The 71,700-nt window shown below is 44.2% G+C and overlaps 3 protein-coding genes and 1 pseudogene across 10 annotated transcripts; 1 reads left to right on the top strand and 3 right to left on the bottom strand.

Annotated features, from left to right (window-relative positions):
• Positions 1-1,246: 1,246 nt before the first annotated feature.
• Positions 1,247-8,480, bottom strand: LOC136524491 (protein IRX15-LIKE-like; annotated as a pseudogene).
• A 26,644-nt stretch (positions 8,481-35,124) lies between these two features.
• LOC136520567 (protein IRX15-LIKE-like) lies at positions 35,125-36,837 on the bottom strand. The gene is made up of 2 exons (XM_066514120.1): positions 35,765-36,837; positions 35,125-35,595 (listed from the first exon to the last, which is right to left on the bottom strand). Exons 1-2 carry the CDS (start codon positions 36,508-36,510, stop codon positions 35,325-35,327), a joined length of 1,017 nt encoding a protein of 338 aa, XP_066370217.1. The 5' UTR covers positions 36,511-36,837; the 3' UTR covers positions 35,125-35,324.
• Positions 36,838-41,706: 4,869 nt separating this feature from the next.
• On the bottom strand, positions 41,707-46,826 carry LOC136520424 (cell wall integrity protein scw1-like). Its single transcript, XM_066513929.1, has 10 exons — positions 46,329-46,826; positions 46,126-46,188; positions 45,846-45,930; positions 45,682-45,744; positions 45,240-45,315; positions 45,049-45,085; positions 44,301-44,407; positions 44,143-44,212; positions 42,507-42,589; positions 41,707-42,168 (listed from the first exon to the last, which is right to left on the bottom strand). Exons 1-10 carry the CDS (start codon positions 46,620-46,622, stop codon positions 42,120-42,122), a joined length of 927 nt encoding a protein of 308 aa, XP_066370026.1. The 5' UTR covers positions 46,623-46,826; the 3' UTR covers positions 41,707-42,119.
• Positions 46,827-55,332: 8,506 nt separating this feature from the next.
• On the top strand, positions 55,333-59,528 carry LOC136520238 (transcription initiation factor TFIID subunit 10-like). Of its 8 annotated transcripts, none has more exons than XR_010775192.1 (8): positions 55,333-55,872; positions 55,959-56,122; positions 56,206-56,270; positions 56,409-56,471; positions 57,468-57,718; positions 57,834-57,962; positions 58,052-58,137; positions 58,869-59,528. XR_010775192.1 is itself a non-coding variant. In XM_066513692.1 (8 exons), exons 2-5 carry the CDS (start codon positions 55,985-55,987, stop codon positions 57,508-57,510), a joined length of 282 nt encoding a protein of 93 aa, XP_066369789.1. In that variant the 5' UTR covers positions 55,333-55,872; positions 55,959-55,984; the 3' UTR covers positions 57,511-57,739; positions 57,834-57,962; positions 58,052-58,137; positions 58,869-59,528. The 8 variants fall into 8 exon arrangements, 3 of the variants coding, with proteins under 3 accessions (XP_066369789.1, XP_066369787.1, XP_066369786.1); XR_010775191.1 differs by having other exon boundaries at positions 57,818-57,962; XR_010775190.1 differs by having other exon boundaries at positions 57,795-57,962.
• The last annotated feature ends 12,172 nt before the right edge of the window (positions 59,529-71,700 follow it).

Raw genomic sequence — 71,700 nt, 5'->3', positions numbered from 1 at the left:
TATTACTTCATGTCTTGCACTTTACAATTGACTGATAACTGGTCTAGACCCTATAAATTGACTGGTAACTGGTCTAGATGTATTTCTTTTGTATTATTATTATTCTCAAACTTTAGATAAATACAAATATTATATTTTGTGTATTTTTTATACTTGGCTCGCGAGCTTAACGAGCCAGCTCGAGCTTTTAACGAGCCGAGCCGAGCTGGCTTTCTGGCTCGTTAGGATAACGAGCCGAGCCGAGCTAGCTCGTTATCTTAACGAGCCATAACGAGCCGAGCTGGCTCGTTATCCAGCCTTAGGCATTGGCCTCCTACTCCACTTCCTTTCCTAACTTCCCACGTCCTTGCAGCCACCCTCACTATTACATTTGAAGACACTTGGAAATAGATGACCAGACGAGCCACAACAAATAGGTTGCCGTGAGGCCCGTTTTTTTTTGTTTGCACAGGTCTAAGCACAACCTCTATAGTGATTGGACTAGCATGATCCAATGCGTTGTGGCGTGCTTGGATTAAGAACCAGTCCCATCAAGCGGCTTAGACACATACCATTTAAAGAGTTTGCCCGATAGCGCATTATTGCCCTCACCGCCCCATGTATCCCCGCCTAACCATCCCAAACCCTAATCTCGCTCATCACCCCCCCGAGTCCCATGCAGCCACCGCTCTTGACTCCCACTATCTTCCCCTAACCCCTTTCGTGGCAGCGTGGCTTTGCCTTGTCGCCCACTCTCCTCTAGCCTCTCCCCTCCACCATGGCTTAAGTGCAGGCCTCCCCCTCAAACTCGTCGTATGCCTTGACACACAGAAGGCGTGTGGGAGCTAGACGCGGCTATGGGCCCACAGTGGCACTGTCATGGTCAGCGACTCAGTGTCCACGTCCTGTGCAAATGCGCAAACCATTAAGCTTCAACTAATTGATGACCTTCGGTGTGAACGGAGACCTTAGATCTGCATACGCTTGTATTGACATATCTTGATTTCTTGAACTGTAGTTTGTGAACTGGATTTGGTCGTGCCTGTGTTGATCTATGATCTATACTTCTTTTTTTTTTGTGAGCAAAATCTATGATCTATACTCCAATGTAGTTACAGTAGTTAGACAGGGCTGGCACGACCCGTTAGGCTGACCGGGCCTACCAGGCCAGCACGACATGGCTAATGCAGCCGTGAGCTATGCTTGGGCCGTTAGCTGAGGCTGAGCCCGTTGGGCGTCATGGCATTGCCCGTCAACCCTACAGGAGTTACAGTGTCGCAGCACCAGCAAGCGGCAGCGCACCTCGGCAAGGACCAGGGAGGCAGCTCCTCCTATCGTCGGTGCCACCATGCCAGTCGCTGGCGCCGGCGCTGCTGCAGTCCTGCACTGTGCTGCAACTGCCGTGCCTTCGTTGTCGGTGGAAAGGCCGCACGGGGACGGGACGGGACGTGCGTGCGCGGCTAGAGTCCCGATTCCCGAAGTGGGCGAGCGACCGCGTGCTGGTCTCGGCGACGCGGTTCTCCTCGCACAGGAACTCCCTGGAGCACGCCCGCTCCACCTCCCGCTCGTAGTCGTGCACCAGCACGTCCGTCGTCGCGCCTTCCCCGGCCCGCGTCCGCGCCAGCACCCCCGCCGTGAATATCGCCGACATCCTGCCCGGCGACGTCGCCGTGTACCTGTCGAGCCGCATTGGAGAGGACGTTAGCGTTAGCGTTAGCTAGGGCGAGAAACTGGACGGAGCTGGGAAAAGATTGGATCTTTCTTCTTCTTCTTCTTTGGGGAAGAAGAGAAGCTGGATGGATGGATCTTGGATGGTGGAGATAGGGATGGCCGGATGGGTTCCTTACCCGCGCGGGCCGTCGACGAGGATGACGTCCCAGGAGACGTCATAGAGCTGGTTGGGGAGGTCGTTGATGGCGAGGCGGCAGTCAGAGAAGAGGAGGTTCTGCACCGGTCGGCACTCGGCGGCGCGCGCGGCGCGTGCGGCGTCCAGCAGGTCCGGGAACTCGCGGACCGTGGTGGTGTAGGCGACGTCGTAGGCCTCCAGCCCCGGGTGGCGGCCCTCCAGGTGGGACACGTAGTACTGGTTCTCGTCCAGGAACACGGTGCGGCCGCCGTGGTTGAGCGCGCGCCACAGCGGCCGTCTCCCCGCCGAGCCCGAACACGAGCAGGTTGCACGGCGCGCGGCGCCTGAGAACGGCTGCGATGGCGCGCACGTCGGCGCCCCGGCATGCTCGCCGTCGAGTTCCCGCCCGCCGACGCGTACTGCACCAGCGCGTCGAACACGTGCCCCGGCAGACCCTCGCCCGTTGCGGCGCCGGCAGCCCCCGCCGGCACCGCGAACGCCGCCGGCCGCCGCCCTCCCGGACGCGCCCGCGGCACCGGGGTCCCGCGCGGCCGACAGCAGCGTGGTGGCCAGGGAGACGCAGGCGAAGCAGGCCAGGAACACGGCGGCGCACACCCGGCGCCGCGCGCCCAGAACCGCCCCGGCGACCCCGCGCCGCCGGGCGACTTGTTGGACGACGGGTGCACCACCAGCAGCTTCGGCCCGCTCAGCCCCTTCTGATCTACTCCTCCTCTTCCTCCTCCGTGGCCCGGAGAGAGGGAGCGAGCGAGAGAGATATGGGGGGGGGGGGGGGGGGGGGGGGGGGGCCACGTGGGATTGGGATGGGGAATGGATGACGTGTCGGCTCAAGTGGAGGCAGCCGCAGGGCGCAGCAAGATGAAGAAGATGGGTTCGTTCGGTCCGGAGTCCGGACTCGGGAGGTGGTTGGAAATGGAATTGGATGACAGGGGCGAAACGAAAGAGTTCTGTTCCGTTCAGTCCCGCCGGGATTTGCGGTGGGTGGCGCTCTCCGCCGGGATTTGGCAAAAGGTTTCTGCAGATTAATCGCGTGTAAAAAAATGTTTGTCGACTGAAATAGGAGTAGTGCTACTGCAGCTTATCTTTAAACTCTCCGGGAGTTTGGCTTGGGGCCTATTTAGTTCTCCTCCAAAATACCAAATTTTTCAAGATTCTTCGTCACATCGAATCTTTGAACGCATGCATAAAGCATTAAATATAAATAAAAAATAAAACTAATTACACAGCTTAGACGAAATCCACGAGACGAATCTTTTAAGCCTAATTAGACTATGATTGGACACTAATTGCCAAATAACAACGAAAATGCTACAGTGTCGTTTTGTCAAAATTTTCGGCAACTAAAGTGGACCTTGGTCCATAGAGATGCCAAATGTTGTTTGAACTATTGCTGTGGAATTGGTTTGTAGAACTCGTGTGACTGGATTGCAATGTACTAGGAGTAATTATATATTTATAAAACAAATGAAAAAAGTCTACTTAATCCTCCACCTATCAATCATGGTCTACTTCACCCCCAAACTATAAAACCGTCTATTTTACTATCTGAACTTTTCAAAACCGTCTATTTTACCCCCTGGACGGTTTTTTACGGTGGTTTTGCTACAGTAACGGTGGTTTGCTACGCTACCTGTGGTTTCATCTTTTTCTTTTTTTTTATTTATTTTCGTTGAATCTTTGAAAAATCATAGTAAAACATAGAAAAATCATAAAATGGAAAATCCAATTTTGTTGGACTCCACATGAGTAGATCTACATAGTTAACATATAATATGGTATGCTTTAATACAAAGGTTTTGCTGTACCTTTAGATTAATTGGAAAATCTAATTTTGTGTGTAATTAATTAGAATTTATCTATAACTAAGTTATACATGGTCCAATGAGTACTAAATTTTTACTGTAGTTCAAGCATACAATAATTAGCCTACCATAAAAATTTCACCATAATTGGACCACAGAAGCTGCAGCTATGAATTGTTCCAATTAATTAGAGACAAAATTAGATTTTTCCAATTAATCTAAAACTACATCAAAAATTTTGTACTAAAACATATCATATTATATGTTCATTGTGTAGATCTACTCATGTGGAGTCCAACAAAATTAGATTTTCCATTTTATAATTTTTCTGTGATTTACTATGATTTTTTAAAGATTCACCAGAGATAAATAAAAAAGAAAAAGACAAAATAACCATCACAATAGCAAAACCACCGTTACTGTAGCAAAACCAACGTCGAAAACCGCCAGGGGTAAAATAGATGGTTTTAAAAAGTTTAGGGAGTAAAATAGACGGTTTCATAGTTTAGGGTGTGAAGTACACCATGATTAATAGGTGGGGGGTTAAGTAGGCTTTTTCCTAAAACAAATGATTAGCTACTAGTAGTATTATACTAATGATTCAGCAGTAGTTCAATCTGGCTGCGTCAACGTAAGGCACGAGTTTTGTCGACGTGGAAGAAAAAACCACGTTGTTAGGCCGTCAACGCTCCTTTGAACGGACGAAATGTTGAGGCACGAAAGCCATCTCTTTCTCTGTTTCTGGCCTGACATCATCCCAGTTCCCGTTTGCACGGGAAACACAGCAGCACGATGAAATGAGGCTTGGTTTAGATCACCTCCAAATTTCAAGTTTTTTCATTCTTTCTCTATCACATCAATTTTTGGACGCATGCATGAAGCATTAAATATAGGTAAAAAAATTAACTAATTATACAGTTTGGTTGTAAATCACGAGACGAATCTTTTGAGCCTAGTTAGTCCATGATCGGACAAAGTTTGTTAAATACAAACGAAACATGCTACAGTGTCTAGATTGTAAAAATTTGCATGGCGGCTCTGCTTGGCGCGGGCACGCACAGCTAGGCACGCGGCTCTGCTTGACGTGGGCGCGCGTCTCGTGGAAGCAGCTGACCATGCTGCTTGGTCGCACCCATGGTCGGCTCCATGGTCGGCTGCTTTCACGGGACGTGCGCCCGTGACGCCGGCCGCTTGCGCCCTGTAGCTCCCTGTAGCACGAAAGTGACAATTCAGGATTTACAAAAGCAAATCACGTTGCTGCAAAAATCCACCGAACAAGGAGCAGCTGCTTGCTCACGGTCAACTTGCTTGAATCTGCACTCTTGTCGGCAACGAATCAGAACAGAGGGAAGACAGAGCACGGAGAGGGACCAGCGAACGAATACAGAGAGAAAATCGATTCACTTGCAAATCGATACAGCAGCAGTGCTCTCCCAAGAATCCGACTCACATAGCAACGAACATCGGGAGGCAACGAACACACAGAGGACTGCACAGCACCTGCAGCATGGGTGCGACCAAGCAGCATGGTCGGCTGCTTCCACGAGACGCGCGCCCGCGCTAAGCAGAGCCGCGTGCCTGGCTGCGCGCGTCCGCGCCAAGTAGAGCCGCGTGCCTGGCTGCGCGCCCATGCCGCTTCCTCCGCCTGGCCCCATGCGCTCGCTCGCCGCGCCCGCCCGACGGCCCGACGCTGCCCTTCCGCCGCTGCACCCAGCCGCCCGCTGCCTGCTAGCGTTGAGAGGGATGACCCTGAGAGAGACAACCGAGACATAAGAGGTAAGTTTGTCTTTTCACAGGCCTTTTGTTAATTTTTAGTTGCTTTGATTTGTATGTAGATAACTGAGTTAAGAATTGGGGTAAACGGAGCCTTCGTTTTAGAAAAGTAAGGGTAAAAACACAAAGTGGAAGAAAGTGGGGGTAAAATCACAATTATGGTTTGAAATAGGGGCAAAAACGCAATATTCGGAAGGACAAAGTTATCATCTGTTAACTTTTTTAACACCGTTACCTGCTGTTCACGGAGTAGGGGTAAACGGAGCCTTCGTTTTAGAAAAGCAGGGGTAAAAACATAAAGTGAAAGAAAATGGGGGTAAAATCACAATTGAGGTTCAAAATAGGGGCAAGAACGCAATATCCCCTAAATAATATATCAGATACCGATTTAAGAAAAGTAGAACATGGTCACAGAAATAAAACAAAACATAATATAAAACGAATTTCTATTCATCGTTCTAACCATTATGTACGGGCTTGTTTGGCTCGCGCCCACAGTCGTGCCACAGTTTGCCGAAGATATGGCGACTGTCATAGCTGCTAGTTGAATTTTAACACCGTAGCTCGCCAAATATTAGGCGGTCGATTCGTCCGCCACATTTACGGTGCGGCCACAGCTGTGGCGTTGTCGGCAGCGGCGGCAGCCAAAGAGACCCGTACTTCCTAAGATTACTCTAAGAGGCAGAGGGGAAAAAACATCAGCGGCAAAATTAAAGACGCAGTTAAAGACGCATTGAGTTAGGAGGGGAACATACGATACGAACAGAGGATTCAATATACTATTATTAAAGACTCAGTTAAAGACGCAGTTAAAGACGCATTAAGTTAAAGACGCATTGAGTTAAATATACTATTATTCCGATTTGTGTACTGAACTGCACAGTTAGGTCAATGTCAACGGGGTTTTATTAGAGTTTCAGGGGCATTAAATATACTGATGTGGTATAATATTGATGAAGGGATAGATGATAAAAGTTTAATGGGAGTAGAGATAGTTTTATGGGGATAAAATTCTTCTGCACTGTTTCCAAAATATGAATGTGTTGAAAACTATGACATGAAATCCACACTGAAACTGGCCTTAAAGACGCATTGAGTTAGGAGGGGAACATTCGATACGAACGCAGTTAAAGACGCATTGAGTTAAATATATTATTATTACGATTTGTGTACTCAACTGCGCAGTTAGGCCAATCTCAATGGGGTTTTATTAGAGTTTCACGAGTATTAAATATACTAATGTGGCATAGTATTGATGAAGAGACAGACGATAAAAGTTTAATGGAGGCAGAGCATATAGTACATACGAAATTGAATGTGGTGCCTGAACGGACAACGAATATGTAGTGCACCAGAAAAAAAAGGACGCCCATAGATCTCGAGAGTAGAGAGCAGGGGGCGAGGTGAAAATTTTGGGTGTCACATTAGGTGTGTCGGAAGGATATTGAGAGAGGTTTTTGGATACTAATAAAAAAATAAATTACAAAATCCATCAGAAAACTGCGAGACGAATCTAATGATACTAATTAATCGGTCATTAGCACATGTGGGTTACTGTAGCACTTAAGGCTTTTCATGGACTAATTAGGCTTAAAAGATTCGTCTCGCGATTTTGCTGAGAACTGTGCAATTAGTTTTTTTCGTTTACATTTAGTACTCTATGCATGTGTCCAAATATGCTCTTTTACTGTAGGAGGCAAAAAAAATTTGAAAACTAAACACGCCCTACGTAACGAGAAAAAATTCCGACAAGCCAAATTCATTAACAGCAGCAAAAATAGGGTCAAAATTAAGAAAAAAAACAGGGTACATGTTAAACCACATATCCGTGTAGTGTCAGCAGGCCATCGCGGACGGCGGCTCCGTTTCCTTGAATTGCTTATCAGTCGTGAGTCATGGTACATTGTTTTTTTTTTCTCATAACAAAACTGTACCAGCCGGCTTATCAGCCACAGAACAGCTCGGGCACGTGTGGATTTACAAATATGAAGACAAGACATTATTTGCCGTTGCCGGTCCCAATTACAGCCGACTGAAGCTCCTATCTCATGAGTGAAGCTGCGCTGCGATACACAGCTAAGTTCCACCTGAGAAATTACAAACCCTAGCAAGCGGAGGTGCTGAGAAAAAGGAGCTTGCATCTGGAGTTGTTCGACTGATGGTTTTGTGATTGATAAGCCGGCTGATACTGTTTTGTTGTGAGAGAAAAACACTGTACTATACCTGATAAGTTCAAGCGAACAATAAAAAGGTCCAGGGTCGAATGTGCCAGACAAACAATACAGACAATAAATATACACTATGCAAACATAACGGACAAGAGCGGTTCGCCTGATGGTTTTTTTTAGCTGATGAGCCGTTTGATGCTGGTTGGCTGCCAGAGAAAAACACTGTATGCACACTGCACAAGCACTCCACAAGACACTGTACAAGCACTCCACAAAAACACTGTACAAACACTGTACAGGCAATAAAAAGTGCGCTGTACAAACACTGTACCATAGCCGGCTTCCTCCCCACTGTACCGGCAGAGGACGAGGATGCAACGGATGGGCCGCCACTGAGGAGGTCCAGCAGGCCGAGGGCCCAGAGCACACGTGTGTGAAACGACTAGCTCTCTAGACTAGTGTATTCGAGCACTGCTATATATAGGCAATGGATCAGCTATCAACATTGTAACAAAAAAACTCTTATTGCTCTATATATAAACCAGACCTCGTCTAAACCTATCCCCTTCTTGCTATTCCACCTCAATTCTACTTATTTCTCCTATTGGTGCACTAATATTAAGGTGCTTAAATAAAAAATGAATCAAGTCCCTCTCCTCCCTCTCCTCCCTCTCCGCCCTATCCTCGTTCAGCGTCACCGTCGTCCAGCGTCAATTTGGCCTGATCGGGCTCCTCCCTGTCCCGATCCCGGCAGGAGAGCCCCTCCGCAACACCGCTGTGCTTCGGCGCTGGCAGCGGCGGCGCGGCCGGGAGGAGGCAGCAGCTCCTGGGCTCCCGCGCGCGAGCGCCCGCGAAGCTGCACCAGCAGCAGGAGGAGCAGGCTGCGGCGATCATGGCGCCCAAGATCAAGGGAGACGTGGTTGGCAATTGGGAGGAGGTACCTGAGAAACATTTCAAGGAGACTAAGGGCGAAGCACAGGAGCGTCGGTAAGGGGTCGCTGACGTCATCCATGGCCGCCGTTGATGACGACACAGCCCGCGAGAGGGCCGAGGCCGTGGCCCGCGCCATCTCGTACTGCAAGGACACGCTCCGGCGGTCGTCGATGCCCCCGCCGCCGTCTCCCTCGCCTAGCCTTGACGACTGGCTCCTCGACGACAGAGACAGACAAGAGGTGAAGATCATCGCAAGCGCCGCTGAGCAGCACTGCGACGACTGCAGGAGCAGGGACTCGCGGCCCTCGCCGACGCGTTCTCGCCGCGACCAGGACGCCGGCTGGCCCATCCGGATGCAGATGATGGCGAAGCGATTCAAGGAGTCGCCATGCTCGTCCTCGCCAAGCCGGTACCGGGACGGTTCGCTCGCCGCGACCGCCGCCGTCGCGCACGGCGAGGAGTCACCGCATCACGGCCACGGTAGGTCTCTCTGCTAGCCACCCAGCACCGTCGGCTGGTGATTGGTGGGATGCCATGCAATGCAATGCGACGTCTATAGTCTAATGCGTTGGCTCTCCATTAATTTCGTACGTGCAGGTTGCCGTGGCGAGCCGATGAGCAGCTTGGACGAGTTGGAGTTTCTGAAAACATTCGATGGGGACGAGGAGATGATCAATCGCCATTTCATCACTGTGGAGATCCCAAGAAGCGGCTCTCGAGCGTTCAGGAAGCAGAGTCCGCTCGATATGAAAAGGAAGCGATTAGATATGAAAAGAAAAATTCGTGTCAGCGTAGTAGAACCAACACTGAACGTATTCCAGGAGCTTGAGCTAGAGAATCAATCAGCGTAAGGCTCTGTTCGGTTATGCCGTTTCTGGACGTTCCTGGCCAGGAATGGTTCCGACGCTATAGAAAATATTGAAGAAACGGTAGGCCAGGAATTGTGGTAACCGAACGAGGCCTAAGTAGTTTTCCTATCAATCTAACAAAGGCCTAAGAATTCTAGAGCTGGTCTAGCTCAAAAAATTCTTGGAGCTAGAGCTGTGACATACTGAAGATATTTAGTTAAGCTATTTTTATAGCATACTTTATTCTATCTTATGACTATAACATCAAATCATTCATGGATATCTAGGGCTGGAGGTATGGCAAACTTTCCTTTAATATAGCAGGCATTTGGTGTCTCTACGCTGTAGGTTATTAACTAATACCTTTTGATTAACAAAAAAATTTAAAGATATTTTCTCTAGTTATTATAATTTAAATTTATTTGTTGCACAACGTTTATTCAAGCATTGCATAATTCATATGTCCTGTGTACAACTCAAACTTTTTGCTCCTTAAGCATTTCATTCCGGAAATCACGTTGACACCTCTCTCTTCACATTTTGCCGAGTTCGGGGAAGAAGAGCGCAATCGAAGGTGCCACGCAACCAACAACCTCAATCCCTACCCTCACCCAACATCGTATCCTAAGGGCATGGTGCTAGCTTTTTCATGGAATGCCATATCATCCATGGAGCTATATGTCTTCCCCCTAAGTGAGTCCTACAACACAACCGACAATCAAAGAAAACAAACTGCACTTAGGGATGAAAACGGGCGGAAACGGGTGGAAAAACTCCTCTCCTGTTTCTGTTTCTATATTTTTAGTACAAACGGGATCGGGTTCGGGCGAAAAACGGAGTTAAAAACGGATGGGGATATACGAAAATACGAAAACAGATAAATACGGATGCAAAGCCGAAAAATTAAGGTAGAATAACATGATCAAATATTCTCGAGCATACATGAACAAAGTCACAAAATAATATACACGTACGAAGTTATCGGGTCCAATACTCACTAACATGCCATGTGTTAACATGTTAACATGCATAATTGGTGATTAGTAGGTTTATGAACATATCAATTTCTAGACAATCTTACATAAATTGAAAACGGGATGAAAACGGAACAAATACGGGTAAATTCTGGATGAAAACGGGATCCTGCGGAAACGAGCAGAAAAAACCGTCTCCGCGGAGCAAAGTAGAAACGGAACGAGATTATTTTTGTTCGTTTTCAATCTTAACTGCACTACATCATCCTCTACCGGTTCCTCGCTCTATTTCCTATGTGCTGATGGTGATAGATGACAAGTGGGCCTGTTTAGTTTCTCATTCAGTTAGATCTGGTATCTCAACTTGATTCGATGCTAGGAATCTTTTCTTAGCTTCTTTGTGGTGGAACGGTTAAACCCGAGCCTAGGAGCCAAAAAAAAATTCCTCTTATAAGGCATAGGTCCTTTTTGGAATCATGATCTCTCAGCACGCGGTGCGGTAGACGAACGACAGTGAGAGAGCTGTGATACGTAAAATTATGTATGTAGTTTATTTTTTTTTGTGGTGGCTGAGCAGTGATAACAAGAATCGAGTGGACCGCACAGTGATTCGTGAGATTCTCTGCTTCTCTCGACCGCCACCGCAAGATACGCTGTCCCAAACATGCGCATATGTTACACATGCCCTAATAGTGGAACCGTACCAGAGTCTCATTGAAAGACGCCGTCCCATAATCTCCAAGGTGGAAACCCATTCACCTTGAACTCTTGAAACGGAGAAAAAAATCCAATCCCTTGGCTATCATTGTAATTTAATTTCCCCAATACTTTGAGCAACAGAAGGAGATAAACCTCAACTGAAAAATATAATTCCCCACTCAAAAATACATGGTCGTACGTGAAGAATGACGTATCAATGCAAGATTGCGAATCATGCTCGCCCACAAATTCCAACCTTGACGCGTGTTGTTGTTATTGATTATGGAATGACAGTACGTGCTGCCATGCTCGCCCACAAATTCCAACCGTGACGCCAAGTGAACCATTCAGGCAAGAATCTTTGCCATCTGCCAATCTCCAGTCGGACGCGTCGTCGAGAATAATCACGACGTGAATATAAAGACACGCCACCATGCCATGAACAATGGCATGCAAGCACCAATGCACACGCACACCTCCAACTCCATTTCCTACGAGAGCCACCAGCACGCACTCACTAGTCCCTTCTAGATAAACAGGTATGCATGTATGCTGTACGATCTCCGGATTGTTGAGACTGGGACCTTTTTCATTCACTTAATGAAATTTTTCCCTTGTTCAAAAAAAATGTATGCTGTACCCCATTTCCTGATACGTAACCCCATTTCCTGATACGTAACAACCAAGGATATCTTAGGTCAGGAGAATAGGTAGTCCCTGTTGAATTGGTAGATACTGTTGTAGTTTGTTTAGTTGTTTTGTGATCCAAATCTCCTTGTCTAGCACCTGGTTGTTGTACTCTATGTAAAGGCTGCACAGGGCTGTTCTGTGCATACAAGATAACACGAAGCCGTCGTACTCTCAATATTGAGAGGCGACGTTCCTCCTACGTACGCTTTGCGCCTCTGATATTCTTACAGTCGCTGCCATGGATTGGCTGTTCCCGTACGCCGTGGGCACAAACGAGGGCGGCCACGCGGCCGCGACGCCTGCACCCTCCGAGTCTGACTGTCCGCCGTCGCCGTCGTGCCCGGCGTTCCGCGCGGGCGACGCCGGCGCTAATAAGGAAACCGATTCGTGCTCCTCGCCATCGGCGTCCTCCTCCTCGTCGTCGAGCGCTGAGGTTTTCATTTTCAGAAATTAAAATTTATCGGGGGTCACACATAAAAAGAATAAACATGATATATCGGAAATATCGAACCAAATTCAAATAAAATTTAATTTGAATTTAAGTAAATTTAAATAATTTTAAACAAAATTTGTAGGAAAATGATAGATATTTTCTTATCGCCACCTACGAATAAAGAGGATATATCGGAAATATCAGGAGATTTCGGCCGATATTGGAAATCATGCTGCCGACGACTTCAGCTTCAGCACATCCGGGCAGCAGAGCCCGTCCAGCTCCGCACTGTGCTTCGGCGCGGGCGGCGCCGGGATGCGGCCGTGGACCTCGCGTCCAACAAAGTCCATGCGGAGGAGGATGCGCAGCAGGCGGCGGCGAACGTGGGAAATGTTTCGGTTGCGGCGAGCCTGGCGCCGAGGGGGCACGCGGGGGGAGGCACCTGCGGAGGATCTCCCGGCGGCTGAGGAAGGCCAGGGCCGCTAATAAGGAAACGCCGGCAGCGCCACGAAGGGGCGCCGTCGACGACACGGCCCGCGAGCGCGCGGGAGGCCGTGGCGAGCGCCATCTCCCACTGCAAGGAGACACTCCGCCGCGGACGAGGCAGCTACCCCCGCCGCTGTCCTCGCTTAGCCTTGTGGCTCAGCGACAGGCAGGACGAGATCACAGGTAGCGCCGCCGAGTCCGCGGCTGTCGTTCCGACTGCGCTTGCACGGGGTGCCCCATGCGCATGCAGTTGCCACTGCCACATATAGCTCCACCAGTGGCGGCGGCGGCAACTGGAACGCCGCAGTCACAGATCAGTGGTGTGGCCAGCAGGGAGACGGAAACGCGCCGCGGCTTCGGCGAGCTGGAGTTTCTGGAAACCTTCGACGGGGACGAGGATTTGATCGATCGTCACTTCATCACTGTACAAATCTGAACAAGCGTCTGCGGTACAGGAAACCGACTTTTTTGTTTTTTTACCATTTTTCGAAAGATATTCACAATTATGTCGCTGATGGTACCTTTTAAAAAATAGACCCTGACCTCCGTGCCGTGACAATTGGCGTCGAGGTTGTACGTCTCGGCGACGATTGCTCTGGTGCTGAGGTCCAGGGTCAATTTTTGGGTGTCGCTGGCGTGGCTGCCTGTGTGGCCCGGATGTGGCATGAACATAGCGCCGTGGATCTTGACGTCAATTGCTACGGCGCCGAGCTATAGAAATTGAAAATTTTGAATTTTTATCATGACTTGGATATTGAGAAATGTGGCTAACTCTATATTTTTTTTACGGTGACTTGCTGTTTGATCACTTAAAACAATCTAGAAATACTTAGGACAAAAAATGATCAGGGGTTTATGTTCATGAACTAGCTTAAAAATACTTCTGTGTTGGATCAATAGTTAACTCCTTTTTTCATGATGTTATTTTGACCAGGGTAAAATTATAGTTTCTTTTCTAGATATGAAGTTTGACCTTTAATAGAAGTTATAATTTGAGTTGAGTATAACAAACTTTGCTTTTGGACATAAACCTAAATCAGTCTTTAACATGGCCGAATAGCGACCACAAGTTTGAATACATTGTTGTTTTGGCCCCTCCAAATCTTTCTAATCCCCTGACCGTCGGCAATGAATTGACATGTAGGCAATATTTTATCTTCCTAATTTGTATAGCAACTCAATTTGATATATTTCTACGAGTTTGAATACTCTCTGAGAGATGACAACAAAACAAGTCTCATCAAGTTTGGACTTAGCCACGGTTCGGTTAAACTACTGAACAATACTTTTCAGCGAACGAACAGTGTTTTCCTCTCGCAACAATCAGCATAAGCGAATAGGGCCAGTAAAAAACCAGACTTAGCCACGGTTATAAATTCTAGACTTAGCCATACTTCCACGTGCTTACAGGTCACGACGTGCTTACAAGTGAGGTGTGTTGCGTGCATGCCTGCATATGCACATACGGTCCATTGCATGTTCGTAGTACGTATTACTACTCTGGTTAGCAATGCAATAGACGGATGCAGCCGAGCCCTGCATCGCCCGGCCGTGCTATAGGAGCCGAGACTTGCACCGTGCTGTACATTTGGTAGATTGCAAATTTTTTATCTTAAGTATTTCTAGATTGTTTTAAGCGATCAAACAACAAGTCACTGTAAAAGCTCTAGAGTTAGCCACATTTCTCAATATCCAAGTCATGAAAAAAAAAATCAAATTTGTCAATTTCCATAACTCGGCGCCATAGTAATTGGCGCCAAGCTTGACGTCAAGATCTACGGCGCCGAGCTTATGACACATCCGCGCCACGCAGGTAGCCACGTGAGCGATACCTGGAAAATAACCCTGGACCTCGACGCCAAAGAAATTGGCGCTGAGACGTGTATGCTCGGCGCCAATTGTCACGACGCCAATGTCAGGGTCTATTTTTTGAAAGGATACCACCAGAGGTATATTTGTGAAAAAAAAATCAAAAAAGGGGTCAAATAGCAAAAAAAAAAAAATCGGTAGAGGAAGCGGTGTCTGCGTCGATGTCAGCTCTCGTTTTCACGAGAACTTTGGAACGCGAAGACATGCTAAAAAAATACACTATTTTTATATTCTGCATATCAATCAATCAGATTTATATTCTGATATCAATCGATCGGATTTGAGGATATCGCAATGTAAAGATAAAAGAAAATTCTCCACTAATAAAACAATGTTCTAGGAATGAAACAGATTGATGGATAAGCTAATTACCAGTGACGTGTGAAGGAGACGACCCGTAATTAAATGGGCATTCTTGTGCCCCATGCTAACATGCAGTGTGAGAAATCTGATTGGATTGGATCAAACGCTCGAGAGGCTGAACGACCCGGCCCTGTCGGTGTACTGAACATGTCAACTCTCAAGTGCATGCCAGCCTGACTGCCGCCTCTCCTTCGCCTGGTAAAATCAGTCATTTTCTTAGAGTCCAAATGGCCATTTCAGAGTTCCAAATGGCAAATTACAGGTGTCAAATATACGTTTTTGTGAACCATACATGGCAAAAACTACAGTTGTTTGGAGCCTGAATGTTTGCTACGACTGATCACGTTTTCTGAAGCAGAGTTTCATGCTGTCGACGCTGGGCCTGCAAGCAAGCCTACACCTGACCCAAGTGTAGTTTGGGCTGGGCTAGCACGTTTCTCGTTAGGAAAGAAGAACCTTTTTTTTTTTTTTGCCTTCCTTAACTATAATCGAAGTCTAGATTTTCGTCTCAAGCTCTAAAGTCAGACAAATCGTCTTCCTCAAATCTCAAAGCCATGTATTATATCTCTTTGCCCCGGCTAGAAGTGGTTTTCAAATCTTTTTCATTATTTTTTAGTTAAAATATATGAAAAAGATCTCTAAGTTTCTAAAAGCTTTGTCCAACACCCTTGAGATAAATTCAGATATGAGAAACCCGAATAAAATATATAGAGCTAATGAAAATATATGTCAAAGCTTCCGAGAATTAGATTTTAGCACTAAAAATGCGACAAATGTCTCGAAGTACCTTAATAATTCCCAAACAGTATTCTAATCAATGTCTAAATGTGTCTTAAAACTTTCCACATAAAAAAATATGAAATGCATCTAACATTAATGCAACATACATTAATGATGAACGGATTCATGATGGTTGCACTCATGGTGGCCGCATCTCTCTTGTGGTGGAAAGTTTCTGAAACGTATTTAGACGTTGATTAGTATTTTTTGGAATCTTTCGTTTTTTTCTGGATATTTTTCCATTTTGTAGAGCTAAACAGTTATATTTTTATGAGTTCTAAATATTTTATTTCTTTATTTATATTTCAATCTATCTTTATACTTCTTTAGATTTTGAGGCATAGTGATATTTTTGTGGCTTAAAAACCATATCAAATGTTTATCAGTTGTTTTTATAAAAGTATGATGAAATTAAAATGTTTTTTTAGAGCTGAGTGAGGCAGTTCCTCCACTTTAAAAGTTGAAGGAAGCAAGAGAAAAAAGACTTTATTGAGGTTCAAAGCTTGGCCCAAAATTACTTCCTTCGATGAAGACCGGTCGGCTGGATGTGTGGAAGAGTCCAAGTGCCTCCTACTAGTGGGATGGTGGATGCCATTGGGCATTGGCCTCCTACTCCACTTCCTTTCGTAACTTCCCACATCCTTGCAGCCACCCTCACTATTGCATTTGAAGACACTTGGAAATAGATGACCAGAGCCACAACAAATAGGTTGCCGTGAGGCCTGTATTTTTTTGCACAGGTCTAAGCACAACCTCTATAGTGATTGGCCTAGCATGATCTGATGCATTGTGGCGTGCTTGGATTAAGAACCAGTCCCATCAAGCGGCTTAGACACATACCATTTAAAGAGTCTGCCCGATAACGCATTATTGCCCTCACCACCCCATGTATCCCCGCCTAACCATCCCAAACCCTAATCCCGCTCATCACCCCTCAAGTCCCATGCAACTATCGCTCTCGACTCCTGCTATCTTCCCCTAACCCCTTTCGTGGCAGCGTGGCTTTGCCCTGTCGCCCACTCTCCTCTAGCGTTTCCCCTCCATCATGGCTTCGCCACCACAGTTCACCTCTTCGATAAGTGCAGGCCTCCCCCTCAAATTCGTCATATGCCTCGACACACAGAAGGCGTGTGGGAGCTAGACGCGGCTATGGGCCCACAGTGGCACTGTCGTGGTCAGCGACTCAATGTCCACGTCCTGTGCAAATGCGCAAACCATTAAGCGTCAACTAATTGATGACCTTTGGTGTGAATGGAGACCTTAGATCTGCATATGCTTGTATTGACATATCTTGATTTCTTGAACTGTAGTTTGTGAACTGGATTTGGTCGTGTGAAGGGTCGAGATGGCGACTAGAGGGAGGGTGAATAGTCTTTTCTAAAACTTAATCGTATCGGCTAACCGATACAAATGCGGAATTTAAACTAACGGTCTAGCCAAGACTACACCCCACTATATATGTTCACTAGCACCTTGCAAAGATAACAATTATGCAACAAAGGCGCCGGGCTAGCTAGAGCTCTCCTAAACAATTCTAGGAGCAAGGTTACACAAACCTATGCCACTAGTACTTTAAGCGACAAGAGAGCTCCTACACATGCTAGTAAGCAAAAGCACAAAGCTAACTAAGCTCATTAGCAATGCTCAATAACAAGGCAACCAATGCCTAATTAGAGAGCGCAAATACTTAGCTACACAAACTAAGCAATGTGACTAACAAGGTTACTAAAACCAAATTAGCCACGCAAGGGAGCTACTTCTATGCTACACAAGCAAGAAGGTAATTAGCAAGCTACACAAGCTATCTAATTACAAGAGCAACTACACAAGCTTAATATGTATAAAAGTAATTGCAAGCTTGTGTAATGGGGATGCAAACCAACGGGAAGAACAAGGTTGACACGATGATTTTTCTTCCGAGGTTCACGTGTTTGCCAACACGCTAGTCCCCGTTGTGTCGACCGCTCACTTGGTGGTTCGGCGGCTAATTAGCATCACCCGCTAAGCCCGCACGTCGGGCGCCGCAAGAACCTACCCCTTGAGTGAGGGTAGCTCAATGACACGCTTTACTAGAGTTGCTCTTCGCGGCTCCCGCGGGGCGAGCACAATGCCCCTCACAAGCACTTCTCCGGAGCGCCGCACAAGCTTCTTGCGCGCTTCGACGGAGACCACCACCAAGCCGTCTAGGAGGTGGCAACCTCCAAGAGTAACAAGCACCACCGGCTTGCAACTCGATCACCTAGTGCCACTCGATGCAACCTCACGATGCAATCGCACTAGAATCGCTCACTCACACAATCGGATGATCGCTATCAAGTATATGTGTGATGGAGGGCTTCCAAGCACTCTCAAGCATGGACACAAAGTCCCCTAAGGTGCTCCACACCAGCCATGGCCGAGGGCCACTTCTATTTATAGCCCCAAGGGCTAAACTAGCCGTTACCCCTTCACTGGGCAACGATCGGGCCGACCGGACGCTCCGGTCGTGTTGACCGGACGCTGGACCTCAGCATTCGGTCGCTCACAGACAACCACGTGTCCCGGTTCCAACGGTCACTTGACCTGACTGGACGCTCCAGCTTCAACTGACCGGACGCTGAACCCCCAGCGTTCGGTCGTTTCCAGAAAGCTCTCGAGCATGACCGGACGCGTCCGGTCAAACGCGATCGGACGCAGCCAGCGTCCGGTCACTCTCCAGCTACTGCGTCACCGTACGTCAGTGCGACCAGACGCAGCCTGCCAGCGTCCAGTGCATTCAGATCCAGCGTCCGGTCAGTTGATCGACGCCAGCATCTTCTCCATTCTCTTCACCCTTGCTCAAGTGTGCTAACCACAAGAATTTGCATCCGGCGCAATAGAAAATAGGCATTCCATTTTCCCGAAAGCGCCGAATCCCACCGAGCTTGTGAGGCGGGAGGGAGAGAGGGACCCAAACCCATCTCACCCCTGCAAACACCACCTCCTTTGTAAATGTGCCAACACCACCAAGTGTACACCACCATGTGTATGTGTGTTAGCATTTTCACAATCATTTCCCAAAGGATGTTAGCCACTCAACTTGCCACGCCACTCGATCCTAGCGACAATGCAAAGTTAGATCACTCGAGTGGCACTAGATGATCGATATGCAAACAAGTTTGCCCCTCTTGATAGTACGGCTATCTATCCTAAACCTGGTCATAAACTTCTCTACACACCTATGACCGGTGAAATGAAATGCCCTAGGTTATACCTTTGCCTTGCGCATTCCATTCCATCTCCTTCAATGTCGATGCAACACATGCATCAACACGATCAACAATGATATGATCCACTCCATATCATCACATGATCATATTGGTTCATCGATCTTGACTCTACTTGCTCTTCACCGTTGCCATCGTCCATCGGCGCCAAGTCTTGCTCAAGCTTCACCGCCACGCGGTCCATCACTCCAAAGCCTTCGACTTGCCCTTCACGCTTGCAACCGGTCCATCAAGCCAAGTCTTGTCTTGATCTTCTCTACCTTGATCACATGACTCAATGTCATGTCTCATGTGTATTTAAGCTCCTTCATCATCTCATGTGTGAGCTTTGCAACATCTCCAAGCCATTTTTACCTCCATGACTTATGTTGCTCACACACATGTACCTATGGACTAATCACCTGTGTATCTCACATAAACATAATTAGTCCACCTAAGTTGTCACTCAATTACCAAAACCAAACAAGGACCTTTCATCGTGCCTGTGTTGATCTATGATCTATACTCCTTTTTTTAGCAAAATCTATGATCTATACTCCAATGTAGTTATAGTAGTTAGAGAGGGCTGGCACGACCCGTTAGGCTGACCGGGCCTACCAGGCCAGCACGACATGGCTAATGCAGCCGTGAGAGTCTGTTCGCTTGGTCGTATTTGGCTTATAAGCCATGGCTTATCAGCCAATGAACAGTATTTTTCTCTCACACCAAACCAGCCAACAGTACTTTCAGCCATGGCTTAGGGCCTGTTTAGATTCCGAAAAATTTTGCGCAGTACCCGTCACATCGAATCTTGCGGCACATGCATGGAGTACTAAATGTAGATGAAAAAAAACTAATTGCACAGTTGGGTGAGAAATCGCGAGATGAAACTTTTGAACCTAATTAGTCCATAATTAGACACACTGGTAGAGAACAGAGCTTTACTCCCGGTGGGGAACCCCCTCTAGTCCCGGTTCCCCACCCGGGAGCAAGCATCCGGGACTAAAGGAAGTCCTTTAGTTCTGGGTCAGGAACTGGGACTAAAGGAGGACTTTTAGTCCCGGTTCGTATTACCAGCTGGGACTAAAGGTGCCTCCTGACATGCCACGATGGCCGGCACCTTTAGTCCCGGTTGGTAATACGAACCGGGACTAAAGGTTTTATTCATTTTTTCTTTTCTTTTCAAAATAGGTTTTCGAAGTCGTATTGTACGCTACTAATTATACATTTATACGCGCGTATAGTATGTTTCGGTTCAAGCACAATGAACGTATTAAATCACACAATTCAAGCATATATATATATATATATATATATATACATATATATATATATATATATATATATATATATATATATATATATATATATATGCATCATATATATATTTACATGCATGCATGCATATGTGTATTTTACATTATATTATTTCATGTGCATATATTACAAAAAGATTGCATTACAGTTGTTGTGATATAACAAGTTTCCTCTCATTCTCTAGCTTGGCTTCCATAGCAGTGTTGGGTCGAAGTAGAACTCGCCCTTGGAATCGATGACCTGCTCATTAAAAAATCCGGCTATAGACTCTTGAATTGCTTTGATTTGGTCTTGCCGTATGACCTTTTCCTCCAACCATCGAGTCTACAGGTTTGAATTAAAGAAAAATAAATTAATATATGTACATATATATATAAAGACATATTAACACAATCAATAATAATAATTAAATGAATAATTAAATGAATATATGTCCATCAATATCCAGTGATTGCTGCATGTGTTTATAGGATATAACGCATAACACTCATTAATTAACTAGAATCAACGAACACTAGGGCGAACTGCGTTGGTACTAGGGCGAATTAGGGCTATACATAAACGGCCGAGGGCGAATTGCGTTGGTGACTAGGGCGAACCACATCGGTGACATCAACAGCGCGGTTCGCCCTGGTGTGATTGTTTAGCGTTAACGATAATGATAATACGAATGTTGATCGACTAGGCCGCGAGAGAGGGCGGTGTGACAAGAGTGGCGGTGCTCCACTCCGCCGTATATATGTCTGTACACATGGGTGAACGAGGGCGGCAGTGCTCCGCCATATACATAGAAACATATGGGCGAACGAGGGCGGCGGTGCTCCACGACGTATATATATATGCATATGAATACAAATGACGTATATATACGTGTCGGCGTGGTGGTCGGTGTGCTGACGACGACGACGTGAGGCGGGTCGGCGTGCTGACGACGACGGCGTGAGGCGGGCTGGGGCGGTGTCGGTGCGTGATGTTGTGATCCTATGTACCATGTGAACCATGTAGTCATTCATCATATGAGAAAATTCTATGCTGATAATGTAAGTATAAGTCATTATGAAATGTAAGTACATGTGTCTTATTGCTAATATAACCATTACTATTTCTGAAATGATATGAATTTATCTTCTTTTTGGACTTTTCTTTCTTGTGGCCCAAATTGTCTGTAGCCATGCATGCAAGTCCAACCAAAACTGCTTACATCATCACATGTGATATTTTTTATAAACTAAAAAACGCTTAGTTTACAAACTGGGTATCCAAATTGAGTTCCTATTTGACCATTATATATCCTACAACAAATCTTTCAAAAAAAGACCCTACATGAATATATTTGGATAAAATTTCGTTAACAAACATTAATCTATGAAGATAGAAAAAATTCTTGTATTGAGCAAAGGCAATGTTCTAGATTCATGAAACAACGTTCTACTTTCAAAAGAGAAATGTTTTCAGTTCAGGAGAACAAATTTCTACGTTTCAGATCTATTCGGTATCACAGCAAAATATAACATTTTTTGAAGTTTTTCGGCCACCGTCTGAGAATGTACAGAGAGACGAACTGATCACCTCGAGCTCGGTAGTGGAGGGCCTCGAACACGAGCGGAGGAGGGCGCGGTGGAGGGCCACAGGCGCGCATGGAGGAGGGGCACGGGCACGCGCGGAGGAGGGGCATGGGCGCGCGCAGTGGAGGCCACACGAGGAAGAAGAGGGCGGCGGTGTCACGGAAGGCGAACGAACGGCAACGCGAGGAAGAAGAGGGCGGCGGTGTTCGACGAGGAAGAAGACGAGCAGATCGATCTGTGCCAGGCGCTGACGGTTATATACCAGAGAGAATTAGTCCCGGTGCCAGCCACCAGCCGGGAGTAAAGGGTCTTTACTTCCGGTGCGAGTTACCAACCGGGAGTAAAGGTCCTTTACTCCCAGTTGGTAACACGCACCGGGAGTAAAGTTTTTTTTGGCGAGCCACGAAACTACAGCCCACCTTTACTCCTGGGTGGGCTTCCCACCTGGGAGTAAAGGTGGCCTGCAGTTTCGTTTCCCGCCTGTTTTAAGCAATAGTCTTGTTAAATACAATAGAAATGCAATAGTTTTTGTTAAATACATAGTAAATTAAATAAAAGGCATAAAATTATTTTGTTAAAAATATGGATTTTTTTTCTTTATTGCACATAGGAAAAATCTATAACCTAACTTTTTTTATTTTTTGTTACAATTATAAAACATAATGTAACTAATATTTATTATTTCGTTAATGCAAAAATGTAGTGTTTAATTAAAATTATTAAAACTATTGGTTTTGGACAGGAAATTTGTTTTCACATCATTTTAACGTTAATATTTTAATTTTTATCACTCAATATCCTAATTTACCTTTTTGAGAGAGAAATCCCACAAAATCAAACATTGATTTAATTTGAAACATGACATAATAAACATCTGAATTCACAATTATTACATAATATCTCAAACACACACTACATTAAATCACTATATCATCAAGTGGGCACAACAGTGAACTTTTTCTTTACGTATGTCCCTTGGTTATGATCGCATCGTAACCATGGAGTGTCATCATCATTTACCAAGATGCTAGGGTCTTTGTTCACTTTGAATGGCGAAATTCGGTCATCATTTTCATAATCTTCTGACATGTCCGACTTATCCTCAATTCCCACGATGACTCTTTTCCCTAAAAGAACTATGTGGCGCTTTGGCTCTTTGGTTGAGTCATTATCGTTTTTCCCTCTTTTTAGTTTGGTAGACATATCATTGACATAGAACACCTGATTCACATCCTTGGCAAGGACGAATGGTTCGTCTTTGTACCCAATATTACTAAGGTCTACTGTTATCATTCCATACTCGTTGTCTACTGTTACCCCGCCTCTGGTCACCTTGACCCATTAGCACTTGAACAATGGGATCTTTAAAGTAGGTGCATATTCTAGTTCCCATATTTCATCTGTGCGTCTATAATATGTCTGCTTATTCCTATTCGGGTCTGTGGCATCTATACGGACACCACTGTTTTGGTTGGTACTCCTTTTATCTTGGGCTACTGTGTAGAATATGTTCCCATTTATCTCGTACCCTTTGTATGTGACGATATGCTATGATGGTTGCATAGCCAATAAATACAGTTGCTCATGGATGCTCTCATCGCCTTGACATTTTTTTTCGCAACCAACCGTCAAAAGTTTCCATGTGCTTACGCGTAATCCACGTTTCAGTCTTCCCTAGAAACTCGGATCGTAAGAGATCCTTATGTGTCTCAATATACGGATCTACCAAAGAGGAGTTCTGTAGAACTGTGTAGTGCGCTTTATTGAAATAATCATCATCCGTACCAATATATGTTTTCCTCCCTAGTGTCCCCTTTCCGCTTAGTCTCTCCTCATGTCTCAATTTAGGAACACCAATCGAGTCAAGGTCGGGAATAAAGTCAACACAGAACTCAATGACCTCATCTGTTCCATAGCCCTTGGCGATGCTTCCTTCTGGGCGAGCACGGTTGTGAACATATTTCTTCAGGACTCCCATGAATCTCTCTAAGGGGAACATGTTGTGTAGGAACACAGGACCGAGAGTGAAAATCTCCTTGACTAGGTGAACTAGGAGGTGTGTCATAATATCAAAGAAGAAAGGAGGGAACACCAACTCAAAGCTGATGAGACATTGAACCACATCATTCTGTAGTTTAGCTAGATCAGTTGGATCAATTGCCTTCTGAGAAATTGCATTGAGGAATTCACATAGCTTTACGGTGGCTAGACGTACATTTGGAGGTAGAATTCCTCTTAATACAACTAGAAGTAATTGCGTCATGAGAACGTGACAGTTATGGGACTTTAAGTTATAGAATTTCTTCTCTGGCACATTTATAATACCCTTTATATTCAAGGAGAATCCAGATGGTACCTTGATGTTGTTTAAGCATTTAAACATGATTTCCTTCTCCTCTTTGCTTAGAGTGTAGCTAGCAGGACGTAAGTAATGGCGTCCATCATCTGTCTTCTCTGGATGCAGGTTGTCTCTTTCTCTCAAACAACGCAGGTCCTGTCGTACTTCAAATGTGTCCTTAGGCTTTCCATACACACCCATAAAGCCTAGCAGGTTGACATAAAGATTCTTCGTCAGGTGCATCACGTCGATCGAGCTGCGGACCTCTAGGGCTTGCCAATAGGGTAGGTCCCAAAATATGGACTTCTTCTTCCATATGGGTGCGTGACCATTAGCGTCGTTCGGAATAGGTTGGCTTCCATATCCTTTTCCAAAGATGACTTTCACATCATTGACCATATCAAGTACATCCTCACCGGTTCGGTTGCGAGGCTTGGTTAGGTGGTCTGCCTTCCCTTTAAAATGCTTGCCTTTCTTTCTTACGGGGTGATTTGCAGGAAGAAATCAACAATGGCCAAGGTACATGACCTTTTGACATTTTTTCAAGAATACACCTCTAATATCACCGAAGCAGTATGTGCATGCATTATATCCCTTGTTTGACTATCCTGAAAGATTACTTAGAGCAGGCCAATCATTGATTGTTACGAACAACAATGCTCGCAGATCAAAGTGTTCCTGTTTGTACTCATCCCACACACGTACACCTTCTTTATTCCACAAAATGAGAAGTTCATCAATAAGTGATCTCAGGTGCACATCGATGTCATTGCTAGGTTGCTTCGGGCCTTGGATGAGCACAAACATCAAAATGAACTTCTGCTTCATGCATAACCAAGGAGGAATGTTGTAGATACTTAGAGTAACAGGCCAAGTGCTATGACTACTGTTCTGCTCTTCAAAAGGATTGAAACCATCTGTACTTAAAGCAAACCTTATGTTTCTTGCGTCATTTGCAAACTCCAGGAATTCTCTGTTGATTGCTCTCCACTAGGACCCATCAGCAGGGTGTCTCAACATATTGTCTACCTTACGGTCTTCTCTGTGCCATCACAACAATTTTACATGTTCTTTGTTTCTGAACAGATGTTTCAAGCGTGGTATTATAGGAGCATACCACATAACCTTGGCAGGGATTTTCTTCCGCGGACGTTCGCCCTCAACATCACCAGGGTTATCTCGCCTGATCTTATACCGTGATGCATGGCATACCGGGCATGCATCCAATTTCTCGTACTCTTTGCCACGGTACAGGATGAGTCATTAGGACATGCATGTATCTTCTCTATTTCTAGCCCCATAGGACATACAACTTATTTTGCTTCGTAGGTAGTGGCGGGCAATTCATTGTCCTTCGGAAACATCTTCTTTTGGATTTTTAGTAACTCTCCAAATCCCTTGTTAGATACACCATTCTTTGCCTTCCATTGCAGCAATTCTAGTGTGGTTCCCAACTTTTTCTGTCCTACATCACAAGTTGGGTACAACAATTTCTTGTGATCTTTTAGCATCCGCTCAAACTTGATCTTCTCCTTTTCACTTTCATATTCTCTTTGTGCATCACGAATGACCTGAGAAAGATCATCAGCCGGCTCATCTTCTGCGGCTACCTCTTCTTCAGCTTCTCCCATTACAGTATTATTGAAGCATGCACCATCGGGAATAATATCATTGTCGTCCCATTATTCTTCTTCACATTCTTCCATTACAACACCGGTTTCTCCGTGCTTTGTCCAACAAATATAGTTTGGCATGAAACCCGACTTGAACAAGTGTGAATGAAGAGTCCTTGAGCAAGGATATTCCACCGTATTCTTACATATGGCACATGGGCAGCACATGAAACCGTCGCGTTTGTTTGCCTCGGTCGCACGTAACAAAGAATGCACGCCGTCAATAAACTCTTGGGAGCAGCGATCAGCATTATACATCCAATGATGGCTCATCTGCATTACATGACATAAATACCATATTAAAACCTAGATCATAATTAATTATTTATACAACATGCGTGCCACCACAAAAGATATAAATTTATGAAAGCATCGCTATAATATAGATAATCCCAACTACCACTAAAAGAACTAAAGCTAAAATACATTTCAGGAGCACAAGGATTTCGTGACCAATCTTAACTAAAACAGACAGATCCCCTGATTGTGCAACATCTTTAGGCTTCTTCGGCTGGATCACTGCCTCATTAGCCGCCGTATCTGCCTATTGTGCAAGATATTTTTGCTCGAGTTCAACATACTCTTCCTCCTAGTAGAAGCCTGAACATCGTCCACTGCCATCCCACTGAAATTAAAATAAAAAATTAGAACTTTAATCACAACCATCATGAAAATAGATATAAACTAACCATAATCATTAAATACGATAAAATAACTCACATTGCGATCCGGACACTTGTAGAAGATACGATCCTTGTTGGGACCCTCATTCTTCACTCGGTACTCCATCACAATCTTCGTCTCATCACGACACTTGCCGCATGGAATGAGAGGGAGGCCCGGCCTAAGTCGCTTTGGAAACCCATGAGAGGCCGAGGATCCGGAAGCAGTTGCCATCTACTCTCTATACTCATTTTTTAATACACTATAAATTTCTCCTTTTATAAACAAATAAAATTAAGAAACTATAAAATTATCTAGATCTCTATACTCATTTTTTAATACATTATAGCTCAAAAATATGTTTTAATAAATAACCATCCATACTAGTTGACCTTGCTTACGTGATCATCTCGGCGAGCATTTCTCCACCGAACGGCACCGTACTTGGTCAAGGAAGAGCTCCGATTCTACGAGGAAGGGAACAAGGTCTTCTACGACCATTGTCGCTCTCCCTCGTAGAATCAAACCTCCTCCTTGATATCCGTTACCGCTCGGCAGAGAACATGCTCGCCGAGATGAACACGGTCCGCAAGTTCAACTAGTACGGATTTTCTATAATTTTCTAACTATTTTTTAAGTTTATATTTATATATACTACGTTTAGGTACGGTGATTGACAGACTACTGCGACGATATCGGGACATGTGAATAAATAACCATCCGTACTAGTTGACCTTACTTACGTGATCATCTCGGCGAGCATTTCTCCACCGGACGGCACCGTACTTGGTCAAGGAAGAGCTCCGATTCTACGAGAAAGGGAACACGGTCTTCCATGATCGTTGTTGCTCTCCCTCATAGAATCAAAGCTCTTCCTTGACGTCCGTTACCGCTCGGCAGAGAACATGCTCGCCGAGATGAACACGGTCCGCAAGTTCAACTAGTATGGATTTTCTATAATTTTCTAAGTTTATATTTATATATATACTACGTTTGGGTACGGTGATTGACAGACTATTGCGATGATATCGGGACATGTGAATAAATAATCATCCGTACTAGTTGAACTTGCTTACGTGATCATCTCGGCGAGCATTTCTCCACCGGATGGCACCGTACTTGGTCAAGGAAGAGCTCCGATTCTACGAGGAAGGGAACACGGTCTTCCACGACCGTTGTCGCTCTCCCTTGTAGAATCAAAGCTCCTCCTTGATATCCGTTACCGCTCGGCAGAGAACATGCTCGCCGAGATGAACACGGTCCACAAGTTCAACTAGTACGGATTTTCTATAATTTTTTAACTATTTTTTAAGTTTATATTTATATATACTACGTTTAGGTACGGTGATTGACAGACTACTGCGATGATATCGGGACATGTGAATAAATAACCATCCGTACTAGTTGACCTTGCTTACGTGATCATCTCGGCGAGCATTTCTCCACCGGACGACACCGTACTTGATCAAGGAAGAGCTCCGATTCTACGAGGAAGGAAACACGGTCTTCCACGACCGTTGTCGCTCTCCCTCGTAGAATCAAAGCTCCTCCTTGACGTCCGTTACCGCTCGGCAGAGAACATGCTCGCCGAGATGAACACGGTCCGCAAATTCAACTAGTACAGATTTTCTATAATTTTCTAACTATTTTCTAAGTTTATATTTATATATATACTAAGTTTGGGTACGGTGATTGACAGACTACTGCGATGATATCGGGACATGTGAATAAATAATCATCCGTACTAGTTGAACTTGCTTACGTGATCATCTCGGCGAGCATTTCTCCAACGGACGGCACCATACTTGGCCACGGAAGAGCTCCGATTCTACGAGGAAGGGAACACGGTCTTCCGCGACCGTTGTCGCTCTCCCTCGTAGAATCAAAGCTCCTCCTTAACGTCCGTTACCGCTCGGCAGAGAACATGCTCGCCGAGATGAACACGGTCCGCAAGTTCAACTAGTACAGATTTTCTATAATTTTCTAACTATTTTCTAAGTTTATATTTATATATATACTAAGTTTGGGTACGGTGATTGACAGACTACTGCGATGATATCGGGACATGTGAATAAATAATCATCCGTACTAGTTGAACTTGCTTACGTGATCATCTCGGCGAGCATTTCTCCAACGGACGGCACCATACTTGGCCACTGAAGAGCTCCGATTCTACGAGGAAGGGAACATGGTCTTCCACGACCGTTGCCGCTCTCCCTCGTAGAATCAAAGCTCCTCCTTAACGTCCGTTACCGCTCGGCAGAGAACATGCTCGCCGAGCTGAACACGGTCCGCAAGTTCAACTAGTACGGATTTGCTATAATTTTCTAACTATTTTCTAAGTTTATATTTATATATACTTTAACCTTCTTTCATGTAAATATGCAAGCTTGGAGTGATTTTGAGCTCAAATTACTTACAAATGAAAAAAAACCACAATAAAGAACCATATATATATAGTGAACAAAATGGCATAAGACAATGGTGAAAAATGAGAGTATGAGATTGGTAACCTTTACAACTGAAGAATCGACAGAGAAATCGAAAAAATCGACGGAGGAATCGAAGAATTGATGGAGGAACAATGGAGGGAAGGAGGAAGCAAGAACACTAGTACAGTGAGCTTCAAAATGTGTTGAGCTCGGGCTCGGGGAGGAAGGAGGAGACGGCCGATATATAAAGGGAGAACATTTAGTCTCGGTTGGTGGCTCCAACCAGGACTAAAGGTAACTTTCCAACCCCGGGCGCAGCCACGGCCCGGGAGTAGACCTTTATACCTTTAGTCCCGGTTGGAGCCTCCAACCGGGACTAAAGGTCTCTGCCACCTCTGTCTGGCGCAGTAGCCGTTGGGCAGGGACCTTTAGTCTCGGTTGTAGCCACCAACCGGGACTAAAGGTATTTCTAGTCCCGGAGGCAAAAAAAAAAAAAAAAAAAATCCAGGACTAGAGCCCATTTTGGCTGAGGATTAAAGGTCTGTTCTTTACCAGTGACACTAATTATCAAATACAAAGGAAAATGCTACAGTAGCCAAAATCCAAAAGATTTTAGATCTAAACAGGACCTTATAAGCCAAACAAGTCCAACCAAACAGGGCCGTTAGCCGAGGCTGAGCCCGTTGGGCGTCATGGCATTGCCCGTCAACCCTACAGGAGTTACAGTGTCGCAGCACCAGCAAGCGGCAGCGCACCTCGGCAGGGACCAGGGAGGCAGCTCCTCCTAGCGTCGGTGCCACCACGCCAGTCGCTGGCGCCGGCGCTGCTGCAGTCCTGCACTGTGTTGCAACTGCCGTGCCTTTGTTGTCGGTGGAAAGGCCGCACGGGGACGGGACGGGACGTGCGTGCGCGGCTAGAGTCCCGAGTCCCGAACCGAGGCCCAAGCCCACGTCGCGCCATCCCTCCACCGCTACATCCAAAACCGGCCACAGGGGAACGGGCGAACGGCACCACCACGCCACCGGTGCAACCGTGCAAGTGCAATGCAAATTCGGTTTCCTGTTCGCTGCACGTATGTGGCGGGCACCATCAGCGATTCATCGCGTAGGCAAGCAGCCATGCAATATGCAAAGCACCGACGAGCCGCAATGCACTGTTGTTCGTTGACCCTGCTGCGACCATACGTGTCTTCCGCATAAACCAACGAGTGTACTGTCCGTCTCTCACCCGGTGCTCGATCAGTCAACACTTTGTTAGTTAACTGTCACGCGATCGAGTCATAACTCATATACACTACTCTACTTAACAATCCATAAACTAGTACTCGTATATATTTTGTTTATTTTAGTGTCAATGTCTGCGCTAATAGACAACCGTGCCAAGCCCGTCCTATTGGTCTTATTCGCTGGTCTAAAACTTGACTGAAATTGGCTGAAAACACTGTTCTGACTAAATTATTGTGAGAGAAAAACATTTCGACTGAAAAAAACCCGAATTAGCTGTACCCGTCGCTGACTTGCACACTGAAATACTGTAGCAGTAATGGCATGCTGGGGGGGACGGCGACGGCGACGGCGACGGCGACAGTGGCATCAATGCGATGCGCCGGTGCACGCAGCGTTCCGTGTCACTTCGACGTCCCAGATATGCCTCCTGTCTCGCACACGTGGCAGGGAACAAAGCTTCAGAATCGCACGTACGGGTTGTAGATGTACAACACAACACCCGATGCTTAACGTTGTGCTACTACTCATGTGCGACTGCCGCAGGATGTCACGGCGTTCAGGACACTTCAGGGCATCTCCAGCTTACCTAGTGGACGTGATAGGCGGAAACTGATTACTGGTACCGGTGGCTCTTAACATCTGAGCCCTTGTTTAGTTCCACCCTAACTTCTAAAAAGTTGCTATAGTACCTGTCACATCGAATGTTTGCGGCCCGTGCATGGAGCATTAAATGTAGACGAAAAGAAAAACTAATTGCACAGTTTAGTGGGAAATTGCGAGACGAACGTATTGAGCCTAATTAATTCATGTTTGAACATTATTTGCCAAATAAAAACGAACGTACTACAGTAGCCCCAAAATCTAAAATCCTGAAACTAAACAAGGGCTGAATATCTGATCTACTAGACCATAGACTAGTTCCATACCAGTCGCAGTAGAAACCTTTGATGCATTTGCAGATTTGCTGAATTGCTGTTCTGATTACCTTAGGCCTTTTTTTTTGGGTTCTCTCTCACGCATGTCTTTCTTCGTTATCCTACTCACCACCAACCGTCACATGTGCCCACCATCAGCAGCCACCTCCCACTGCCGCCCCACCCTTCGTCCCTATTGCTAAGTTGCTATGCTCCACCGCCGCCATACCTACCATTGTATGTGTGAGCAACTCTATCCTACTTTACTCTTAAACCTCGAGCACTAAATCGTAATTTAAAGCTCGACAAAACTCAAGACAAATTTTCTATTTACTTACCGCCTTTACCAGTTGGCCCAAAAAAAAGAGTGCTAGAAGTTACCAAATCACTTTGGCCAGAGTTAATTTTGCTAAAAGAAAGTATGAATGGCTAATCCACAAGTAAGGGTGGGCCGAAAGGGATATATGATTCCGTTTTACTCCATATCACATTTGACGTCATTCGACCTCCTTCTAACAATAGTATCTAGCTTTATGTTATATATGTTATTACTTACCTTTTTCCTCAAAAACAGGAATAGTTATCCCACAAATACGGGTGGGTGATTTTTCCATCAACTCATCGTATTATTTGTTTTTATCTCTATGCAACCCTCTTTTTTTGTTTTTACCAAAAATGTCAAACCTCATCCCAATATTTACAAGTATACTTTCGTTTCTTTTCTGCTAATTTTATACATACATAGTCTATTTCTCTTTATCAACTCTCGCCCATCTAACCAACGGTCGCCTCTGGATCTTCAAGTTTTGTTTGTTTGTCGATCAGTATAATTGTCACACATCACATCATCCTTTTGCAATTGCACCCCGACATTTGTGCCACCTTTTCCATTACACTTTACCATGTTCTGCTGGTGGTATTTTGGCTGATTCAATAGTGTTTATCTGAGAGAGAATAAGTCGAAATAAGCACAGGCCAGCTGAAAAGTAGATGAGCAGAACAGGGTTTTTTTCTTTACAAAAGTATATAGATTTCCGTTATCCATTTCCGTCATTATCCGCAAGTGTATTTTTGTTTTATTTATGCTAACTCTCTACGTGTCATTGTACCATAAGTGGCGGGAACTTTGCCTTTCAATTAATATACAAAGATCGAACGTGACCTCAAAAAACAACTCCGACACTTAGGTCACTCCTCGATCAACCTGTTGACACCACCACAATATGGACCAAAACAAAAACGGAACTAGAAGGTAATTACGGTACAAAACCAAAAGGCCTTATACGTCGGCCAATGTCATCTTTCACCTTTCAAGCCACCTGCGTCAGCTTCACTCTTTCCAAATATTCCACATGATATACCGTTGAACTTGTGTCGTTGGTCTTTTAGAAATCCTTTTGTTGCTTCCTCCCACGGCCCCACCAAGAAAAAATGTTTATGCGTTCACTTGTTTCTTTTTTTTTGACACACATGCTTTCACTTGATTGTGGGGGTAACAGCACATTGCAGCCTTTCTTAGGCCTGGTTTAGTTCCCAAAAAATTTCACCCCAAATTATCACATCGAATCTTGCGGCACATGTATGGAGTATTAAATATAGACGAAAAAAAACTAATTGTACAGTTTGGTTGAAAAACGCGAGACGAATGTTTTAAGACTAATTAGTCCATGATTAGCCATAAGTGCTATAGTAAGTAACATGCGCTAATGATGGATTAATTAGGCTTAATAAATTCGTCTCGCAGTTTCCAGGCGAGCTATGTAATTAGTTTTTTTTATTAGTATCCGAAAACCCCTTCCGACATCCCCGAAACATCCGATGTGACATCAAAAAAATTTCATTTCCGACATCCCCGAAACATCCGATGTGACATCAAAAAAATTTCATTTCGCGAACTAAACGCAGCCTTAGGTTGCAATTGCAACAGGTAGCCAAACCGCTTAGGGCCTGTTTAGTTCCACTCCAAAATGCAAAATTTTTCAAGATTCCCCGTCACATCGAATCTTTGGACGCATGTATGAAGCATTAAATATAAATAAAAAATAAAACTAATTACATAGTTTAGACGAAATCCACGAGATGAATCTTTTAAACCTAATTAGACTATAATTAGACACTATTTACCAAATAACAACGAAAATGCTACAGTAGCCTTTCGCCAAAAATTTCGGCATCCAAACGGTGCCTTAGGCAGAGAGTGGGGCAGAGTAGGCATAGGTAGTCAATTTATTTCTCTTTATATCAACCCTCTCTATCGGTGGCAGGCCGCCTCACAATACTCCAACGCTGTCTTGTTTGTCTGCCGATCCATTTCTTTGCCACATTCAACGTCATTCTCTTACTAGCTCCGTCCGTAAAAAAAAATGCAATTATGAAAATCATACCGATCAAAATAGCTTAATTTTAACCAAATATATAATAAATAGTACTAGCATTTATATCTTTAAATAAATTTATTATAAAAATATATTCTATAACTAGTCTAATGATACTTATTTTGTTCCATGTTTGTATTTTTTATATAATTTTAGCTAAAGTTTAGACCGTTTGACTTTTTGAAATATGAAAATTGCATTCTCCTCCAGACTGACGAGGATTACAACCCAACATCTCCGACACCTTTCGCCGTCATCCTCCCCTCTAGCACCGGCGTTGCCGTGAACCTCAAACATTGCCCCGAAAAAGACGATGTTGAGCGGCTCGAGCCCCCGAACTCAACCCAAATGGCACGGGTGAAGTTGGGTGGGTGGATGAATCCGTGGCGGCTGAGCTGTCCGGGAGGGAGACGGCGACGGGGGAGTGTGGAGTGAAGGTGATGCTCTCTGGCGGCACGGGCAGGTCGGGCTCCAATCTGACCTCGAGTAATAGCAGCAGTCACAGAAGACACAAGTGTCACTTGTTCCACCGCCGTGCCCCGCGCGACCCGGCACAACCTCGCGTCGCGTCAGGCTCAGGCAGGCGTCAATGGGATTGGGAGATGAGACGAGGCAACAGTCGTCGTCATCGCCGCGGGCGCGGGGGCGACTGGCGACTGGCGAGGCCGCGAGGCACGCTCCACTCCACAGTCCACCACTCCAACCCCACCGGCCGGACAGACGGCCACCGCCCGTCCTCTTCCCGTCTTCCCAGGCCCGGCCCCCGCCACGGTCCACAAGGGAAACAGTGGGGGCTGGCCGGCCCCTGGCCGTGGACAGTCAGGCAGGCAGGCCCCGCGTCAGAGACCATGCAGTAGGTGGTAGCGTCTTCATTGCTGCCAATTCGGCGCTCCCTCCTCCATGCTTCCTTCGTTGCAGTCGCAACACTGATGATGCCGTCTGGTCCGGTCTGCCGCCATGCGTGTACTTGCGTGATGTAGAGCGACCATTTCTATCTACAGTAGGTGGTTGCGCTGAGGACGGGGAAATTCTCGGTGCCATTAAAAAAGACCGTAATATTCGGTGTGTCTCTGGAAAAGTTCAATGGTCTTCGGCGTCACTGCTCTAACTTTTTTTTTTGTACCCTTTGTGCCACTGCCGTCAGTTTGGGTTCTAACGCCATCAAACTGTAGGTGTGAAAAGTCAAAAATACCCTTATATCTAAATATGTTATTAATTTTTTTTGATCATCTTAACGACTTAAAATAAAAAAAAACTCAAAACTAAAAAGTTGTCCATCTCGTTGAGATTTATAATTTTTATATAAAAATTATTTTCATTTAATTCCGCAAAAAAATATGATTTAATATGATTAATATATCTTAGAAAAATTATATCTTTTTTTACGAAATTAAATGAAAATAATTTTTATATGAAAATTATAGATCTCGACGGGATATATAACTTTTTAGTTTTGAGTTTTTTCATTTGAAGTCGTTAAGATGGTCAAAAAAAATTAATGACATATTTAAACAAAAGGGTATTTTTGACTTTTTACACATGTAATTTGACAGTGTTAGAGCCCAAACTCACGGTAGTGGCATAAAAGAAAAAAAAATAAAACAGTGATGTCCAATACCGCTAAACTTTTCTCGGAAGGCCGTTGCGATTTTTTTAATGGCGCACAAAAATTTCACCGAGATGAAAAATGAACCCGTGTTGTCAGGCAGAATGAGAGAATCGGCACCATGGAGTCGTCAAGGACAGAGACACATTCCTCTGCTTCTTTCTTTTCGTCACACCAAATTTTTACAGGCTTCATTCACCTTTCTCTTTTCCATCTTTTTTTTCCCACTCACATGACAAACAACATCATCATCATTAACCGTCATCGAGATCTCGAGAGGTTAACTAAAAAAAAAAGTAGAAGGCGAGGCGAGTGACAGGAGTAAAACTACTAGTGGGCCGCCGCCGCTCCGGGTCCGGAGCAGAAGGCGTCCCGGCGGGCGGAGCTGCCGCCGCGCACGACGAAGTGGGCGAGCGACCGCGTGCTGGTCTCGGCGACGCGGTTCTCCTCGCACAGGAACTCCCTGGAGCACGCCCGCTCCACCTCCCGCTCGTAGTCGTGCACCAGCACGTCCGTCGTCGCGCCTTCCCCGGCCCGCGTCCGCGCCAGCACCCCCGCCGTGAATATCGCCGACATCCTGCCCGGCGACGTCGCCGTGTACCTGTCGAGCCGCATTGGAGAGGACGTTAGCGTTAGCGTTAGCTAGGGCGAGAAACGGACGGAGCTGGGAAAAGATTGGATCTTTCTTCTTCTTCTTCTGGGGGAAGAAGAGAAGCTGGATGGATGGATCTTGGATGGTGGAGATAGGGATGGCCGGATGGGTTCCTTACCCGCGCGGGCCGTCGACGAGGATGACGTCCCAGGAGACGTCATAGAGCTGGTTGGGGAGGTCGTTGATGGCAAGGCGGCAGTCAGAGAAGAGGAGGTTCTGCACCGGTCGGCACTCGGCGGCGCGCGCGGCGCGTGCGGCGTCCAGCAGGTCCGGGAACTCGCGGACCGTGGTGGTGTAGGCGACGTCGTAGGCCTCCAGCCCCGGGTGGCGGCCCTCCAGGTGGGACACGTAGTACTGGTTCTCGTCCAGGAACACGGTGCGGCCGCCGTGGTTGAGCGCTCGCCACAGCGGCACCTCCCCGCCGAGCCCGAACACGAGCAGGTTGCACGGCGCGCGGCGCCGGAGCACGGCCGCGATGGCGCGCACGTCGCCCCCCGGCATGCTCGCGGTCGAGTTCCCGCCCGCCGACGCGTACTGCACCAGCGCGTCGAACACGTGCCCCGGCAGACCCTCGCCCGTTCCGGCGGCGGCGGCGGCGCCAGCCCCCGCCGGCACCGCGAACGCCGCCGCCGCCCTCCCGGACGCGGTGGCGGCCGCCCGAGTTCCCGCGCCTGCAGCCCCCGGGTCACGCGCGGCCGATAGCAGCGTGGAGGCCAGGGAGATGCAGGCGAAGCAGGCCAGGAACACGGCGGCGCACACCCGGCGCCGCGCGCCAAGAACCGCCCCGGGCGACCCGGCCCCGCCGGGCGACTTGTTGGACGACGGGTGCACCAGCAGCAGCTTCGGCCCGCTCAGCCCCTTCATCTCCTCCTGCTCAGATGCTCCCCTGCTGCTACCAGCTTGGTTGGGTCAAGGCAATGGCGAGGCGCGGAGCCGGCGCGCGGGTGGGGTGAGCGTGACGAATTTATTGGTAGAAGGACTGATCTACTCCTCCTCTTCCTCCTCCGTGGCCCGGAGAGAGGGAGCGAGCGAGAGAGATATGGAGGAGGGGGTGGTGGTGGTGGTGGTGACCGCGTGGGATGGGGATGGGGAATGGATGAAGTGTCGGCTCAAGTGGAGGAGGCCGCAGGCCGCAGCGAGATGTAGAAGATGGGTTCGTTCGGTCCGGAGTCCGGACTCGGGAGGTGGTTGGAAATGGAATAGGATGACGGGCGAAACGAAAGAGGAGTTCTGTTCCGTTCAGTCCCGCCGGGATTTGCGGTGGGTGGCGCTCTCCGTTTTCGTGACCGCCTCTCTGGGCTCTGGCAATTGGCATGGCATGGAGGATTTGGCAAAAGGTTTCTGCAGATTAATCGCGTGTAAAAAATGTTTGTCGACTGAAATAGGAGTAGTGCTACTGCAGCTTATCTTTAAACTCTCCGGGAGTTTGGCTTGGTCCATGGAGATGCCAAATGCTGTTTGAACTATTGCTGTGGAATTGGTTTGTAGAACTCGTGTGACTGGATTGCAATGTACTAGGAGTAATTATGTATTTATAAAACAAATGATTAGCTACTAGTAGTATTATACTAATGATTCAGCAGTAGTTCAATCTGGTTGCGTCAACGTAAGGCACGAGTTTTGTCGACGTGGAAAAAAAAAACCCCACGTTGTTAGGCCGTCAACGCTCCTTTGAACGGACGAAACGTTGAGGCACGAAAGCCATCGCTTTCTCTGTTCCTGGCCTCACATCATCCCAGTTCCTGTTTGCACGGGAAAACAGCAGCATGATGAAATGAAATGAAACCTGCCGCCCTGGCCCGGCCCGGCCCCTCCCACCTTCTTCTCCCGGAACGGCTAGAATAGAATGCAGCTCGAGGAGCGCAGTCGATTAGTTGGAGGTACATTTTGCAGAAATCAGCTGAAACTATGAAGGAAGGAGCACAATAAGTTTCAGAACGCACACTTTCGCCCTCAAAAGTCAGCATGGGTTGAGACTTGAGAAGCCATGGACCAACGCATAGATGTTTGCTTTCTTCACCTAAGATGGTCCGGTTCGCTTCCTGAAAAAACAAACTGAAACACTGTTTCAGCTGATTTGTTGTGAGAGAAAACATTATTCCGACTGAAAAATCAAGCTGAAAAAGACAGATTATAAGAAAAGCGAACATGTCGATGTAGCAAAAGTCACCCAGAAAGGTCACGAGGTATGAGAGAAAAATACTATCCCAGCTTATAATCCACGTTCATAGACGAGCAAGTGAAGAGGCTTAATGTTTGTTTTTGACAAAAAAGAAAGAGAGAGAAAGAGCGGGGATATCTTCATCCATAAATGAGTTAGATGGGGAGATGTTATCAGAATACGCTTGGAATTTAAGTCACGGGCCTGACACGTGTGACCCAATCTTCCCATCCGTCGACGCCCGTCCGTCCATGTCTTCAGTCTTCACTGTCCTGCACTGCATCCATCGCCGTTTCACTGACGCCTCCAAGACCGCAAGCTAGCTGCCAACACACTGGTGAGACGAGCCTATGATATGCGGCCATGCCCGTGCTGCTGCTGTCCTGAACCTGAAGCGTTTGCCTGCCCCACACTTTCCCTAAGGATTTCTGAACCACTGGCATTAGTTTATTGTGCGACCAGAATGATGCAACTGTAAGCTAACCTTATATTAGTAGAGTTAGCTCGGCAATTAGCGCCTGAAAGATTTGTCTTGCTGCTAAAGAAATTGCATCCAGCAAAAGTACAGCACCCGATGTATATTATCCTACAGAATCTTTGTACTGTCGTCACCAAAGTCCCAATGCATAAATACAGTACATACTGGATACCAAATAGGACAGTGTTAGTACTTCTACAAATGCATTTCTTTACCAGAAAATACTGGTTACATTTCAGTGACACAGGCCCTATTCGCTTGTCTTATGAAAACAGTATTTTTCTCTCACAACAAATCAACCGGAACAGTGTTTCGGCTTGTTTTTTCCGCAAAACGAACGAGCCGCAAGGGAGTAGAGATATTTCAGGCATCATCAATCAAGAGCAAGAAATGGTTAGTGTATCTGAAGAAAGGTGGAAGCAAGCAGGCTGTCTTGGTCTCTTAAAATTGACGCCCATAAACTTTTTTAGGTGGCTTCCCAAGAATGTTTGGCACGCGCCAAACCTCCATGCCATGGCAGGAGACGCTCCCCCCTTGCGAGGTGAAAAGGAGGGCTGCTGCTCGTATGATGCTGCTCCTCCACCAGACAATTAAAATATTAGGTCGATTCGATAATGGTGTCAACAGTTAATGGAATCATCGAAAGCAAAGTCTCGCCTTCTTTTCAGATCTGCAGTGCTAGCTCATGGAAGCTGTGTGATTGCCCTTGCTTGCTCCCAGGATCCGAATCTTGCTGAAAAGTTTGGGATGGACTATCATTAGTGTAATGCAAGTATTTGCATGCAGCTCACTGCTCTTTTCATGTTTTATGCAGTTTGGAGGTTCTTCTTTTCTTTTTTTCTTCTTTTTTTTAAGGTGAGTTTGGAGGTTCAGAGAATGGATATGGATATGGTAGGCTGGAAAGCCTAGCGATCCAGCTGGGACTGGCCAAAGTCTCTGAGAGCCTTACACTTGACGAATGCTTAACGACTCACTCTTAAAATAAAAGGGAACAAAGTGGCAATTGGTTCTCAGGTAAAATACAAATACATTCAAACAAGTCAGCTCCAATGTGTTAATCTCACTGCCGCATTGGGGGGACAATGTATTTTGACCTTGTATTCCAAACATAAAAATGTGAGCTAGGCAGGCATCTCTCTGAAGTCTGAACTCAAAACATGGACAGGAAAAACAAAACAATGTCAGCTGTCACTTCGAACAGGACGCTAGCAAACAGTGTGGCATAATGCAAGGCAGACACCATTCCAATGCACCATAAAATCAGTTTCAATTTTCTAACAGAGCACTAGCACATCGCTATTAGTGCAATTAACGGGAGCTGTTGGGGTCTGACTGCACTAGTGCTTCAGAAAGGTGCATCCGAACTCTCCATTGAAACATCCTACAGGAACCGGAGATCCAAGCAGCAAATCTGACGTAGTAGTAGTAGCGCTCTTATGAACAGCTCCTGAATTAGTGTATCATATCTGACGAAAACCAAAAGGTATTGTACTTGTCTCACCGCTTATAAATAAATGGCTCTGGTATTTTGATCTCTCTTTCTTGGAGGGCGTGATGGCTTTGCAGTTAAGTGGGGACAAAGGCAAGCACTGAGGGATAATCCAGTGCGCTGTTCTAAACAAAAGGGCGGCAGACCCAACCACTCGCTAGAGGTACAAGGAGTTCAGGTTGCCTAGGCGTTCTGTTGCAACAGCCAACAGCAAAGGGGTCGGTTGGTGACTGCAGCTTAATTTGACAGTGAGTTGAGATGATCGCCTTATCCTGTCAGGTCCAATGAACAGTCTCTCTCAGTCTCAGATATTTGCATGGTATGGCAAACATGCAGAGGATATTTTCATCGAAATGGTATACAATTATCCGTGGATTATCAAAGCAAGCACTTGCAGCTTCTGTCTTTAGTACAGTGTGCACCTTTTCAGTGACCATAACCTTTCCTGTTAACGGAAGGCGTGAACAATACTGTTCAAGATAGAGAAACAAAGAGAAAAATTCACCATCAGTCCCTGAACTTGGTCGGCGGTGTCATCTATGTCCCTAAACTTGGCAGACGGTGTCGTCCAGGTCCTCAAACTTTCAAGGTGATCACCGCGGGTCCCAAAACTTGGCTGACGATGTCATCCCGGTCCCTGAACTTTCAAGGTGATCACCGCATGTCCCTAAACTTGGCAAGCGGTATCATGAAAATATAAATTATATAAAATAATTTACATCAGCAAAAAATAAATTAAAGTATTAAAATAATTTACAACAATAAATATATTAGGTTTAAACTAAAATAAAAAATACTAAAATTAATTTAGTATTTATCTATCATCAATAGTATTAAAATAATATTAAAATTCCTATAGTATTTAAAGTTTTCTCTATTAAAAGTTACTTCTAATTTTAGTATTATTTAAAAGTTTTAATAGTAGTATTATACAAGTCAATTTTCTATATTATTAATACTATTATAGTACTAGAACTTTTAACAATAGTATTATAGTATTAAAAGTATTAATAATAATGTTGTAGTACTCATAACCGAGAAAAGTTACTTCTATAATACTAGTATTAAAACTTTTAAAATAATACTAAAATTAGAAGTAACTTTTAATAGAGAAAACTTTTAATATTATAGATAACTTTTAATATTATTACATTTGGATAAGGATGACACCGTCAGCCAAGTTTAGGGATCTGCGGTGACCATATTAAAAGTTTAGGGACCTGGATGATACCGTCTGCCAAATTTAGGGACCCATAGATATCGCTTTAAAAGTTCAGGGTCCTGGATGACACCGCTGGCCAAGTTCGGGGACCGGCGGTGAATTTTGAAAAACAAAACAGCTGCTATAGTTCATCAGAAGTCAGAACCATCACTATTTAGATACAGTACTTTCATGCAGAAAAGTAGGACAACCTGCAAAACTAATCTCTTGCATTTTCTTTTCTACTACATTTTTCTGAGTATTTTTGGGGGTGCAAGATAGACAGGTGGCAAGCTTTTAGGTTCCGTCTACGCTGAACTTTATTGTCATTTATTTACAAAATTTCCCATAAAAGAGTAGATTTGATCAAACCTAGTAGAGGCAAATATAATAATATTTTTTTTTAAAAAAAAAGGAGAGCATGATCATGCACCGTCTAGTTTAAGCACACATACAACCCTGATCAATGATAAAAAGGGTAAAATATGATGCGATCTTTGAGCTCTTATGAGTACCTTAAGCGACAAACTGCACAATCTCACAAGTATTTAGCACGAGAAAATAAATAGATATCGCACAATGAACACCAAATCCACCTTTCTAATATGTATTTAGCATGAGAAAATAAATAGATATCGCACAACGAACACCAAATCCACCTTTCTAATATCTGATTTCACATGAGACACGGAATGCGAACAGCAGACACACACTATTCACAGTACACTCATCGACCCGCATTATTATTCCATTACCCACCAGCCCACCTGGATCTTATTGTCACCCATCGACAGGTACAACAGATTTCATACTGCACAACTGATTTCTCATAATAATTTAACTGTAAATAAGGGACAATCCTAGCTTAAAATCTGAAGACTAGGAGGCAAGATCCGGAGAAGGAAATAAAAAGAAGAAGAGGTGTACAGGTAATAATAAGTGGTGAGATACAACCAAACCCAGTTACATAATGTCACGCATCTTAAGGACCTCATAGCCTAACTCATGAGCAGAACATTCGCTGCATGAAGATGTCATTGGACTCGGGTGTCAGTACAAGTTGTGTGCGAACATCAAACATCGAGTATGCTCAGGCCGCTTGTGCTGAATGGAAAACAACTGCTGTCTCGTCTTTCAGCTGCACTTAGGGGTGCTTATCACGCTTCCGAAGGCCCATCCGTGATTTTGCATATCTATAACATGTTAAGGAACTAGATCAAAAGTACAAGAAAGAGGAATGGAAAGTATTGCAACCATACATGGTACATGTTAATAGATATAATATGCATCATCATTATTCAGAGTTTCAAGCTAGTTTAATCAGAGACGATAGTTACTCTCACAATGATTGTTAAAGGTAATGTGCAACTTGCAATGCCAATCTCTCACGAATTGAAGTGACAAAGTGAGACTGAACAGACATGAACTAATCTCAGACTAGATATTTCAGATATAATTTGAAATCAAATAAACCGTAAGATAAAAATTGCAGCAAAATATAATAGTAAAGAAAATTTTAATTATAGGATACTCTAAACGTACTCCCTCGCCAGGTGATGAGTACAGGATAACTCCTTGGAGACGATTTATGGCTTCAGTTGAACTGAATGCATCCTGCAGACATGAGGACTTAGGTTTAGGGTTTACTTTGAAGTTTGGAAAGAATTTCAAACACATAGATAACAGTAGTTCAGTAGTGTAAAAAATCTTTAAGGAGTAATTCAAAAAAATGTCTACAGAAAAGGAAGCATTGCATTGCAAGCGACATAGGTCTAGTTTCAGCTATTTAAGGTTGCTTCCCACTATTTAATGGCATCACATCACAACAGTTTTGTATTCAAAACTCTGTACACAGTAGATTATAAATACTAAATGGGGCATTGTATTGGCAACTGTGTATGCAGCAAGACAATGAGATTCATGTACACTCATAAAGTAAGATCAACCTGAAAGCATACAAATCATTCAAAGAAAGAAAAAAAAATAACCCAACCTTAATTGATTGAGTACATCTTATGTATTTAACATTCCCAACTGAGATAATTGGAATTAACTACATTACTACATATAATGATGCAGTGATATTGTAATACATGTGCTTTCATAACCTGCTTCACTAGAGCAAAAACCAAAACGGTATAACTGCAATTCAGTTCCAATTTCATGGACCCCAAAACACATTAAACAGAGAATCACTGCAGGATTCAATCGTTAGGAAGGAATATGATTAGATACTCTGAAGGTTTAAGGTGTCTTCTTGGCTTAATTTTTAGGAAATTGTTTTTCCCATATCTGCCTACTCATGAAATCAAGTGTGCAATTCTTGTGTCAGCTCTAATTAAAGCTTCTATATTTCACATTAATTGAAAGGTTAACCATCATACAAATTGAAACCTGTATATTAAAGTCACCTAACAAAAAAAAACCATTATTAGTCCAACACTCCAACTAGGGATGAAAAAGAACAGGATCGGTCAGGATAAACCCACTCCTGTTTTCACTTTTACATTATAATACAGAAACAAAATCGAATTCGGGAAGGCTGGAAACGGGGTTCACCGGAAATCGAAAACGGATCAATTCGAACGGGAACGTGCCGATAACGATTGGGATACGCACAGACAAAACGGAAACATAGAACCAAGAAACATCACAAACTTACCTACCGACCTGGCATGGCAACACTGCCAACACAAATAATTCTAATTCATACTGTAAGGTCATAAGATGACAAAAGTATAAGAGTGCAAGACCATAAGATGACAAGGCTACTATGATGTGGCATAGATGACTGTGCTGCATAATTGCACTTCCTAAAACAGGATATTCTATGCGGACAAAAGCGGGATATCCCAGAAAAAAAAACGGAAAAAGCAAAAACGGTCGAAAAAAATAGCCATATTATTTTCGTCCATTTTCAGATTTACCAAAAACAGAAAAATCATAAATGGTCGGAATGATCGTCAATACAAATTCGAGCAGGTCAAATGTAGAAATTGGGACGGAACGGAATGGAACAGTACTTATGGCAGCCGTTTTCACCCTTAAGTCCAACAGTGTCTGGACATTAAGAATAGGCAATGATAGTTCACATCACTGATTCAAAGGAAATAAATTAAAATGGAAATCGGGGGCATAGGAAGAATGGCGTTTTTCTCCACGTATACCTTGAAATCAACAAATGCAACTGGAGCTCCAAGCTTGTTTTGCATCTTGAGCTTCACAAATCCCGCACAACTAATCATAAAAATATGTGTGTCAAACTAAATAAAAAAGTCCATATGATGGTAACTCATCTCATGAAGCGTCAGTATATTGGCAATACCTTGAGAAAACATCTATCAGCTCTTGCTCCGAACAAGCTGGACCAAGGTTCGCAACAAAGAGAGTAGGACATGGAGGATTATTTTGAGGGGCAAATGTGGATGGGTCCTGCAGGCAAGTGCATGAGACAACTACTACATAAGGCTTGCATCTCTTCAAATAAAGCATCTCATCCAAAAACAGGAGAAAATAAACTAAAAGCAGACAGTATCAAAACATTTTTGTTTCTTAAATCCTAAGCTTTGCAGTTCTTGTTCATAGAGACATGGATCTTTATTCAGAGTTTCATTGAACAAGTTCAGTTTGTAATATATGGCTTACTCAGCTGGTCAACATCAAAGGTTACATTCATCATCGTTTCAACATACAATGAAAAACATGTTACTGGAACCAACCAAATGTGTCCCCCATTCATATAATAATACAACTTGGTAAAAGGTAGCATGCTTTGTGGCAAACGCTTACATCTTCCATCTTAAATACCAGAATTATCTGTTAAAGTGGCATATATTTCTTCATACAGAACAATCAAGGATGAATATCACAAAAAAACCTTTCATATCAAAATCTCAAAGTAACTACATTGGGAGTACGGGTGGAGAGTGTCCCCCCCCCCCCCCCCCCCCCCCCCCCCCCCGCCCCCTAATCCAATATTTTCGCTTCATTTCTTCAAAGTTCAATCTCGAAACAATAAAGCATGTCGTACATGTTATGCATATCAAGGGACAAGGTGTGAGACCATGAGTTACCTTGCTGAGAGAAGTACTAGACTCAAGGCTTGTGTAACTGCAAGATGGAACAATGTCAACTATAATTTCCTAAAAGCATAGCTTCAATCTAGATTGATGATCTACATTCTAGTATGAGCTAGAGGGTAGCTTAAGCTGGGTCCCCCAACAAAATCACATGATAAAACTGTGCTCGAGTAGTGTGCCATAACCTTTGTGCAGAGGGATAACCACTCAAGCTGTGTGAAGAATTACCCATTCCAGATATGTAAATATTGCTTCCAGCACCTGATAGGGCGCAAAGTGTGCCAAAGATGTGCAATGTGAGGGCTTTGTAAGAATTTTCAGCTATGTGAGTAAAGAGGCACTTCATTGAGGATATGAAGTCACTGATAACACATTTAGTAGCGTATGAACACAAAGAAAATAGTGGAATATATACTATAGGAACTCAAGATAAACTAATTCCCCTGAAAGTTACAAATCAATTGTGACTGCTAGGAGGGAGAAGAACTGTGGATTTGGAACAGCTTATATTGTTCAAGTGATTGTAGTGGAGTTGCCATAAGCTGTAAGCACTAACATCGCCGTAGTGTGAAAATACAGATGGTTTTCTTTCATGGCATGCTGCCCGAAAAGCTACTTGAGTGATACCTGAATCAGGAAATCCCCTTGGTTTCCTAGTTCTTTTTTCAGGAGAATAAGGTGAAGTATCATCTGAATGGCAACAAAAGTGGGTCAATGTCAATAAAGAACCACATAGTACAGAAGGAACATATGAAGGAAAGATAGTCCAGAACTGAAGGGCAACTGTCTACCTGATCTCAAGCGCTTTGATCTGGAATTGGATTTGGCGAGATCTACATGAAGAGAACAATTCTTCTCAAGATCAAACACCATTCCCTGCAACAAGAAATGACTCAACAACACTACTGTAACTTGATATAACATATTACTAGCATCCATAACTTGTGACGTGGAAAGAATTACTTCAGAAGCAAGGTGAATTGAAAATTGTGTGGATGTGGGACCAATAGTTTAGCTGCACTCAGTATAACTATTGTTCAGCAATGCCGCGTGCAGTAATGCAGCACTTACATTTGTGGCACTCAAGGCAGTTAGTGCAGACTGTTGATCTGCAAACACAGCAAACGCATACGCCTGCAAAGGGGGAAAACCAGGTCGGTTAGGTTAAGGGGATTTTTAACTTTTTGCCATCCTTACGAATGGCACTCCTTGGCAGAAGTGCAAGCCCTAGCGTGAGACAGACGGAGGGGTTGGGGGTAAGGGGAGGAGAAAACCTGGGAGGATTTGCCCGTGCGGAGGTGGGAGGAGACGTATCCGGGGAAATCGCGGAAGAGGTTGTAGACTTCGCGCGGCTTGGCGTCGGCGGGGAGGCCAGCGATGAAGAGGGTGCGGAGCTCGTCCCGCACCGGGAGGGCCTGCTCCGCGCGGTCGTAGTAGGCGCCGTAAGCGGCCGGGGGTGCCGGCGCCGGCGGGTAGGCGTGGCGGTACGCGCCGTACGGGGAGGTGCCCGGCGGGGGAGGCGGCGGCGGGTAGGAGGATGAGGAGTGGTTGAAGTACGAGGCGGCCATGCGGCGCGGGAGAGCGAGGGCCGAGGGGTCGGGCAAGCGGTGGCGGCGGCTATGGGCTGCCGCGGCGCCGGCGTGGGTAGTGGAGTGTCACGGTGGGTGGTCCCAGCGGGCCGTGCGGCGGTGACCGGTGAGGGTGCGGCCGACGGAACTGGGGTGTTTTTTCGAGGGTGCTACCGTAGTACCGTGGGATGGTTTTGGAGTCAGGTTTGGTATCTTTTGCCTCACAAAGTTACCTTATTCAGACCTGTTTGGATCAATTTATAGAATTTTTAAAGAGATTATAGAAGAAAATCAATATATTTACAGTTGTTTCTGTCGTTTAAAGCGTTCGAACGTGCAAACTCTAACCGATGGAGACGCTCCAGCGCGAGTGCGCAACCCGCGTCCACCTTCTTCTCCGTTTCTTCTTCGGAGGCCCTCCACAAAAACCATGAGCCGAACAGGTCAGGACGGCCTTAGAAAGAGGGTCGGACGAGGCAGGCAGGCAGGCCTGATGGTGTAGCAAGACAGAGGCAGCAGTGATGCCGCCAGAACGTGTGGCGAAAGAGGCAGCAGGGCGGGGTTAGCACAGGGACGACCATGGCCATGGCGGCGGTTGGAGAAAGGGAAGAAGGAGGTTATCGCGGGCATGGTAGGGTCTCGTCGGCAATCCAGGGCCATGGACGGCGAGACCCTACTGAAAGGTCCTAATATGGCTAGAGAGGGGGTGAATAGCCTATTTAAAAATCTACAAACCAACTAGAGCAATTTGATTAGTACGATAAATAGCGAAATACAAACTTGCTTTAGCTATACAAGGGTTACAATCCACATATCCAACAATTCTAGTTACTATGATCACTAGATACACAATTTGCTAAGTCACTACCCACTAAGAGCTCTCACACTTGCTACACTAAAGAGCTCCACTCGATGAAATTAAGCTACAACGTAAGCTCTTAATTCTAGCTACACTAAAGAGCTTACTACAACTAGTTTGCGGGTATGTAAATGAGCAAGTAAAGTGATTATACCGCCGCGTAGAGGAGTGAACCAATCACAAAATGAATAATAATTCAATCACAGGGAGAATACCAAAGGGCAAGAGACAACCAATTTTCTTCCGAGGTTCACGTGCTTGCCAACACGCTACGTCCCCGTTGTGTCGACCAACACTTGGTGGTTCGACGGCTAAGAGGTATTGCACAAACCTCGTCCACATAATTGGACATCGCAAGAACCTACCCACAAGTGAGGTAACTCAATGACACGGGCAATCCACTAGGGTTACCTTTTGATGCTCCGTCGGGGAAGGTACAAGTGCCCTCACAATCACCAGAGATAGCCACGAACAATCACTAACTTATGCCAATTCTCCTTCGCTGCTCCAAGCCGTCTAGTGGTGGCAACCACCAAGAGCAACAAGCGAATTCGGCAGCGAAACACGAACACCAAGTGTCTCTAGATGCAATCACTCAAGCAATGCACTTCGATTCTCTCCCAATCTCACAAAGATGATGAATCAATGATGGAGATGAGTAGGAGGGCTTTGGCTAAGCTCACAAGGTTGCAATGTCAATACAAATGGCCAAGCGAGTGAGCTTGAGCCGGCCATGAGGCTTAAATAGAAGCCCCCACAAAATAGAGCCGTTGGCTTCTCAGTCCACTGAAAATCGAGGCAACCGGATGCGCCGATCAGATCGACCGGACGTAGGACCCCAGCGTTCGATCGTGTGATGCATGCCACGTGGCCCCTGCTTCAAATGCTGATCGCTCGATCTCAACGGTCATCAGTACATTTAAGTTATGACCGGACGCGCTGCTCAAAGTGACCGGACATAGAACCCTAGCGTCCGGTCGTTTCCAGTAAGGTTCCAGCCATGACCGGACGTGTCCGGTCACTCCTGAGCGGATACGCCCCAGCGTCCAGTCACTCACCGTCTTCTCTGTGCGTCGCCACATCAGCACGATCGGATGCTGAACAGTGTTCAGCCAGAGTCCAGTCACCTGCGTCTGGTCAAGAGACCAAGGGTGGCCTTCACTGCGCGCCACTAACCGGATGCAGGACCCCAGTGTCCGGTCACTGCGTGACCAACGTCCAGTACACTCTGTGACACTCCGCCGGTGAAGTTTCAAACCTTGCTCCCAAGTGCTAAACATAATGTGTATCACCTTGTGCGCGTGTGTTAGCATATTTTCACAAACGTTTTCAAGGATGTTAGCTTTCCACTAGATCCTAAATGCATATGCAATGAGTTAGAGCATCTAGTGGTACTTTGATAACCGTATTTTGATGAGTTTCACCCCTCTTAATAGTACGGCTATCGATCATAAATGTGATCACACTCTCTAAGTGTCTCAATCACTAAACTAAAAAGCTCCTATAAATTTCACCTTTGCCTTGAGCTTTTCGTTTTTCTTTCTTCTTTTCCAAGTTCAAGCATTTGATCATCACCATGCCATCATTATCATCATGTCATGATCTTTATTTGCTTCATCACTTGGAGTAGTGCTACCTATCTTATGATCACTTTGATAAACTAGGTTAGCACTTAGGGTTTTATCAATTCACCAAAACCAAACTAGAGCTTTCACCTACCCACCGTGGTGGGGCGGTGGGCAACGGTGGCGTGAGGTCACGCTCGCGTTAATAGCACAACCTATCGCGCGTTATCAGCGTCCTTCGGAGCAAACGGGATCCAGTGTAGTGGCCACTGCTCTTGCAACTTAAGCACTGCATGCAACATCAGTTGTGAATGGACCAAATCTAGTGGTATAGCGCTAAATTAAGCACCATGTCAAACAGAGTCAAACGGTGTGTGTTTACACTACGGTTTACTCCCTCCGTCCAAAAAAAATGCAATTCTAGCTTTGAACCTGGACATGTGTCCAGGTTCAAAGCTAGAATTGTTTTTTTTCTAGACGGAGGGAGTAGATCAGTATTCCTCTATCGTATTAACAAGAGGTAGCATATGATAATATTTATCTCTTTATTTACCTCATGTTTCTTCCTTCGTTAGTAGTACTGTACTAAAAATTTTGTCGTAACTTAACTGAATTTCTATTCTGAATCTGCCACTGGTCCCCACTGGAGCAGTAATTCGGTGGCTCTTAGCAACGCCAAGGCTATTTTTCTTCTTATTAAGGCCGCGAGGCTCGGCCGATTTCCAGTGTAGCCACGATAGCAAAATTAACCATGTCCATTTGATTATGTACTTTATCGTTGATTTTTTACAGTATGACCGTTGATTTCTTGCTGCACTTGGTCGACCTAATTTGTTGCTCCGTTCGGCCATGGTTGCCTCTGATTGGGCCGACGTGGTTGCCTCTGATTGGGCCGACGTGGTTGCCTCCGATTGAGCCGACGCGCGCGTCCTCGCATGGCTCGCCTTCTTAAGCCTTTTCCTTGTGTGCCATTATGAAAGATGCTCCATTCCTACATGTCACCAAAAAGTTCACACGAACCCTGATGCCATGACGCTAAACTCTTTTGTCCAACATGCCATTCTGTCTCCATTCTTTTTGATTTTGACCGTTTGGCAGCTCTTACATATGGGATCGGGCAGGAAAAATGTCCATGTTGCTCTTTCAGTCACGGGTGTATGTGGAGGTTGTGTTGACCGATATTGACCAGCATCTCCCCTAGTTTCTCACTCTCTCTTCTTGCTCGACTTCCTTAGTTCTCTAACCCTAGCTGCAGCAGATCTGACGACAGAGGCTTTAGCGGCAGCTGGGAGAGAAGACGACGAATCCCCGTGCTTGTGGCGGCGCATGGGGTAGTGGAGCATGGATTCGACCTGGATCTAGAGGATAGGCGTGGCATGGGGGGACAAGGGTGTGGGCGAGTGACTGGATTAGCTTCCGGACGAGTGAGTTCACTGCTTCCCTCCTTGGTTTCATGGTGCCCTGTGTTTGTGGTGTTGATTGGTATTTAGTGCCCTGCGTTTGTGCCCCATGTTTGTAGTGTTGATTGCGTGCTCCTTGTTCATCTATAGGATGGACACAGAAAGTAGCTACAACTTAGAAATCTGGATTGTTGCTCTCAGTTCTCGTGCACGGTGGTTTTCGTTGAACAAAGTTGTGGATGCTGACCGCACTAACTTCACAGACCTGGTTGCTGATGTTGCCAACAAGTATCCTCATAACTACGGTGATATAGTGAAATTATTTTATTTCTGCATGGATAGTAAAGTGAACATCCAAGTCTGCACTGACCAAGATTTGGTTGAAATATTTGCAAAACATAAGGCTTCCAAATGTTGCTTGTTGACTGTTGCATATCATAGCCCAAGTAGTGAGCCCCTGTGATTCCTAATTAGGATTCTGGTAGCACTGTGAACTCTGTTGAACCTCTATTCCCAATGAATGAGCATGTGGGTGTTGATGAGGAAGGGTTGTATATTGACCTTGGTCCCCAATACCCCCACCTCCTCCCAATCCTTAGAGCCAAGGTGGGAGTAAAGAATGGGAAGGTGAGAGTTCTGGTGCTGATGAATCCTCTGAGACAGACTCTAATGATGAATCCTCTGATGATGAAGTAGAAGACATAGATGATATGGTTAAAGATAGAGATCCTGAACATATGCTTGATGTTAATTATGACAAGAAGGACCTTCCTATGTCAGTAGGAACATTGTATTCGGACATGAATGCTTTTTAAGATTGCTTTAGCTGCTCATGCTGTTAAACATGAGTTCAACTATGACATTGAGAAGAGTGATACATGGAGGTATAGGGTGAACTGCTCACAGCAGAGTGAGGGCCGCAGGTGGAGACTTCATGTCTCAACTCTAAGGGATGGGCCACTATTAAGGTAATGTGTTAGTACATTATTTTCATTGACTGCTCCCTGTTTTTCTTGCATTGTTTGGCTTGTAATAAGTGCATTACTTGATTGTTTTGTAGGTGAAAAGGAACCCCTATCCTCATGAGTATCAGAGCACTAGGAGGTAAGGAATCTATGTAGGGGTAACACTATTCTGGGTGTGTAATCAGATGATTGATTGGCTGAAGGAAGATGTAACTCTAGGTGCAACAGAACTGCAAAGGAGGTTGAAGGATGCACACAAAATTGTGGTGCCCTACAAGAGAGTGTATAAAGGTAAAAATCTTGCCATGGATAAGATTTATGGGCCTTGGGGCAAAAGTTTTGATAACCTGTATAGGCTTAAGGCCCAGTTAGAAGAATTAAGTCCTAGATCATTTCTTGTCATTGATAATCACACAATCAACAATAAGATCAGGTTCAATAGGCTATTCTTTGCACTGAAACCATGTGTTGATGGATTTCATAGAGGTTGTAGACCATATCTTGCAGTAGATAGCACATTTTTAACAGGAAGGTTTAGGGGACAGTTGTGCATTGCTTGTGTAGTAGATGGGCATAACTAGATGTATCTAGTAGCTATTGGTGTAATTGACTTAAAAACTAATGAGAATTGGGTATGGTTCATGGAGAGGTTGAAGGATGCAATAGCCCCAGAGGGCTTGACATTCTGCACAGATTGTGGCTAGGCAATCATGAATAGGGTTAGTGAAGTTTTTCCAAATGCTGAACATAGAGAGTGTATGTATCACTTAGTATAGAATTTCAAGAAGAGGTACAGTGGGAAGGTATTTGATGATCACTTGTGAGCTTCTTTGTATTCATGGAGCCCTTACATGTTTGAGAAGCACTATCAAGCAATGGCTGGAGCCAAACCTAAGGCAATGAAGATCTGCAAGAAACTTTGGACCAGGAGCCAGTATAGGACATTGTCAAAGGTTGATTATGTGACTAATAATTTGGCTAAGTCATTCAATAATTGGATCAAGCCTGAGAAGGTAAAGCACCTAGACGACTTGCTGGACACTATAAGATAGAAGATTTGATCAAATGAAATCATAGGAAGAAGGTAGCCAAGAAGTTGGAAGGAAAGATTCTGCCTCATATCCTGCCACTACTAGAAATGTGTTCATCAATGACGATTCAGTCGTGACGCTTACAAATTTCATCATAGAACAAGCGCCTTCTATGACGAAATTTTCAGCTTCGTCATAAGTAACAAGTGACGGAGCTTTGGCACGAAGAATAATGACGAAAACAAAAGAATCGTCATAAAACAACAAAACTAAATCATCATAGATCGTTTGGCTCGTGTACCACCTCGAGGACATGGCGTCGTGGTCCCACCAGCAGGTCCCACCTCAAGGACGTGGCGATGTGGTCCCACCATTGGTCCCAACCTCAAAGACGTGGCGATGCGGTCCCACCAGCGGGTCTCAGCCTGAGGATGTGGCGGCGAACAAGTGGGGCAGCGTGGCCCACACGGTCTAGGTGGACCTGCATCCTTCCGCCTCCCTTTTTTTTGCCAAAAAATAGCGCACGTAGGGAGATTCGAACCCGCGACCTGCTGCTAGACATATTGGTGCATTACCACTGGAGCACTCGCCGTTTTGTGATAAAGGCATGTATGTTTTTCTATTTGTAAACGTATAACATGATAATTGATGATTTTTTTCCTAAAATTTTCTAAAATCATTCTCTATCAATTTTCTAAAATTTTCTAAAATCATTCTCTAAACGTATAACATGGTAACGACATTGTTCACAAATGTGACACATCTCTCGTAAGGTTTAATAAACTATATGAGACATGTGTAAGATTAGTGAACAATATGTGCTAAGAATTTATCAAATGAAGAAATAACCAAAATAAAAGTTGTAGATATTCATGAGTTGAACAACTTTGGTATTCATTGCTTTTTATGTTGAAATCAATTTGGGTCTCAAATTTTGGTTTGAACTTGTCATTTTTCAAAATTCCAAATTTGAAAGGTTCAAATTTTGTCAAATGATAAGATGACTAAAATAAAAGTTGTAGATATTAATGAGTTGAACAACTTTGGTATTCATCACTTTTTATGTTGAAATCATTTTGGGTCTCAAATTTTGGTTCGAACTTGTTGTTTTTCAAAAATTCCAATTTGAAAGGTTCAAATTTTGTCAAATAACAAGATGACTAAAATAAAAGTTGTAGATATTAATGAGTTGAACAACTTTAGTATTCATCACTTTTTATGTTGAAATCATTTTGGGTCTCAAATTTTGGTTCGAACTTGTTGTTTTTCAAAAATTCCAATTTGAAAGGTTGAAATTTTGTCAAATGACAAGATGACTAAAATAAAAGTTGTAGATATTAATGCTTTGAACAACTTTAGTATTCATCACTTTTTATGTTGAAATCATTTTGGGTCTCAAATTTTGGTTCGAACTTGTTATTTTTTAAAATTTAAAATTTGAAAGGTTCAAATTTTGTTAAATGACAAGATGACAAAAATAAAAGTTGTAGATCTTGATAAGTTGAACAACTTTTGTATTCATCACTTTTGCATATGAAATCATTTATGGTTTGAAAATTTAGATTGAACTTGTCAAATTTCAAATTTCAAATTTTAAAATGTGTAAAACATTGTCACATCTAAGTTTGATCAAACTTAAATGCTGAAGCATGATTTTAGAAATTTTTAGGAAAAAACCATCACATTTGGAGTTAATATGAGGGAGAACAACTAGTTACAAAGTTTACTTACAGATTAAAAAGAGAAATCACACTGTTATAGACGATCCTTACATGATCTTAGTGAACAGTGTGATTTCTTTTTTTAATCTGTGGGTCAACTTTGTAACTAGTTTTTCTTCGTCATACTAACTCCAAATCTGATGATTTTTTTCTTAAAATTTTCTAAAATCATTCTCTATCAATGTATTTTGTTGGTTTTGTCAATATATACATATGAAAAGTTTGAACAATTTAAATTTTAAATTTCAAAAAAATGCAAATTCAGACAATATTTTGGTTCCCCAAATGATTTCAGCTGAAAAAGTGATAAATACCAAAGTTGAATAACTCATCAATATCTACAATTTTTGTATTGGTCATTTCTTCATATGACAAAGTGGTAACGACATTGTTCACAAATGTGACACATCTCTCGTAAGGTTTTATAAACTATATGAGACATGTGTAAGATTAGTGAACAATATGTGCTAAGAATTTGTCAAATGAAGAAATAACCAAAATAAAAGTTGTAGATATTCATGAGTTGAACAACTTTGGTATTCATCGCTTTTTATGTTGAAATCAATTTGGGTCTCACATTTTGGTTCGAACTTGTCATTTTTCAAAATTTCAAATTTGAAAGGTTCAAATTTTCTTAAATGACAAGATGACTAAAATAAAAGTTATAGATATTAATGAGTTGAACAACTTTGGTATTCATCACTTTTTATGATGAAATAATTTTGGGTCTCAAATTTTGGTTCGAACTTGTTATTTTTTAAAATTTCAAATTTGAAAGGTTCAAATTTTGTCAAATGATAAGATGACCAAAATAAAAGTTGTAGATCTTTGTGACCTCTACAACTTTGATGTTTATCAAATTTTCATTTGAGATCATTTGGTGTCTCAAAATTATTTTAGTAGTTTTGATTTTAAGGGAATGCCACATGAAGAAACAAAAGAACTCCTTTTAGCTTCATTGGTAAAGATTTTCCGGACCCTTTGAGTTGAACTCTTCAACATGCTGCTTGTGCATTGTTGTGTCGCAAAGCTATTCTATAGTTATGAGATTGGTACATGTTTAAAAAACAAATTATATATTTAAAAAACAAATCCTAAACGTAGAGATCACGGACCGAAAAATATGCTTACCAAGGACTCAAGTCCGTGGCGCCGCGAGCATCCCACCCCCTCCCCCCAATGACTCTCTCATCCCCGGTCACTCTCTCGTCTCCTCCGTCTATCTCCTCGTCTTCCCCATCTCTCTCGCCGCTGCCGCCTTCTTCGCTTGGCCCTCGGGCTCGACAAGCGCGCCGCCAAGAACACGCGCCGCCTCCTCTCTCTCTCTCTCTCTCAGATCGGACCCGTCGAATCCTCCCCAAACCCTATGCGCAGCCGCAACGAACTCTGACGCTCCCCTAGCTCCGGCCCTCTTCGACGCCCGCACCACCGCCGGCCACGCGTCTCGCTGCGGGGGGCCCTCCGCTAGGCACGACGCCTCGACTTCGCCCCGTCCCCGACAGGCCAGCACGGGAACTCCGCCGCGACCAAACCCTAGCGAGCGCCCGTCCCCGTCCTCGTCGGCGCCGCCCCTCTCCTCGCCGTTTATTCGGGCTCCCGCCTCTTGTTACAAGTGGGTCCAGACGTCCAGTTGCAGGCCGCGAGCTGCTGTCGTCGTCGGTGACACCTATCGCAGCTTCCAGGTCGCCGCCAGCGGGCGTTCTCCCATGGTGAGCGCCACTCCTCCCCTTCTTATTAGCGATCTTCGCGATTTTTACCCTTCGAATCTTACTAGCTGCTCGCGCGGTGGGGGCAGTGAGGCGGCAGGGCGTGAGGTCCAGGATGATGAGCAGCGGCGGCGACGCAGGAGGCCCTGGCGGGGGCATGGGTCCAGGAGTGGGTGGAGGGGGGGACGGACGGCACAACGATGAGGCTGCGCTCATCGAGTTCCTCTCAACCCTCATGGACTACACCCCCACGGTATGGTGCCGCCACTTCCCTCTTGCCTTCTCTACTTTTCTGTCAGCGGTTTAGCCCTGATGCTTAGTTCGGTGGTGCGGAAGATTCCCGACGAGCTGGTGGAGCACTACCTCGGCCGCAGTGGGTTCCAGTGCCCCGACCTTCGCCTGTGAGTGCTCGTCCTCTTTCCAATCTCTCTTCCTGATGGATAGTAGTAAGCTGAGATCTGATCAGTGCCATGGATTAAAACTTAAAAACACAAATTGCTTGATTTCTTGCACACATAATCTGATTTCGTGTTTTACAGAACGAGACTGGTTGCTGTTGCCACCCAGAAGTTCCTATCAGACATTGCTAGCGATTCTCTTCAGTGAGTAAATTCATAGTCTCGTTATTACAAAGTAAAAGGATTCCCTTCTTAATTTCATTGATAGCATATTCAAGAATTAAACATTATCATTCTTTTCTTCCATATGAATGCAAATCTTCTGTGCAATACGCAATTCCATATTTTTGTTTGGTTCGGCAAGTTTATTAGGCTTCAATCAAAATCCCTCCCTAATTGCATGTACTTGTGAAATTATTCGTCGAACACATGTTTTTTTAAGGTGTCGCTTAGGCGATAAGGCTTGCTGGAAATCTAGGCGTCCCTGTCGCCATGATCAAATAGAGAGGGAGGGAAGGAGAACCGAAGAAGAGTGGGAGGGGAGGGGAGGGGAGGGGGCCATCAAGGCCAAGAACCCGAGCTGCTGCCATCCCTGCTGGCTCCGGTGGGAAAATGATGTATCCTGACTGGCTCCGGTGGGAAAACTGGAGGCCAACCAAGCAGGCCCATTATTTACTTTTCAAAAAATATTAAAACATATCCCTGTACTGAGATTTGGAAAAATGACGTATCTGTGTATCTGTAATTCTATATCCATGGTACATAGACTGAGGGAAGGAGCACTGACACGAGGGACAGATGTAGGTCTCACCTTACTGCCTTAAGAACCACGTATCCACAGTCAATGTAATAATATCGGAATGATGACAAACGTTTTCCTATTGTTACAACATTTCATGTTTCTACTGTTCCATTCAGAATATGTTATGATCCTAGTTATCACTTACTTGCATTTATGCCGGTTGTAACTCAATCACCTTCCCACTTGCTGAAACATTGTTCGCTCTCTGCTGCTCTCGCAAAGTTTACCATGCCACCATAGTGATGGATTAGTCAGGTGGATATTTCTTGGTAGAAAAGAATATACCCCGTCAGGTGGATAGCTCAATGAATTCCAGGCTTGTGTTCATGAAGGCTACCATGCTTTCTATCTAGCATGTTTCTAGCGATGCTGAGATTCTTATTCTTATTGCTTTCTAGGTCTGATGTTTTAGTGCTCCTCTACAGCCTACTGAAATTTTAGGAGTCAAGAGAGTTGTTCAGGAGAAGATGCCTGAAGGCATAAATGAAAGCGGCCTTACCTTGACTGGGTTCCTTTTTCTGCATGCCCTAAATATTGAAAAAGGTCGTTTGGAAGCTACATGGACTGTATTGAGGAAATTGGTTATGACAATGACATCAAGCTTAGGGATGATCTCATTGCAATGCCAATTAAAAGAGCTCCTGATCAAGTATGTTTGCAGCTCACTTAGGTACCTTGCTTTTTAATAATTTTGTTGTTGTTGTTGATTGTCAAATCTCTTTCAGAACTATGTCTATCATCTTACCAGTGACATATGCCTTCAGATGGTTGTGTAGTTACTACTGCACTTGCTTGGCCTGGTGCAGCATGAATAAAATTCCAAAAAATTATACTGCACTTGGTCTACTGTGAGCTCTTTGATTCACCTTGGCAAACTAATATACATCCCATAGGTAAAATGCAATGCATTTTCATCTTAACCGTGCAACAGTTTCTGTCGTATCTTTTTTCTGTCATCTTAACTATGCATGTTAACAACCAGACCATGGTGACGCTTAGGGTGGAGGAGGCTGTCGAGGCCACACAAGAATGAGCCGGATCAGCTCCAGTCGAAGATCTCGGCCTTAGGTCAGTGCCAGCGGTTTGAATCCACAGGGCACTTCATTTGTACTTTTTCACTAGGGTGATTTGGCTTGGGCCGTTCGTGGCTAGGTTAATTTGTACTGTTTCACTAAACTGACAGGTCAATTTATATTGTTCCACTAAATTGACATTGCTTTGCCCTTCAGAACAACTATATGACACTGTCTACAAGCAGTTACTTTTCTACATTGCTTCAGATTGAACTGTGCTACCAATCAAGCTTTTAGTTGATGTAGCATCAGCCAAAGAAAGATGGTATATCGGTCATTTCATGCTCTAGCTGCAGACAAGATATTGGTAGAAAGGTGCTTTGCACACACCTCGCTGAACCTTTGCCACGGCGATCACTGCCACCAAGACATGCTTATTTAGGCCTCTGTATGTAGGGTAGATAAGATGATTGACAGAAAATATACTTATTGTAGTTCTAACTCTTTCAGTGTGTGCTGTGAAAGATATCAATGTATTTCAAATGAGATTAGTGTTAATTAATATATCTAACTCCATGTATCGTTGATTTTTAGTGAATCTTAAACATACCACATTTATGCTTTGTTAGCGATGCATATATTATCTTTTGAATGTTTGATTTGTACTACCGAAAGTCACCGTAGCGTTAGCATAGGTTTTTATTTTTTTAAATACATCTTGTGTGATATTTCCTCCTCAAATTAATGCAATAAGTATCAACTAATGATGGGTCATTGCTGTTTCAGTCAAATATGGAAGCTTTGAGGATAGAACCTGTTGCTGAAGGTGAGACAACAGTGTCCAGTGTGCAGGTTGTGTCCCAGGTGCTCTCCCAAAACAGCTCAAACCTTTTCTTAAAGAGTGTTGGCATCAAACCAGTGCCATCCTTCAAATCATCATCATCAAATGAAAGCGAGCTTCGGGAGCAACTAGCAGTTGAAGCTACAGCTGCTGTACAAGGTGAAATCGATGAACTCAGGAAGAGAAGTGAACAAGCTGAGGAAAAGCTGGCGAGGACACAAAAGGAGATGGAGGAGTACAAGAAGCTAACAGAGATAAACAACAAGGCAATGGAGGAGAACAATGCGCTGCTCAAGCGTATCTTGGCCATCAACAATGCTTCTTCGACATGAGCACTGCTCGTAGCTGCTGGTTCATTAAGCAAGGGGTCTACTGGTGATTTTGTTTATGTAGTAACTTATGTTGCTGGTGGTTGGCAACTTTTTATTATTTCCTGTGATGTTAATGTGAACTGAGATAAAACTAGTAGTTCAAATGTGATGTCTAGTGAGTTATGTGAACCGAGTTTAGGATTGTTGATTAAGTTGTTGGTCATTGGAATACTGGATCTGTTAATTTATGGAAGCTTTTGGTCATTCCAGTATTATTTGCATTCTGTAATGAAATCAGCATGTGCACTTGATGAATTATCTGACCTTTCTGTGACGATTTGGTAATTGATTCTATGACGAATTTCTATTTACTTCAGTGACGAAAATGAGAACCTATCACAGCTAAGCCTTGTGGCCCAATAAAAAGTGGACACGTGGACCATCCACATCACTGGCCACGTCAGCTGCCACATGGTCGGACACGTCACCTGCAATGTGGACGCGCCATGTGGACAAGACACGTCAGCTGCTAGTGTGGCAGACGTCGTCTGGTCGCCTAACAGACGGCAAGTCATGATGAAAAAGGGGCTATATCAATGACGAAAATAGATCATCATAGAAAGAATACACTTCTATGACGACGGCCATTTTGTCATAGAATAAATGCACATCTATGACGAAAATAGATGTTTCGTCACGGTAGGTAAAATATGACACACATTCAATGACGAATACCATATCATCACAAATTCGTCATAAAATAATATATGTGACGATTTTAGAGTCTTCAGTGATGAAAGAAGAGCATCATTGATGTACACATCCCTAGTAGTGTGCAGAAGCTAAGGGAAGACAGTTACAACCTGGACATTGAAGTGATCACAACCTCTCCTAATGGTGTGGCAGAACTATGTGCTAAGGGAGGTAGTGGCTTCAGGTTTGTGGTCAGCCTACCTGATAGAACCTATCCCTGTAGGGTTTGGCAAGGGTTAGGAATCCCATGCAAGCATGCAATAGCCTACATTACTTCAATTCCTGGTGAAAAAATGGAAGACCATGTGGATGATTACTTCTCTGTCAACAAATTCAGAGCTGCATATGAGGGTTCCATCCCTTGTATTCCTGACAAAAGCATGTGGCCCAAAGCTACTCATGGCTTTTTCATGCACCCTCCCTGTCTTAGGTCCACAAGAGGTAGAAGGAAGAATAGGATGAAATCATCACTTGAGGGAGGCAACAGCAAGAAGAGGGCAAAGAAACATGAGTGCCCCATCTGCCATGAGTTAGGGCATCACTGGTACACTTGCAAGAATGGGAATCCAGAAGATATAGCTGCAATGAAGGCTAGAAGATAAACTATGTAACTAAATTACTTTGCAGATACATGTACAGCTTCAATAACTTAGTTAACTAACGTAACTTTTCCTATGCAGGGGTCTTCTAAAGAAAAGGCTAAAAAAACAAGTTGTAACACAAAGAGTAGCATTGTGGTTGCTACTCCATCCCAGATGGTGTTCCCACACAATGAGACAGTGGTCAATGCTACACACAAGAAAAGGAAGATGAAATCTTCTTCTTCTACTAGTGTCAAGAAGAGCAAGGGGGCAACTACCACTACTACTTCAAGTGCCACAAGGTCTAGAACTGGTTCCAATGACCCAGTTACAATCCAAACTGTGCACCTAGCCCCTTTCCATGAAGACTCTATTACAATAGAGATAGAGCCACTGGAGACTGTGCTGCCCCAGGCTTCACCAAGGAGGAAGATAGGGATCAAAAAGAAGCTTACACCAAAGAAGCTCCAAGTTGCAGCAGCCAGCCCATCCAGCCCAGCCAACCCTGCTTCAAATACCAGAAGTAAGAAGAAGCTCCAGCTACCGTGAAAGGTGCCTTTTCAATGTTCTTTTGGTGATGTGGTTCTAAAAAAACACCTGCTATGTGATGGCACGACTGTTCTTTTGCTCTGTGATGAATGTTCTGTGATCGCATGATAGTACTTAGCTATAGATGAAAACTAATAACTTAGCTGCTATGTGATGAATGTTGGTGATATGAAACCTTTGTGATGAAAAACAGTAAGCTAGCTGTTGTTATGTGATGAATGTTTGTTTACTGTTGTAGTACTCTAATTGTTGTTATATTGTTCTAATATGTTGTTGCATTCTGGACAAATAACAATCTTCATATTCATCATTCAATATTGATTCATTCATTCATCCATCCATCCATCCATCCATCCATATATCCATTCATCCATGACTACTCACACACATAGATAGGGCTGAGGACCTATATATAGGAGGAGAAGCCTAGGGGCTCAGTTGGCGCCAACAACCCTGGCTTTGGCGCCAAAATGCTCTGCCTAGGGCTGGTCTGGGAATGTCACAGAAGCAAACCAACAAGTTCACAGAGCCTCACAAGCCTAAGGGTATATAAGTCATTTGGCTGTATCGTTACCCATCGTTAAGAGCAAAACTAGATGGAATGACATGTTGGACAAAAGAGTTTAATGTCAAGGCACCAAACTTCGTATAAACTTTTTGATGACATATAGACATAGAGCATCTTTCGTAATGATAGGAAAAGGCCCCGCCTTCTTCTATCTGATTGGGCTGTTCGGTTGTGGCCTCCTCACCCTGGCTGCTGCTTTGCGTTTCGTCCTCTTCCTCGTGCATTCCTCGTGCGCTTTGTCTTCGTTGTCGTCACTGTCGTTGACCTCGCCATGGGGCCCCTTCTTCTCGGCTCCAACTTGCTTGGTAAGCTACGGTCCCTGTGGCCTCCTTTTCTCCTTTTGATTTTGATTATTTCACAGTCGGTGCTGCTGCCTCCTCGTCCTCGGCTCCGTCATCCGCTGTCGTTGCCTTCTAGACCTACGTTTTGCTTTCTGCCTTCGCCTCCTCCTGCGTATTGCGCTAGCTGGTGGCCTGCTTCTTCCTCTCCCCATCTTTCTACCCTGGCTAGGGTTGGGTGCTACAGTGTCCTGCCTCACGTCGCCACCTTCTCCCCGTTGTGTTTCATCCGCCTCCATCGTGCCTCTCGCCTTCTTGTCCTTAGCGTCCAGTTTTTCTTAGTCGCTGGGTTCTCATTGCACTCTATTTGCTGTCTTCTTCCTTCTTCTTGCCGTGTTGGCACCCCTGTTGGAGATTGGGGCTATAGTGTCGTGCTTGGCCTTGCCGTTCCTTCCCTGCTATGTTGTTGCTGGGATTCGCGTTATGTTCTTCTGCGTCCGGTTACTTTCATTGTTTGCGTTCTCTTCTTCTTCATTGTGCCTACTGCTTCTGCCGGTCTACGTTCGTCGACACGTTGAACATTCACCTAATCTTTCCCTTTGTTTATAGGTTCGGTGTGGACGGGTCCATACAGCTGAGCACATGGCCATGTCAACGATATTTGTTTGGTTTCTTGGTGTGCACCCCTGATGATTTTGGGTCTATTGTTTGCATCTTGGTCACTTGCAATGATGACTAACTTTTCTCTTGTTACATTTTAGTTTGAGGGAATGGGCTGCTGCTGTGATGATTGCATCGTAATCCATGTTTAATGTCTGATTTGCAGTGATCATGGGCTACCGTTACATTGCGTCTCTTTCTTTTTCCTTGGTAGCTCAGTCAATGTTCAGGAGCTATGATGATTCTTCCTTTACATCTACCTATTATGTTGATAACTGAGGCAATGATCATGAGCGGTGTTGTTTTTGCTTTTTTTGTCTCTTTTCTGCATGTTAAGTGATAATTGAGGTGGCTGCCTGACGTGGATACCATCTCCTTGACCGAAACCCCGCCGAAATGCATAGCTTGTGATGTCCAATCTGGGTTCCTGTTTATTGCCTGGAAAGTCAGATATATTCTTCTTCATTGTATGCCTCTGATCATTGTTCGTGATCATGGCTTGCCTCCACAAATTATATACTGTTGGTTCTGAGCACAGTCCCTATTCCTAGAGATTACATTGTCACGTTCTTTGGTTGTCGGTGATCACTTTTTGGGTTCTCGTGTTTCTTTTTGTTCTGAGTACACTTTGGTTCGTGCTTCTCTAAAACTATTACATGAAAATTTTTGTTCTACTTATACATAGATTTCTCACACATGTGCGTACAAGATTGTGTGGTGATAAAAAGCCCTTCCAATTATGTACCATTGATGCTCTTTCATTTTGACAAAAAAAACGAGGTTCCTATTCTAGCGGATTGTTTAGTTGTGCCTGTTGCGGATATGCATACCAGAAATTTGATTAGTATCCTAACAGTTTGGTGACTGTATTCAGTTCTTGGGGTCTGCTGTTTATTTCCTTCTTTGATTGATTTATTTCCACCTACATTTTTCCTGCCCTACATTTTTCCAGCAGGTTGCCATGTACAGAGCCATCATCCTTTCCATCGTTGTTGCTGTTTCTGCCGCTGCTGTTTCCCAACAGGCTGCCATGTCAGACATACCAGGTATCTTATACTGTCTAATCTTTTAATCTTTTTCTCCATTCATAGCAACTTTTTCTTCAGTGGTCTTGTTTGACCATATATCTTCATGCCAGGTTGACCATGTAAAAAAGAAGATTCAGCACATTGTCGTATCGCAATTTGCTAGGGACCAAAAAGGTTTGTTGTTGCTGCGCATATATGGATTGCATTCTTTTCCCTGTAGGTAGCTGTAGTATGTTTGTGACTATTCTATATTTTATAGCTTATATTGTACCACATGAATGGCCCTGTCAGGTAGACCTCAATAGCAAGTGAAAAAAATACATGATCTTCAGAGGCCTAGGCATCTCATTAGTTGCCTGATCTTGACAGCGGAAACGGTGTCTGCTCATACACCCTTCATATAGAAATGTCATCTAAGTTACATGTCGATTGCTTGGTCCTTTTCCTTCCGGAATAAATTTACTCCTACGTACCTCCCTACAGTGGCTTTAGCCGCGGTTTGGCCTATGTGGTACAGAATAATCTTCAGGCTCTTCTTTTTAATTTTGATAAGAAACTTGGAGGTCCATTCACCTGCTCCTTGCTTTTCGATGAAACTATTACCTCCTGTTACCTATTATTTTTCTGATCTTTAGTTTATCCTCACATATATGTTACCATATTTTCCTAGATAACATTTTGGAAATAATTTAGTCTATCCATTTTCAAGTCTGTATTATTTCGATTATAGTACTGATTTCAAGTCAACATTACTGCATTCCTATAGGCTTAATTTATTATCTGTTTTTCTGCTGCGATACTTTCCTTTGCTTCGTTTCTATGTTGATCTCACTTTATTTGTTCTGGCAGGACCTACTGGTTGATGATAATATTTGGCTTGCTTTGGCTTGTACTCTAGCACACCATGTGTTTATGATATTGCCTAGGCATCCTAATTCATTTTGGCATCTTGTCCATCCAGTTTAATCCCTTTTAGTGGTATGTTGCACTTTTCCTGCTACCCTCATTGAGGTACACAACCGGTAATTTTAATTTCTAGGTTTTTTCCTATTGCAGGTCGTCACTAAGGTCCAGAATGGAGAAAAGGTCAATTTAATTTCTAAACATGGCCGTGTTCGCTGGTCTGGAAGTTCCAGACCAGCCGTCTGCTCCCCCTCATAATTTACTATTCACCAAACCAGCCGAACAGTGTTTCTCTCTCACACAATCAGCCAGTTTCAGCCAAGTTTTAGACCAGCGAACGGGGTACTATGGGGAGGAAGAAGAACAGAGAAACAGAGAGGTTGTTAGCACACAGCTTGTTTATGGCACACCAGCAAGGTTTGAGGGATGGATTGGCATGTTCTTTTTTTCCTTGCTTTCTAGCGCTGGTTTAGTTAGAGATCCTTGTTGTATTTTTTTATTTCCTTTACATGTGATTTCCAGTGTCTGGTGGAATCATGAGGTCAGGGAGTTGCTTATGTTTCTTATCCAGATTTTCCTCATTTTGATCTGAAGCTTTCTTAGGGATCATGGGGCGTCAAGTCCTGCAATGGACAGTGACTCGGTGACTTATTATGTTCTTTGGTTTGCTATATTGATTTTTTTTAACACCTTTTGTAAACTATTTCTAAATTTGACACTGATTTTTTTTATTTTCAAATCTAACACTTTTTGCCACACCTATTGCCACGGCGCGGGCAAACAATGCTGCCACGCCATGCATGGCGGCGCGGCAGCGGCGATGACGTGGCACTTCCTCAGGCCATGGCCGTTGACGTGGCAGGAGCTACGCTCCGCACATCTTGGCGCGTCAGTGCCGCGCCATGGCCCATGGCGTGGCGAAGCCCAACATAGGACCACGGCCCGGCCTCCCTCTCCTCAGTGTCTCTATCACACTCGAGTGAAATGGATCGAGGAGGAGACGAGCCCCTCGCCGCTACCGTCGCTGCCCGTGTCCACCCTCCGCCACCGCCCGCGCCCCCCCACGACCAGCCACCTCCCTCTCTCCCCATTCCTCCCTCTCTAGGCCGCTCGAGGAGCGGTGCTCGTCGCCAGCGCAGCGGACCCTTTCCCACCGTCGGCCGGCCTCTCTCCCCATCGTCTCCTTCACTTGCACCCCCTGTCCCTTCCTTGCCCGGCCGGTGGTGTGCCGCACCCCTCTCCTTCTGTCTCCTGCTCCCAGAAAAAGCCCGCCGGCGGTGGCCTCATCGCCATTGGTGGATTTGGCTAAGCCCCAATCTTTCCCTCGTTGTCAAGGTACTCCCCTTCTGTATTTGTTGATTGAATCGAAATTGATGTTACTTAGGGTTAAGATGTAAAATTAGTTTGAATAATTAGTTAGTATAGTAAGTTAGTATAGTTTGTATAGTTAGTAAAGTATAGTTAGTATAGTTAGTAAAGTTAGTTTAGTTAGTATAGGTAGTATAGTAAGTTAGTATAGTTAGTAAAGTTAGTTTAGTTAGTACAGTTAGTGAGTGTAGTTAGTTATTGTAGTTAGTATAATTAGTTATTGTAGTTAGTCTTGTATAGGTGTTAATATTAGATTAGTTAGTATAGTTATAGTTAGTATAGGTATGAATATTACTATGAACAGTACGCATGCCAATTTCGATGATTTGATGAAGTTTCTTGAAATGCTTTCGTAGATGGGTTGTTGTGTTAGAGTTTTTTACGGAGAAAGTGTTAGGAGAGAAGATGGTATGTTTAAAGATATAGAAGAAGAATTGGAATGGTTTGATGAACCTCCTAGCTTCAACGACCTTTGTGTCCGTTTGAATGCAAAGTTTGGCGGTGATTTAACACTGAAGGGGAGGTTTGATACTGGGAAGACTAGGCATACTATGTCCTGATGTCCTTGCGCGACCCTGCTCACTGGTCTCGCTACAATAGGTGCTCCATGGTTCTAATGTGTCCATGGCTGAGGTGGTGGTGGAGAATGGGTATAGGATGCAGGGTGTCTAGGACGGGCCGTCCATTGACGGTGTTGCAGGCAATGAACAAGAATTGAGGGTCGAAGGGAAAGCAACTCAGGGTAACATGGATTTGGACGGTCAGTTGACGCAGGAGCAGTTTCATTCAACTCCAGTAGGTTATACAAGCAATGACTTCGATATGAACGAGTTTGAACGGGAAGAGGAGGAGCTGGAGGAGGAGGACAGGATCGGTGATGTAGTTAGCAGTGATTTAGACGATTCTGATGATGACTAAGGAGGTATAGATTCTATGCCAACAACGGTTCATGCCATGACAACACCAGTTCATACTATGCCATTACCAGTACCAACTGAGGTACTTGATGCTATGTTGGTTCAGGGTAGACTAGTCATAGATTTGCCTGAGGATGGTACCCCCTATGATTCATGGGGTAGAATTAGCGAAACACAGTAGTACGTTTAAAAGGTCCTAATGGCTAGAGGGGGTGAATAGCCTATTAAAAATTTATACAACAATACTTAGCAAACCGGTTAGACAAATATGAGGCAAAGCGATTGTTGCGCTAGCCTACTAAAAATGCAAGCCACCTATCACAAGTCTAGTTTCTATAGTCTCTATCCACACAATGGCTATGTCACTACACTAAGTTAGTGTGCTCTCAAAGACTAACTAAAGAGCCACACTAACCAAACTAACAAGCTCTCACGACTAGCTACACTAAAGAGCAAAGGGAGAGAGCAAGATGGTTATACCACCAAGTTGAGGAATGAACCAATCAATCACAAGAATGAATGCCAATAAAGATCAATCACCTCGGGATCAAATGATGACACAATGATTTTTTACCGAAGTTCACTTGCTTGCCATCAAGCTAGTCTTCATTGTGGCGATTCACTCACTTGGAGGTTCACACGCTAATTGGCATCACACGCCAAACCCTTAATAGGGTGCCGCACAATCAACATAAGATGAGGATCACATAAGCCACAAGCAATTTACTACAGTACCTTTTGACTCTTCGCTGGAGAAAGGTTAAGAACCCCTCATAATCACCACGATTAGAGCCGTAGACAATTACCAACCTCCACTCGATGATCCTCGCTGCTCCAAGCCATCTAGGTGGCGGCAACCACCAAGAGTAACAAGCGAATCCCACAGCGAAACACAAACACCAAGTGTCTCTAGATGCAAACACTCAAGCAATGCACTTGGATTCTCTCCCAATCTCACAAAGACGATGAATCAATGATGGAGATGAGTGGGAGGGCTTTGACTAAGCTCACAAGGTTGCTATGTCAATGCAAATGGCCAAGAGAGTGAGCTTGAGCTGGCCATGGGGCTTAAATAGAGAGCCCCCATGAAAATAGCCATTGGGCACCATGGGCCACTCACTGCGGGCTGACCGAACGCGCTGGTCAGGTTGACTGGACGTAGGACCCCAGTGTCTGGTCGCCCAATGTTCGCCATGTGTCATCAGCCTCAAATGCTGAGTGCCCGATCTCAATGGCTAGTCAGCTTTGTGCCATGTGTTAAGTTGCGACCGGACACACTGCTTAAAGTGACTGGACACTCCATCATTGGAGTCTGGTCGTTTCCAGTAAGGTTCCATAGAAGGTTTCATCAATTTATCATAATCACTTTGATAAACTAGGTTAGCACTTAGAGTTTCATCAATTTACCAAAACCAAACTAGAGCTTTCAATCTCTCCCTTTTTGGTAATTGATGACAACCCTTACACAATGATATGAATTGAAATTTAATTGAATCCATGTTGCTTGCCCAAGCATATTTACCATGTGTAAAAGGATATGGACAAGTTTCATAAACCCTAAATGGTAGCAATTGCTCCCCCTACATATGTGCTAAGAGTTTGGATTGTAGCTTGCACATATGCTTAGATAGGAAATATAGGAGACAATGTCTACCAAATAATGCTAAGGTATAAAAGATGGACATTTGAAGCGTGATACCAATCGGAGTGCACCAATATACCATCCTTAGCACAATGAGTAACTAGACACACACAAAAACTAAAATATCCCATGAGATCAACATTAGAAGCAAGGGTCTAGTTTTCATAATATGATCATGAGACTAGTTACTTAACGTATGCATGCTAGTTTTTTATTTTATCATTCAAACCTACAACTAGCATACACCACACAAGCATGGATATTGAAATTTAAAACTTATGCCATGCAAGAAACATATGAAATGCTCATTCAAATGCATCCACCAAGTTTATGAGCTTGCTCCCCCTACTTGTGTGCTCAAAATTTTAATTGATCCCTATCTCTCCCCCTTTGTCAAATTCTCCCCCTATCACTTACATTTTTGTTTCTCTTCCCCTTGTTGTTTTTTACTATCTTTGTATACTATTTCTCCACCTTTGTCAATAATGACCACAAAGGTTCAAAATGTAGATATGTTGAGATTATCAATGTCAATCAATGGGGTGAGGAATAGAATATTTGCCAAAGATATTTAGCTTGGTTTGATCCAAAGACAAGCTTTTTCATACCTCCAAATAAGGGTTATCTTGTACCATGTTGAGTTAAACACTTATAGCTTATTTTCTAGATCAAACACTAGGTTTACAAGCCCACAAACATATCATATGCTACCACTAGACCAAATTAAGTATAGAAGCAATAGTGGTGCCATACAAACATCAAAATAATTTGATTTTCATGAATAAGCCTATTAAATGTGAAAGATGACTAGATGTACTAAACATGTCCTTAGCAAGGATGTATGATATGCCAATCAACTTTTACCTTGGATTGCTCGAAGAAGAGGCATGTCATATAAGTGGGGGGGGGGGTACATCAACACATATTTGATAAATCCAATATGTTCAACTCATTCCTTAGCTTGCAAAACCTTTTCTCATCCAATGGCTTGGTGAATATATCGGCAAGTTGATCTTCGGTGCCTATGCTCTCAATGCAAATGTCCCCTTTTTATTGGTGATCTCTTATGAAATGGTGGCGGACATCAATGTGCTTTGTTCTTGCATATTGAACCAGGTTATTGGTTAACTTGATTGCACTTTCATTATCACATAGTAATGGCACTTTCTTGAACTTAATTCTAAAGTCATTCAAGGTGGCCTTTATCCAAAGTATTTGCGCACAACAACTACCGGCGGATATGTATTCGGCTTCGGTGGTTGATAATGCAACACTATTTTGCTTCTTTGATGACCATGAAATAAGTGATCTTCCCAATAATTGACATGTGCCTGAGGTGTTCTTCCTTTCAACCTTGCATCCCATATAATCCGAGTCGGAGTTACTAACTAGCTCAAACTTTGCTCCTTTGGGATACCACAAACCAACATTTTGTGTATGCTTTAAGTACCTCAATATTCTCTTTGTAGCCTTTAAATGACTTTCTCTTGGTGAGGCTTGAAATCTTGCACACATGCATACACTAAATATGCCATCCAACCTTGATGCGGTCACATAAAGTAGGCTTCCAATCATAGATCGATACAAATTTTGATCCACCATATTGCCACTTGCATCACTATCCAAGTTGCCATTTGTCCCCATTGGTGTGCTAATGGCTTTGCTATCACTCATGCCAAACTTTTTGAGCATGTCTTTGATGTACTTGCCTTGATTTACAAATATATCATTCTTCAATTGCTTGATTTGAAGACCAAGGAAGTAACTTAGCTCTATAATCATAGACATTTCAAATTCATTAGCCATCATCTTTTTAAACTTTTCATAAAAATCTTGATTGGTGATCCAAATATGATGTCATCAATATAGATTTGCAACACAAATAAGTCTTTACCAATCTTCTTGGTGAAAAGAGTAGTGTCAACCTTGCCCATCATGAACCCTTTAGAGAGTAGGAAGTCCCTCAATCTCTCATACCATGCTCTAGATGCTTGCTTCAATCCATACAATGCCTTCTTCAACTTGTACACATGGTCAGGTTTCTCATCATCTTCAAAACCGGGAGGTTGCTCAACATATACTTCTTCATTGATGTAACCATTGAGAAATGCACTCTTGACATTCATTTGATAGAGCTTGATGTTGTGGACACAAGCATAGGCTAATAAGATTCTAATTGCTTCTAATGTAGCAACTAGGGCATATGTTTCTCCAAAGTCAAGACCTTCAACTTGTGTATATCCTTATGCTACCAATCTTGCTTTGTTCCTTACTACTATCCCATCTTGATCTTGCTTGTTTCTAAAAAATCATTTGGTTCCAATCACATTGTGTCCCTTTGATTTCTCTACTAATTCCTATACTTGATTTCTTATAAAGTTATTCAATTCTTCATGCATAGCATTCACCCAATCAACATCCTTCAATGCTTCATCTATCTTCTTTGGTTTAATGGATGACACAAATAAGAAATGCTCACAAAATGAAGCTAATCTTGATCTAGTTTGCACACCTCTTAAAATATCACTAATGATAGTGTCCAATGGATGATCCCTTGCAATATTGGTTGGTTGGAGTATTGAAACTTGATCTCTTGCACTTGCTTGATCTTTTGGTTGAGATGATGTAGTGGCCACTTGATTTTGTTCATTGTCTTGCATATTTGTGTTAGAGAGCACTTGCACTTGTTTATCTTCATCATCATTCACTTGCCTAGGCCTTAATTCACCAACATCCATGTTCTTCATGGCATTTGAAAGTTGAATACCTCTACCATCTTCTAAGTTCTCACTCTCATCTTGGGAACCCTTGGTTTTATCAAATTCAACATCATGAACTTTCTCAAGAGTACCACTATCCAAATTCCAAGCTCTATATGCTTTGCTAGTAGTTGAGTGTCCAAGTAGGAATCTTTCATCACATTTCTTGTCAAATTTGCCCAATCTAGTGCCTTTCTTCAAGATATAACATTTGCAACCAAAGACTTGAAAATATGCAATGTTGGGCTTTCTACCATTCAAGAGCTCATATGGTGTCTTCTCTTTCAATGGGTGACAATAGAGACGGTTGCTATAATAGCAAGCTGTGTTGATAGCTTTGGCCCAAAAAGATTGACTCACATTGTACTCACTAAGCATAGACCTTGCCATATCGATGAGTGTTCTATTCTTCCTCTCAGCAAGGCCATTTAATTATGGAGTGTACTTGATCGAGAATTGA

Source organism: Miscanthus floridulus, chromosome 18 (assembly GCF_019320115.1).
Source record: "Miscanthus floridulus cultivar M001 chromosome 18, ASM1932011v1, whole genome shotgun sequence".
Taxonomy (NCBI): domain Eukaryota; kingdom Viridiplantae; phylum Streptophyta; class Magnoliopsida; order Poales; family Poaceae; genus Miscanthus; species Miscanthus floridulus.
This window is presented reverse-complemented; position numbering and strand designations above follow the sequence as displayed.

What these genes read in the sequence shown, in the direction of transcription:
- LOC136520567 (XM_066514120.1), bottom strand. Translation starts at nt 36,510, where the DNA reads ATGAAGGGGCTGAGCGGGCCGAAGCTGCTGCTGGTGCACCCGTCGTCC. An exon ending in CTCGTCGACGGCCCGCGCGG is followed by an intron (nt 35,596 to 35,764) that starts GTAAGGAACCCA and finishes GCGGCTCGACAG; the next exon opens with GTACACGGCGACGTCGCCGG.
- LOC136520424 (XM_066513929.1), bottom strand. Translation starts at nt 46,622, where the DNA reads ATGGCCGCCTCGTACTTCAACCACTCCTCATCCTCCTACCCGCCGCCG. An exon ending in CTGCCTTGAGTGCCACAAAT is followed by an intron (nt 45,931 to 46,125) that starts GTAAGTGCTGCA and finishes TTCTTGTTGCAG; the next exon opens with GGAATGGTGTTTGATCTTGA. An exon ending in CTAGTACTTCTCTCAGCAAG is followed by an intron (nt 44,408 to 45,048) that starts GTAACTCATGGT and finishes ACTTGCCTGCAG; the next exon opens with GACCCATCCACATTTGCCCC.
- LOC136520238 (XM_066513690.1), top strand. Translation starts at nt 55,985, where the DNA reads ATGATGAGCAGCGGCGGCGACGCAGGAGGCCCTGGCGGGGGCATGGGT. An exon ending in TCATGGACTACACCCCCACG is followed by an intron (nt 56,123 to 56,205) that starts GTATGGTGCCGC and finishes GTGGTGCGGAAG; the next exon opens with ATTCCCGACGAGCTGGTGGA. An exon ending in ATTGCTAGCGATTCTCTTCA is followed by an intron (nt 56,472 to 57,467) that starts GTGAGTAAATTC and finishes ATTGCTTTCTAG; the next exon opens with GTCTGATGTTTTAGTGCTCC.